We start from the raw sequence: 72,089 nt of genomic DNA on the forward strand, positions 1-72,089 counted from the left end.
TCATTCTGACAAAGGACAAATAGGAGAGTGGTGTTTTTGCCTCAGCCACTAGAGAGGAAAAGTGTTGGGCCATATTGTTTTTGACATGACACCTCAATTAAGCCTTAAAGAATAGGTAGTACATGCTTGATGAAATCGGAGATGCTGCATGGATCCGAGGAGAATTCAGCAGCTTGGTTTGAGGTTTAAGTTTGATGTTCCCCCACCAGGGACTCACCAGTCACAATAATTACATTGCTGTCTTCTCGTAATATGATTTATTTAGATGTTGCTTTATGAATTAATTCCTTCTAATTGCTGCTCCTCTCACTGTAAATCAAGGTTTCTTGCTTTCTGTAGTACTGCGAACATGATCCTACAGTGCAGTAATTAGTCCAATTAGGAAGCAAGGCAGATGTGTAAAACCAATTAGTTTCAGGAATATGTCTGTGCCTATGCATTCCGAGTACTGTTCAATTGAAATTTAATAGCAACTTAATAAAACATTGTTTTATTCATAAACCATCTCCTCCTTCCAAGCTCCCATTTGTTTGTTTATCTGTTCATTTCTAAAGGAGCCAGCGCCAACTTGCTTCATGCTCAGTGAGTCTTTTTCCATGCAGAGAAGATTATTATTTTCTCCCAGTGGTTGAAGTAAAAGGATCCTTGTTTGCAGAAAAGGCAGAGGCCCATGGTTTGGAGAAGGGGTGAGGTTTTGGCATCTTCACCCTCTTTATTGCAAATGTAACCATCAGTTAATCCAGGAACTTAACTCAGGAGACAGCATGGCTACATTTCACACAGTCACACACACATAGTAAACTACATATCTGTACACACACACATGCACACATGCATGTATATGCACATATGTGTACACAACTTGTATGCACACAAGTACAGATACCTATAGTCACTATCTCTCAAAGAAACCCATGTCCATGCTTCATCGGCACCTAACAATTCTCAGTGGGACTTCAGCCTCTTGAATCTGGGATGACTCAAGGGACATCCTACTCGCTCAGGTTTATTCAATTGGGAAACTAGTAAAATGAAGTATTAACCTCTTGGGTCCAAAATGTAGTGATGTATTCCTCAGTATTAACCCACAGATCACCAACAAAACGAACTGATTTCACAATGCAAGCAGTTTGTACTCTTAACTCCAGGGAAGACTCCATGCATGATACTCGGTTAAGTGCAAAGACAAACCAATTTTCCAACTTGATGGAAAGGAAGATGGTTATATAAGCCCTTAACTTAGGTTAGGGCCTGGAGATGAAGGAGTTGTACCCAGAGTGAGGAGAGACTGACGTTTCTCCATTTGGGGAAGAGCAGGAGGGAGTCAGGAGACTCAGTGATGGGTAGGTGAGGGCTTGCTGACTTTCATTAGGGAAACAGCTCATGTTTGATTCTTTGCAAAATTGAAGGCATAAGGAGCCAATGCTGCATTTTGTTTTAGGAATATGGACAATATATATCATCTTAGCCATAAAAGGACCCTTATGGAGTATAAGGAGTCCTGGTGTGGCACTGTGGGTTAATGCGCTGGACTGAAATGTTGGTTTGAACCGCAAGATCGGTAGTTCTAGTTCACCAACTGCTTCTTGGAAACCCTGTAAAGGGTCGTTATGGGTCAGAACCACTTGATGACACTTCACAACAACAACAAATAGAGTATAAATGCCCTTCTATTTTACAGAAGTTTGTGAAGTCCAAGGAAGGGAACTGGCTTCCTTTCCAAGGTGGCAGAGGTAAAATTTACTCCCAAACCTCTTGACTCTCCATACCATGTTCTTGGCCCAGCATTTTGCTGCCTCCCTTTTAGGAACAAATCTCTCATTTCCAGAACATCTACATACAATGGCTATTAAAAAAAAAAAAGAAACTATCACCAAACAATCTCAGTAGCTACTTGCTTCTCAATCTGAATGGTAAATTAGCGCCCTTTTGATTTATGTAACTCATTATCATTGCATAGTCACTACAGGGATATGCTCCATTTGTCTCCTTGATCATTATGTGGTTGGTTCTCTCTATGTCCTGAAAGCAAGACCTTAATAATAACCAGCAAGGGTAATACAATTAGCAAAGTGTGCCACTTAGAGTGTGCAGCTGGCCATGTGTGTACGTGTACATGTGTGTGTGTTTGAATGGGGGTTGTTGAGGGTGTTAGTGCAAAATGGAACCAAGATTGTCTTTTGGGACCAGGCATTCCCTTGACCCAGGACAGAGAAAGAGTCTGAGAATCTTTAGATTCTCAAATAGTCCAATCAGGGCCCCTTGGGTACAAGCTGCAGTATGGGGCAGAGGAAGAGGCAATAGTATCAATGTGTGAAGGAAGAGAAAGCGATGTGATATATTTTTTGGTGGATATTCAGTAGGTGCTTGATTTGGAGACCTGGAAGATGAGGCCATCCTTCCCAGCTCACAAAGTCATATTGTTCTTCTGATTGTATCTCTCCCCTGTGGAACATTGTGATTGAGCTCAGGAGGGTTACAAATGCCACTCTGAAGTGAATGAGGCACCAGGCTGAGCCAGTTGAGGATGTTCAAACAGAATCCAGAGGAGCACAGGTGGTTTATTTGCTTTGTTTGCTCTTTCCAGTTTCTCACCAGTTGTTGTTAGGTGCTGTCTAGTCGGTTCCAACTCAGAGTTATCATTGTTAATAATCAGTTCCAACCCATAGCAACTCTGTTATAGGGCTTCCAAGGAGAGGCTGGTGGGTTTGAACTGCCAATCTTTTCATTAACAGCCCAGTGCTGATCCTACAGCACCATATAAGGACTTCTCCAATAGTTATTGTTGTTAAGGGCCATCGAGTTGATTCCAACTCATAGTGACCCTGTGTAGGGTTTCCAAGGAGCAGCTGGTGAGTTTGGACCACTGAACTTACAGTTTAAACTGACCTTGCAGGCCAGTGTTTATCCTACAGTGCCACACCAGGACTCCCTGTCTCATAGTTGTTGTTGTTGTTAAGTGTTGTTGAGTTGGTTCCAACTCATAGCAACCCAGTGTAGGGCTTCTGAGGAGAAATTGGTGGGTTTGAACTGCCAAACTTCTGGTTCGCAGTCCAGTGTTTATCCTACAGCACCACACCAGGAGTCCTCAACTCATAGTTGTTGTTAAGTGCCGTCAAGTCAATTACGACCATAGCGACTGTGTATAGGGTTTCCTAGGAGCAGCTGGTGAGCTTGAACTGCCAACCTTGCAGTTCAAACGGCTTTGCAGTCTGGTGCATTAGCCCACAGCGCCACACCAGGACTCCTAGTAGAGGCACCTTTTTACTTTGGGCTGAAAAAAAAAAAAAAAAAAAATGCAACTACCAATCAAAGTAACATGATTTCTAAAATGTAAGAAGTCAGACTCAATGTATGTAAATGCAGTACTATTTTAATTCAACAAATACTTACTGAGGAACATCAACATTTATAATTATTATTGATAATGTAAATAAGCATATACCGTGCCAAAAGAAAGGGATCCTCATGGTGCTGTAGGCTAAGAACTGGACTGATAGCCACTAGGTTGGCAGTTCAAACCCTTCAGCCACTTCTGGGCAGAACAGTGAGGTTTTCTGTACCCATAAAAATGTATAGACTTGGAAATCCTATACAGACAGGTTTGCTGTGAGTCGGAATCGGCTTAATGGCAGTGAGTTTGGTATTTTGGGTACTAAAAGGAGGGACCCTGGTGTGGTGCTGTAGGACAAGCACTGGTGAACTAACCACAGGGTCAGCAGTTCAAATTCAGCAGCTGCTCTGCAGGAGAAAGATTTACAGCCTCTGAAATCCTACACAGGGTCCCTATGAGTCGGATCAACCTGATGGCAGTGTGTGGATGGAGTGTGGAAGGAGGGCAGTATTGGTTGAGTGGGAGAATTCTTACCTTATATACGGGAGGCTTGGGCTTGATTCATACCCAAGGAATAGCCACCCACCCACCCCGTGTACTACTCCTAGCGACTCTGCACAGGGTCTCTGAGGCTGTAAATCTTTACGGGACCAGAAAGCCTCATCTTTCTCCTATAATGTGACTGGTAGATTTGAACTGCTGAGATTGCAGTTAGCAGCCCTGCTTGTAATCCATTATGTGCTGCTGAACAAGTTTCAACAGAGCTTCCAGACTAAGACAAACTGGGACAGAAGGCCTGGTGACTTGCTTCCAAAAATCAGCCAATGAAAATCTTAGGATTCACAATGGTCCGGGCTGATCTGTAGCTAGTCCTGGGGATGGTACGGTACTGGGCAGCATATCATTCTGTTGTGCATGGTGCCATCATAACTTGGGCCACTTCAACAGCAGCAAACAACAACACACTGTGCAGAAGTGTGTGGGTTGATTAAAGACCAACAATGCATGATTCTTGTAGTGATCTTCCTCATGAGGGGGCTTATAGTCTACTCATGTATAAGTAAAGGAGCCAAAGCAATACATAGTGAATAATATGAGAATTATCCAAGTATGGTGAGGAGTCAGGAAAGAGTGATGTAGGGAGTCCGAAGAATCTACATGAAGAACATAATATTTGAGCTGCATCTTTGAAGAATGTGTAGGTTTGGGTCAAGCAGAGGGGAACACTGCAGACACGAGGAGCAGCCTGGGCATTGGGGGATGGGAGGAGAGCAGAGACCACCACGTTCAGGGAGTAGCAGATATTCAGTTCTTCTAGAACCAGGATGTCAGTGGACTGAGAAGACTGTGGTGCAGACCATGGGTGATGTGGGGTCTTGGTTGAGCACAGAAGCCTCAACCAAGGTGTAAGTCCAAGTCTTGGAACTTTTTCTCACACAGAGACCAGTCCTGTCCGCTAAGCAAAATGATTGTTTTGGGAAGTAAAATGTGTCAACACATTGCAAATGACATATTTAATTCAGTGCCCATCTCAGTACTTAATAGATGAGTCTTGAAGTACACACACCTTGCAGTCTTGTCTATGGTGATATTATTGAATTATCTGTGAATGCAAAGTCTTATAAACTATTGTTGTAAGGTGAGATTTGTAACAACAGAGCAGCATAATTTTTCTCTGTTACTAGTTAGGGGTGGTAATAAAAACAGCAATTATTTCAGGTTTTTCAGGGACCCTTGAAGGGATTAAAGACGCTGTACTTTCACACCTGTCTGTCACTTGGAGGAAACTGAAAGCCTGGACAAAGGCTCAAAGACACCTTTGCAGCCTTCCCTAGGGCCTGCATTGATTGTGCAAAGAACTGCCTTCTGGGCATCTGCTTTCCCAAGCAATCAATTCAACAACATGTATGAGAAATGAATAACAGCAACTGCTTAGCATCCATGCTTCCTTGTAATTAATACCACGTGGTGGCATGGACAGCCCGGAGCTGTCTGGTGGAGAAGTGCTCATTCAGGGAAACCAAGCAACAAACAAACAAACACGAAAAGGCGTGCTTGCACATAATTCTCGCAAAATGCAAAAGGGAGAGGGCTTGCCTCCAAGCTGTCTATAGCTGAATTACGACTGGGGGTTTATGTTTGGTCTTTTTTTCTTTTCCTCTGAAAAATCAGCTCATATATTTTCTTGCAACCAAGACAAGCACTCTCTTAATTGTTCCATTAAAGGAAGTGTTGAAATGTTACTAATTGTCAAATGCAATTAAGTGTAGCAACATGTCACAGGTAAATTAACGAGAAGCCAGGTGCTGAAGGGAGTTTGTGTGTGTGTGTGTGTGTGTGTGTGTGTGTGTGTGCGTGCATGTGCACGCACAGCATTCCTGGCCATGGAAGTAATCTGTATCCTTCCTGGAGGTGACTCCTGCTTCCCTAACTGCAGGGCTGCCTCCTGATTACAGCTTTGAAAGGCTTCTGACTCAACAGTGGCCATTTGCAGTGAGTGATTTTTAACTACTGTGGCTCTCAAAGTTTGATAGTGATGTGAGCAGAGAGTATTGATAACTTAAAAAGGGAAAGTCAGCTGCTACCTATCCAGGAAAAGGTAACAATATTTGCATTATGAATCAGAAGGCCCACACATGCAACTTTATCCATCATGACAGAGATGACAACCACTGAGCCTCTTTGTCACATGGGGGCATGTGATAAAGTCAGAGGACTCCCGAGGTAAGAGTGGAGCAGGTCATCCGGAAGACATGATTACTACAGAGAGCTGTACCCACAGGTATGGTAGTGGTTCTGTGTTGTGGAGTCAGTTCCGACTCATAGTGACCCTGTAGGGCTTCTGAAGCTGTAAATCTATACAGGAGCAGAAAGCTTTATCTTTTTCCTGCGGAACAGCTGGTTGTTTTGAACTGCTGACCCTGAGGTTAGCAGCGCGATTTGTACCCACTATGCTGCTGGAGCTCTTAGAGGTGCCTTAGGAACAGGTTGCTGTTATTTTATCAAGTCAGTTCAATTTTGCATTCATTCATTCGATTTCACATGTAGTGATTTTGTCTATCCACAGTGTCCTCACTGAATGTCACTTAAGTATCTAGGAAAGTACTAAATCCACCACCTGTCTTATAAGTTTGTCATACTGTGACAGCTTGCATGTTGATGTGATGCTGAGTTATGATGGAAGTTATGCCACCAATATTGCAGAGCACAGCAGGGTCACCCACTATGGACAGGTTTCTGCAGAGTTTCCAGATTAAGACAGACTATGAAATCTAGTTCACAAATAATACATTAAAAGCCCTATTGATCACAACAGAATATTGTCCAACTGGATTCAAACATGTGTTTTGGAACTTAACCTCGAGTGCTTGAGAGGCACAAAACATATAAATGCAAGCAATGGAGTCCTGGTGAGGTGCTATGGGATAATGCACGGGATTGCAAGGTTGGTTTGAACTGCAGAGTTGGTGGTTCAAGCTCACCAGCCACTCCTTGGAAACCCTACATAGGGTCTCTATGGGTCGGAACCGATTCTATAGAACTTAACAATAACAACAAATGATAAGCACTGAATTGCTAACCACAAGGTTGGCAGTTCAAACCCACCAGCCACTCTTCAGAAACCCTATACAGGGTTGCTATGACTTGGAACCAATTAGATGGCACTTAACAAGAACAGCGACAAAATGTGCCCTGAAATTCCTTGATCTGGAGATATGACCCTATTTGGAAACTGGAGTTTTCTTTTACAATTTTAAAGATGCCATATCAGAGTAGTAGTAGTTGTTAATTAAGGCCTTTGAGTCCTCATAGAAGGGTTTCTAAGGAGTATAGGGTTTCTAAGGAGTATCTGGTGGATTTGAACTGCCGACCTTGTGGTTCACAGTCCAGAAGTCCATATCAGAGTAGAGTGGATCCTAAACCTAAACCTTTCTTGGTTATATTAAGAGCAGAAGCGACAAAACCTCACAAGAGGAGGACAGATGACAAGGAACTCCAACAAACTGCTGGAGCTGGTTGACAAGGAGGGACCAAGCCTTAAAGCTAATGCCCTGATTTTGGACTTCTAGCTTCTAAAATGGAAAAATAAAATTTCACTTCTTTAAAGGCACTCATTTATGGTGTATTTTTTTATGGGAGCACTAGATCACTAAGATAAAAATAGATATAAAACTGAGCCACCATCTTGTTAAATAGTTAAAAAATGGTGACTTGAGGAGCTCGTGACTAATAATGATTCCAAAGCTCCACCTTAAGACTGGTAGTGTGGTGGCTCCATAGGATAACCACTGGAATGTGAACCACAAGGGAAGTGGTCCAAGTCCACCAGAGACTCTGTGGGATAAATATAAGGCTTTGTGCTTCCACAAAGATTTAAAGCTTCAGAAATCCTATATAGCAACGATATGGAAATCTTTTGGCCTGGTTCTGACAATGCAACCACAGTTCCAGCCATCACATTGCTGTTACTGTTATGTGCCATGGAGTCGGTTCTGACTCATAGTGTCCCTGTATCTGAGGCTGTAAATCTTTATGGGAACAGAAAGCCTCATCTTTCTCCCGTAGAACAGCTGGTAGTTTCGAACTGCTGACCCTGAGGATAGCAGCCTGATTCATAACCACTACGCTAACAGAGCTCCTTAGCCATCACATTGTTGTTATCAACTGCTGTTGAGTTGATTCTGACCCATAGCGACCCTGTACAAGGTTTCTGAGGCTGTAAATCTTTACAGGAGTAGAAAGCTTCATCTTTCTCCCACGGAACAGTTGGTAGTTTCAAACTGCTGACCTTAAGACTCGCAGCCCCATTTGTAACCACTATGCTACCAGAGCTCCTTAGCCATCACATTGTTGTTGTTATGTGCCGTGGAGTCGGTTCCGACTCATAGCGACCCTGTACAGGGTTTCTGAGGCTGTAAACTGTAAATCTTTACTGGAGCAGAAAGCTTCATCTTTCTCCCACGGATCGGCTGGTAGTTTCGAACTGCTGACCTTGTGGTTCACAACCCAATTCGTAACCACTACGCTACCAGAGCTCCTTAGCCATCACATTAGGGGTGAGTTAATTAAATGTTTGACCAATTATAACAGGCTAATTTTTATGTTGATAGTTTTATATGGCCTGCTAATGATGTTATAAATTTTGGTAGAAAAAAGGTTTCTCTACCTTTTCTATATAAAGGTTTCTACCCTGCTATATATAGTGTTGCTATGGGTCGGAAATGACTAGATGACACTTAACAACAGCAATAGTCTAAAGATTTACAAAAAATAATTTCTGACGGATAGCAGAGGCAGGACAAGAATTAACATTTTTATAAATTCCTCAGGTGCTTCTTGTATCTGGCCTCATTCATCTTGTTCATCCATCCATCCATCAGCGAGTCCTGGAGTCTAGGAAGACATGTACCATCCTTCCTTCTCCTGGCTCCGCTCTTCTCCAGGGAAATAATTTAGTGTTATGTGAAGTAATTTGTTTTAAATGTTTATTTAGAGATGCTGTGTATGAAATGGGGAAGAATTCTTCTTACTTCTTTCTCTTCTAACTTATTTACTCTATACAATTAAACACAAGCTCTGAATGTAACAGGCCCCACCCACTCGTATAACATGGTTTTATAACCCTATTACCCTTGTTATTCATCCGGCCTACTGGTAGTTCCTCCAACTTTAAGAATTTTATCAAAATGACACATCCAAAACAAACAGGATAATCCCTGAGAGAAGTTCTGACAGATTGAGTTTCCTTCACCTCCTTACAGTCTCATTGATATTTATATCTTCTTAGAGATTGACTTTCCAGGCAACTACCTAGCTGGTCTGTCTCTTCATCCACTTCTGGATATCCTGGATATGAGGACAGGAAAGAATCTGCAGTAGTTCTCATTGTCTTTCACCAAACTGAATCACTTAAGTCCAGCTGTGAAGGCTCCCCGTGAACTGTATTCTTATCTTTCCTCCTTTTCCCCGTGACCCTTCCCTCATATCTCCTTATTCTGTATACATACATAAACATATACATACATACATACATACATATATATATATATATATATTTGTTGGTGTTGTTAAGTGCTGTCGAGTCAGTTTTAACTTAGCACCCCTGCATAGGATTTCCAAGGAGCTGGCTGTGAGCTTGAACCTCTGACCTAGCTGTTCAAACTGACCTTACAGTCTAGTGCATTAACCCACAGTGCCACACCAGGACTCTGTCTGTCTGTCTGTCTCTGTATCTCTCTCTATTTATTTCTATATATATGGAGCTCTGGTAGCATAGTTATTATGACTTGGGTTACTAACCTCAAGGTCAGCAGTTTGAAACTGCCAGCTGTTTCAAGGGAGAAAGATGAGACTTTCTGCTCCAGTAAAAATTTACAGCCTTGGGAATTCTATACAGGGTCACTATGAGTTGGAACCAACTCATCCACAACATATAATCAACTATCTATCTATCTATCTATCTATCTATCTATAGATAGATAGATAGATAGATAGATAGATAGATAGATAGATATTGTTGTTGTTAAGTGCCGTCGAGTCGGTTCCGACCCATAGTGACCCTGAACAGGGTTTCCATGGCTGTAAATCTTTACAGAGAGAGACAGAGACAGGGACAGACAGAGAGAGAGACTGAGACTCCGGTGTGCCACTGTAGGATCAGGATCAGTACCGGGCTATGAACCACAAAGTTGGCAGTTCAAACCCACCAGCTGTTCCTCAGAAACTCTATGCAGGGTGGCTATGAGCACTGACTTATTCCTCCAGCTACTTTAGAATGCTTGTAAAAGATAGCCCTCACTTGTCAGTTTGGAGTATTGCCTCAACCCCAAAATCATCACCCCCAAGGTAACATCTCCTAGTAGGATAGCCCTATTCATTGATGGGCCAAAATTGGGATATAAAGGCTCAATTCTCTTATCCCAACTTGAGTCAACTTTGAAGAGCCATCCCAGCTCCAGAGCTTTACCAGGTTCAGCTGAGGCTGCGATGGGATGCATCATAGCTCAATTTCTCTCTCTGCCTAATTGTGCATCCTTACTTTCCTTTCCACTTATGTTGAGCCCACAATATTCTCCTTAATATACATTATAAACTATAATCTTATCTGACTGTTTTCTGAGAAACCTAACTTCTGAAATTAGTATCAGGAGAGATCTGAGAAAGCAGAATCTAAAGTGGAATTCTGGGACTGGATCACCTGCCACTTTGTAGACTCTATCCCTGGGGGAAGATGGAGCACAGATAGTCCCTGGCACAAGGTAGCAGAGCAATTGTTAAAACTTTCACTGGTGGTGGCCTGTGATAGTGTACTGGGGAAAGGAATACATTAGCTAGTGAAATGTCTCAGACACTTGAAAAATACGGAGTTTGGTATCAGTTACTAAGCTTCACTGGCTCTGGAGGAAGGTAATGAAAGGTTGAGAGTAGTTAGCTGTTAAATTAATTGACAATTAAGAGCTAAGTGTGATAGCCAACCAACCTCCTTGGTAGCATACACAGATACTAATCTGCTGCTGGGAAGGATACAGAAAGTTTAAGACCAGCTCCAGGACGTAAACCTTCCAAACAAAGGCAGGTTTACTGTGCTCAGGTTAAGTTCCTGATAGGGAAAGAATGGGACTTTAGCACATGAGGTGAGGACATCTGAGTTGATATAACTGAAATCTTAAATTTATATATTCTCCTGGATTCTATGGGTCTGAGGAAGAGGACTGACCATTCTGCCCTACCAAGGATTAGAACTTATTCCTTTCTTGAAAATAATGCAGAGGTCTCCTCTGTAAGAAAGCATGTGTCCCTTTCAGAATTCATCTCTATCTCCCTTCTTGGCCACTAGGCTAACAACTAAGATTAAGTCCTATTATAACCAGACAAGGACATACTGGGTCCTCTAAGGGAGTGATGAGCTGGATACACCCAAGGGTATGCAGTTTCTGGCCAGGAAAAAAAAAAAAAAGCATGGTAAGAGATTCTTGCTCAATGGAAAACTTGATATGAAAGCATTGTCCCAAGAGATAGGATTTAGTGTACTGGCAAAAATCTTGGGAGAGTAAACACAGCTGGGATGACCCCTAGGAGCATGGAGAAATGATGGATAGCACTAAATGGGGTTGTTGTTGTTGCTAAGTGCCGTCAAGTAGGTTCCAACTCATAGTGACCCTGTATAGGATTTCCATGGAGCGACTGGTGAGTTTGAACCACCAACTTTGTGGTTTATCCCACAGTGCCACACCAGGACTCCCTAAATTGGGTAGAAGTGTCATAATTTCCATAGCAAATAATTGAAGATGAGATTAAGAAGCTCAGAAAAGTACTTAACGTTAGAATGGATTTAATATCTAAAGCTGGAAAACCCAGACGATTATGTTTCATGGAAGGGTAAGAGGTAGTGGGAGCGGCACTGGTATCTCTAAGAAGTTCAGTGATGGTCCTCCTTTGTACAGTAGGACTGGAGGTGGAAGATGTTGCTACAGGAATGGACTCACTAATAGCAATGGATGTGGCCAGACCCAATAACAACTATGGCAAAATGGTAACTTCAATGTCAGAAGCTAGATGAGTGAAACTACCATACTGAGAAAAAAAGTTAGAGTGGAATCCAAGGGTGCCTGACCTAGAAAGAGTTATGCAGATGTTAATGAACATCTATCTATGAACATGGTATCTCTAGGGGCAACTGTGTGAACAAGCAACAGAGTTTTGGCTAATCTCTACAATACAAATTAAAATCAAGAATGGATAATTAGGAGACTGAGAGCAGTTGTTTTGACCACTTGACCAGTTTTCCTATTTGAGCCAGTTTTCATGCCTTGTCTTTGAGTCTCTTGCAACTCATAGTGACCCTGTAGAAGGTTTCCAAGGAGCAGCTGGTGTGGTTCACAGTCCTGTTCTAATCCGAAGGAGAAGCCAGATTCCCAGGAAGAAGGACCCTGTAACACTATAGTACATCTACACAATATTGAGTCCACCAGTGATTACCCAAAGGGATTACAGCCATCGTCCCAACTGGAGAAAGGAGAAAACCCCAACATATTGAAGACTATTAATCACAAGATGTGGGTAGACATTGATACCTGAAAACCTGAAGTGTCTTCATGGTCTTGACATAGTGGGGCTTTTGGAGCCCAGGCAATTAATGGAAGTTTGACCTAGGTCTGGCTCATAGAGGGTCCAGTATATCTGTAGACCCATCCAGAAGTCATCTCACTTGTTCCTAAATATAATTAGAATATATATATATATGAGTATACTGTTGACTTCTGGTGTGGTGTTATAGGCCAAGTGCAGGACTGCAAGGCCAGTTTGAACCACAAGGTTGGTGGTTCAAACTCATCAGTCACTCCTTGGAAACCCTATACTGGTCGCTATGAGTCAGAACCGACTAGATGGCACGTAACAACAACAGTGAGTATACTTGACAGTTGACAAACCTTCTTGGCCTGAGGGTTAAGATTTATTCAGCCAAGAATTTTATTTTTTATTAAGTATTAACTTTGTATTAAGAAAAAGCCTCTGAACTTGCCACACCCCTGCACTCAAGGCCAAAATAATAAATTGCAAGCATCACAGAATGAATGGTAAAAATTAGTTCTGGCTTAAAGAACTACAGGATGTGTATGTGTATAGGGGGGAGGGTGTTTGGTCTTTTAAAAAATCAGATGGTCCTTGAGGGTGACAAGTAGTAGACACAATTGCATTTACCTTGTGCAACAGTAAATTACCATGACCTTAGGTACATTATGGAGTCCTGGTGTGATGCTGCAGGATAAATAAGCACTGGAACTACTTACCCCAAAGTAGGTTGTTGAAACCCACCAGCTGATTCATAGAAACTGTATACAGAGTTGGTATTAGTCAGAACCGACAGACTAACACTTAACAACAACAATAACTGGGACATTATATGTAGCTATCGAGCTGTCCTTTATTTGTTTTCCATCTGTATCTAAAATGATAACTATAAACAATTTGCATTCTCTTGGAACAGATATTTGGTGTATTCACAATTTTGCCCCATCCTCTTCCAACTTTTTAGTAATATTGTCCCAAAAGACCTGGATTCTCTGGACATTCCACAAACTATCATCACATTGTTTCACTATATAACTTACATCATGCTAAGCAGACTGGATGAGCATGTTGGATACTTTGATAAGAGGGTAGGAAGCACACTCCATGAAGATTTTGGAGTACGTGTGATCCCCAACATTTCTAGAGAGCTTGTGGATGAGAGCATGTTGCATAACCTTTTCAAAGTAAAGAACAAATTCTTGGGTCTGGATTCTCCCACTACAAAGAAGAAAGCACAATATGTCTTTTAAATCTGGAGGTAGATAACCCCTACTTGTGTGTACTGTACAAATGAAATACTGGATGGGGTTTGCTATAAGCCTCAACTGATATGAAAGACTGTAAACTTTGAGTAAGGCTGAGAGCAGAAAAGAGCTTTGCAGCAGGCCCAGCTACAGTGTAAGCAGCGCTGCTGCTTGGTCCATAAAATCTAGCAAACCCTCTGTGACTAGAGGTGTCCATGGTGGGAAAACTGCTCTGTGAAGTTCTTAGGAAAGTCCCAGTAAGAGGATGACAACAAGGCCCCTGGTATCCTGGAACAAGGCCATAGGATCAGTAGTGAGAATTGCACACCTTATGAAGAATAAATCATATGATGGGCCTGGTTCTTGGTAGAGATGGAAAATTTAACTATAGGACAGTATGTGACTATTGTTATTAAGTGTCATCGAGTCTGTTCCAACTCATAGGGACCCCCTTGTATAGGGTTTCTGAGGTATGGAACTGACCTTGCAGTCCAGCACATTAACCGTCAGCGCCAGGACTTCGTAATAATGACTATGCATTGGGTCAGAGAAAAAGAGGAAGAACCCCAGGGAGATGGATTAGCAAAGTGGCAGCATCAATGGGCTCAAGCTTGGCAACAGTTGTGAAGTTGCCCCAGGGTCAGGCAGTGTTTCGTTTGCTATGAGTTGGTTCTGACTTCATGGCACCTAACAACAATAATCTGCAATTAGCCATCATGAGCTGAGTTTGATCAGATCTGCCATGTCATAAGGTCAGGAAGGTCTACTTTCCCTATGTTAGAAATGATAACTTCTGAGACTGAGCACAAGTGGGGCCAGAAGCACAAGCAAGAGCACAGACTCCATGATCTCTCCATCCACTCCTATGTACGTTTGCATGATGAGCTGACGAAGGAGGGGAAATCCCAGTCTCAGATCATAAATGAGATGACTTGGTAAATGAGTGTGTATGATAGCTGGCCTAGAGCTCCATTAAGGGATGGACTTGAAGGTAAAGGGAAATCTTCCCACTGGAAAGGAGTTAGGAAGCCCATCTGTGCATCCACTTTGTGCGAAGAGAAGTGACCCAAAGTTAGAATATACACGGACACAGGCTAGGGGAAATGGCTTGGCTGACTAATTACGAGTCTGGGAAGAGAAAGACTGGTAGATTGGGGACAAGTGTAAGTAGGAATTAGAGCCATGAGGATAGACATATGGTAATGAACCTAAGTGTGATGATCTTCATACCACATGCTTATGTCTATCAGAGAGCATTACAGTATTGCATAAGCACTACAGAATCAGAGAGGTACACAAAAACACTTGGGGAAGTATTCATTGGCCCTTCCATTGCTTGCACAATGTGCTGGTGTGAAAGTCATGGTGGCAGGGATGGAGGCTCTACATGAGTGCAACAGCATGATCTCCCATTTATCAAGGCTGATTTATCTACTGCCACTGCTAATAATAAGGAAGATCATAGAAGAATTGATACATTTGAGTTATGGTGTTGGAGGAGAATACTGAAAGTGCCATTGGCTGCCAGAAGAACCAATAGATCTGTTTTGCAAGACATGCAGCCAGAGTGCTCCTTAGAGGTCAAGATGGCCAAACTTCGTCTTTCATACTTTGGACATATTTTCAAGGAGGGACCAGTCTCTGGAGAAGGATATCATGTTTGGTAAGGTGGAGGGTCAGAGAAAAAGAGAAAGACCCCCAACGAGATGGATTAGCCAAGTGGCAGCATCTATGAACTCAAGTATGGCAACAGTAGTAAGGTTGGCCCAGGATCGAGCAGTGTTAGGTTCTGCTGTGCATAAGATCACTATGAGTTGGTACCGACTCGATGGCACCTAACAACAACAACTGCTAATAAAGAAAACAGACATCCTCACAATTGGACAAATACATAGTATGATAAACAGAGAAAAGATTGAAGTTGTCAAACACTTCATTTTACTTGGATCCATAACCAACTCTCATGGAAGCAGTAGTCAAGAAACCAAAAGATGTATTACATTAGGCAAATCTGCTACATAAGACCTTTTTAAAGTGTTAAAGAACAAAGAAGTCACTCAGAACTAAGGGGTGCCTGGCCCAAGTCATGGTATTTTCAGTTGCTTCATATGCATGTGAAAGTTGGACAGTGAATAAGGAAGACTGTAGAAGAATTGATGCTTTTATTATAGTATTGATAAAGTATATTGTAAGTGCCATGGACTGCTAGGAAAACAAATCTGTCTTGAAAGAAGTCCAGCTAGAATGTCCCTTAGAAATGAGACTGGCAAGACTTCATCTCTTATTCTTTGGACATGTCAGGAAGGACCAGTTCCTGGAGAAAGACATCATTCTTGGTAAAGTGGAGGTGGGCTAAAAGGAGGAAGATCCCCAGCAAGATGGATTGGCATGATAGCAGCAACAATGGGCTCAAACATAACAATCATGAGGATGGCACAGGACTGGGCAGTATTTTGTTCTATTGTGTATAGGGTTACAATGAGTTGGAACAGACTCAGCCACTGAAGATTGATCACGCTACTGGCAAAAGAGAATAATGTTGAACTCATGACACAACACCATTTCTCAAGGAGCCCAACTGGTCACTTAGTGGCAAGTTCACCATGTTGGATCTTTTCCACTATATTGAAAGAGATAAACGTCTATTTTGATAGGAATAGATACATATTCCAGGTATACGGTTTTATTTTCTGCTTGCAAGGTCTCAATCAGTAGTAGCATTGCAGAACTTATAGAGCCTTTAATCCACTAGCACAAGATTCCAGATAATGTGACATCAGGCCAATACACCCACTTTATAGCAAAGAAGTGAGATAGAGAACCCATGACTAAGGGATCAATTGGTCACCATATTGTATATTGTACTACCTGGAAGCTGATAGCCTGACAGATGAAATAGTTCATTAAAGGCACAATGGACAAAACATCTGAGAGGTGATATTTTACTAGGACAGAATACCATCCTTTAAGTAATAGTATATACTATGATGACCCTGGATGGTATAAATGGTTAATGTGTTTGGCTGTTAAACCAAAAGGTTGGTGGTTCAAGTCAACCTAGAAACAATTGAGAAGAAATGCCTAGACATCTACTTCTGAAAAATCAGCTGTTGGAAATCATGAGCACAGTTCCACTCTGACACGCATAGGGTTGCCATGAATTGAAATCAACTTGGCAACAACTGGTTTTCTTTTGCTTTTATGCACCTAATATGTAGAATTCATAGTTATGGGAACTCAATGTCACCTAATACGTAGAATTCATAGTTATGGGAATTAGATGGTGGAGGCTAAAGTCCCATTCCCAGTGACACACTTGGTGAAGTGTACTTCTCATTCCCCAAACTCTGGACTATGCTTATGTTAGGGCATACTGCTGGCAAGGGATACAGCAAGAGTCCCATTGAACTATAAACTATTATTACCTTGGCCCTTTAGGTTCCTGTACTAAGTGAGCAGAATCCTGGTGTGGCACTGTATGATCATCATTGGGCTGCTAAGCACAGGGTTGGTGGTTCAAATCCATCAGCTGTTCCTTGGAAACCCTATAGAGGGTCACTATGAGTCAGAACCAACTCGACAGATCTTAACAACAACAACAGGCACAAAGAGAAACCACCATGTTGACTGGGGTAATTTACCTTGGTTAGTTGTAGGAGGTAAGGCTTCTGTTAGTCACCGAAGCAGGGACACTTGAGTAAGTGACTTGGGTGTCTCTTGGTACTCTCTTGACCAGTTTTGGTAGAGAATAGACAAATGAGGAAATCCTGGTCTGAAACTCAGAGCTAAGCCACCAAGCAGGCCATCAAGGCCAGCAGAAATGTTCAGTTGAGAGGATCTAATGTGCTGGACCATAAGGTTGGTAGTTCAAACCCACCAGCCACTCCTTGGAAACCCTATACAGGGTCTCTATGAGTCGGAACCAGCTGCAAGTGGTGGGGGCTGTATTTCATCCCAATAATTTTCTTCTAAGTTTCTCCCCAAAGAAATGTTTACCACAATCGTGGATTGTTGTTAGGTGCCACTGAGTCTATTCCAACTCACAGTGGCCCAGTACAGGGTTTCCAAGGAGCAGCTGGTGGGCTTGAAGCTCCAACTTTATGGATGGCAGTCCCCTACAGTGTCATTTTAGTTCATTCACAAGAGACTGCCAGTAGAGTGTACTATGATCTACTTCCCAGAACCCCTTTCTACAATAAAGGACTTAGTCTTACAGCTACTTTGGTGGGTACTGCTGACAGCAATTTAGGAGGATTGTCTCAGTTAAATAATAATAAAATTGCCTCACTCCATGTTATGCCTTTTTCCTACATGCAATCATTGATCATCATGGGCTTATAAAGACCCAGCCCCCTCACTCCAACTTTGGGTAACTTGGAGGAGCCATCTCAGCTCCAGAACTTCCTCAAGAGTTGGTTAAGGCTTTCTTTGGTCTTGCGTCACATGTCATCCTCTCCCTCTGTTCAATCCTGTATCTTCCTTGCTCTTCTATGAATGCTGATCCCACATGGATTCTTAAACAACATTCTTTTGTGCTAATTTGTCTTTCTGGGGAGCCCTACTGTAGCACATATCTTGTACATTATACAGCTCTGATCAGAGTTGGAATGTCCCTCTCTCCTCTCTACCAATCCACATAGCTATGAGTTGGAACCGACTCGACGGCGCTCAACAACAGCATATGGTCAGTGGAGTCCTGGCATAGTCTTGTACATAGGATAAGCACTGAACTGTTAGCTGCAGGGATGGTGGTTCAGACCTACCAGCTGCTCCTTAAAAACCCTATGATGAGTTGGAGCCTACTCCATGACACTTAACAACAACAACATACAATCGATAGACAAATAGTCTTCTTTAGATATACAGTTGAAGAAAGTTAAATGTGGTTGACGCTGTTGGTTAATGTGCTGGACTGCAAAGTTGGTTTGAACTGCAAGGTCAGTGGTTCAAGTTCACCAGCTGCTCCTCGGAAACCCTTTACAGGGTTGCTATGGGTCAGAACCAACTCTACGGCACTTAACAAAAACCCTGCATTCTCAGACCATGCTCAAGAAGGCATCATCCGGTAGCTTCCTTGATTAACCCTTCTCTCCTCTGAGCCCTTCTTTGTACCCAGGGCACTAAATTCTCTTTCTACTATTCTGTGCACAATTATTGCATTTGTTACTTTGTAAGACTCTATTTATGAGTCTGAGTGTCTGTCTTGATGGTGTCACCAAGAAGAAGATGATGGGACCATCTCATTTCCTTTCCAGCCCATGCCTAGCGCCATGTCATAATACTTTGCAATCTGTGCTTGTTACAGAATGAAATGCTTTTGGATTTTACTGTTGTGAAAGCAAGGACAGGCAGTCTTAGCAGAGTTGTTGTCGATGTGTAATTATTCTTGGGTGTGTATCTATTTATACAATTTAACAGAAATCTTCCTGAAGTTGCAGAGGGGATTTTTTTCATGTAAAGTTTACTTTTCTGTCTTTCTATATAGATGCTAGAGCTCTCTGTTCTCTTGCTTTCACAGTAGGAGCTTGGTAAACGCTGATGGACACATTGAAAAGCAAGTGTGGGCGAAATGACTGGGCATGGCTCTGGGCAAAATTGCAAAGCAGCAAACATTTGTTTTTCGATTCTTTAGCTCTCTTTTCTAGGTTCTTTCTCCATTCACAGCACTCCATTACCTCTGCTATTTCATTCTCCTCATAAAACTTAGCTCTAGGAAAGAGACTGATTTAGTCATTTATGGCTTATGTGACCGTAAGTCAGGATGCTGTGTCTCTTTCTGGAGTTTCTGTGTTTTTATTTTTTTTGCCTCATTTTTGATTCAGAAACAAAGGCTGTGTAGATTTTTTAGGGAGCCCTGTTCCTTCCCTTCAAGAGATTTGTCCTTGTTTTAAATTATACATCCAGTAGTGTAATTATTTGATTAACATGTTTCCCCCTTAGGAGGAAGAAAATAAACAAACAAACAAAAAAACCCGGTTGTCCTTGAGTCAGCTTTGACTCATTATGCCCTCATTAGAGAAGAACTGTGTTCCGTAGGTTTGACAGTGACTTATTTTTCAGAAGTAAATCACTAGGTCTTTCTTCTGAGATGCTTCTGGGTGGACTTGAACTGCCAACCTTTCATTTATTAGCTGAGCATGTTGACTGTTTATTTTTGTTAAGTGCCAATGAATCCGTTCCAATCCATAGAGACCCTGTATAGGGTTTCTGAGGAGCAGGTAGTGAGCTTGAATTGCCGACCTTGCGGCTCACACTGACTTTGCAATCCAGCTTATTAATCAACAGCACCACACCAGGACTCCATTTATTCATATAACCAACAGTTATTTATAAAGCACTCATGTTATGTATTATGCTGGATGCTGAGATATAATGTTTAAAATAAGCACACAGACAGGATCTCTACTCTCTGTAGGTATACAGTCCCTGGAGTTCCTGGGTGGTACAAACAGTTCCTGGGTCGAGTCCTGGTGTGGGGCTGTGGGTTAATAAGTGGGCTAATATGCCACTATGGTTCAGAACCAACTCAGCATCACCTAATAACAACAACAAACAACATATAAATAAAATCCTGATGTGGTGTGCAGTTCAAACCCACCAGTTGCTCTTCAGAAATCCTATACAGGGTTGCTATGAATCAGAACTAACTCCCGGGCACTCACCACCAACAAAATATGAGTGAATAATAAAATATGCCTCAGCCTATAGCTGCTGTCACTGTGCCAGTCTATCTTGTTGGAGGTCTTCCACTTTTTTGCTGACCCTACGCTTTACCAAGCATGATGTCCTTTTCCAAGAACTGGCCCCTTCTAATAACATATCCAAAATTTGAGACACGAAGTCTCACCATCCTGGCTTCTAAGGAGTATTCTGGCTGTAATTTTCCAACACAGATATGTTTGTTTTCTGGCAGTCCATGATACTGTTAATAGTCTCCAACATCAAAATTCAAATGCATCAATTCTTCTGCATTTTTCTTTATTTATTGTCCAACTTTCACATGCATACGAAGTGGTTGAAAATTCCATGACTTGGGTCAGGCACACCTTAGTCCACAGCTGTTACCTTTGCTCTTTAAAACTTTAAAGAGGTCTTATGCAACAGATTTGCCTATTGCAATACATCCTTTGATTTCTTGATGGCTGTTTTCATGAGTGCTGATTATAGATCTTTGACAACTTCAATCTTTTCACGATACTGTTTTTTGGTCCAGTTGTAGGACCTTTATTTTCTTTACATACTGAAGGCTGTAGTGTTTGATATTCATCAGTAAGTACTTTAAGTTCTATTGGCTTCGCAGCAATCAAGTTTGTATTATGTGTATATTGCAGATTAGTAATGAGTCTTCCTCCAAGCCTTATGCCACATTTCACCTCATATAATCCAGCTTCTCAGATAATTTGGTCAGCATACAGATTGTAAGAGTGTGGTAAAAGGATACAACCATGGTGCACACCTTTCCTGATTTTAAATGAGTGAGCATTACCTTGTTCTGTTGTAAAAACTGCCTGTTGGACTATGTACAGGTTCCTTATGAGCACAACTAAGTGTTCTGGAATACCCATTCTTTGCAATGTTGTGACCCACACTGTTGAAAGCCTTTGCACAGTCAAAAAGCACAAATAAATACCTTTCAGGTATTCTCTGCTTGCAGCCAAGATCCATCTGATGTCAGCAGTGATATCCCTCATTCCACATCCTCTCTGCATCTGGCTTGAATCTTTTGCGGTTCTCTGTCAATGTACTGTTGCAACCATTTTTAAATTATCTTAAGTAAAATTTTACTTGTATATGATATTAATGATATTGTTCAATGATTTCCACATTCATCTGTGTCACCTCTTTTTGGCCTGGGCACACATATGAATCTCTTCCAGGCATTTGGCCAGGTAGCTGTCTTCTAAATTTTTATGCATAGATGAGTGAGTGTTTCCAGTGCTTCATCAGTTTGTTGAAAGATTTCTATTTGTATTCTGTCCATTCCTGGAGCTGTGTTTTTCACCAATGCCTTCAGTGCTGCTTGGACTTCTTCCCTCAGTACCATCAGTTCTTGATCATATGCTACATATTTTGGTGCAGTGATTATGTCTTTTCCTTCCATTTTATTTTAATTCTTCCTGCATCGTTCAATATTTTGCCAGTAAAATCCTTCAATATTACAACCCAAGGATTGAATTTTTTCTTTAGTTCTTTCAGCTTGAGAAATGCTGAGGGTGTTCTTCCTTTTTCATTTTCTAACTCCAGGTCTTTGCACGTTTTGTTTTAATACTTCACTTTGTCTTCTTAAGCTGCTCTTTGGAGTTTTCTGTTCATTTCTCTTATTTACTCATCTCTTCCATTAGTTTTAGCTTCCTTGTGTTCAAAAGCAAGTTTCAAAGTCTTTTCTGATATCCATTTTTGTCTTTTCTTTCTTTCCTGTATTTTTAATGAACTTCTGCTTTCTTCCTGTATGTTGTTTCTGATGTCATCTCACAGCTCTTCTGGTCTTCAGTCATTAGTGACTTATACATCATATGTGTTCTTGAGATGGTTGCTAAATTCAACAGGGATATAATCAAGGTCATGCTTGATTCATTTTCTTCAGCTTCAGCCTGAACTTGTATATGAACAATCCATAGTGGAACTAGGGATATTGTGCCTTGTTATAGATGTAGTCAATTTGATTCCTGTGTATCCCACTTGGTGAGGCCCAGGTATATAGTCACCTTTATGTTGTTGGAAAGGGGTTTTTGCAATTAAAAAGTCTTATGAAATTCTCTCATGTAATCTCCAGCATGATTTCTATCACCAAGGCTATATTTTGCAACTGTTGTTCCTTCCTTTGTTTCCAACTTGCATATTCCAACCACCAGTATTTATGAATGCATCTTGACTGCAAGTTTGATCAATTCCAGACTGAAGAAGTTGATAGAATTCTTCAATTCCATCATCACTGGCTTTAGTGGGTGGTGGGTAAATTTGAATAATCATGGTATTAACTGGTCTTTCTTGTAGGCATATGGAATTTATCTTATCACAGATAGCATTGTACTTCAAGAAAGATCTAAAATGTTCTTTTTGGCAATGAACGTAATGCCATTCCTCTTGAATTTGTCATAGCTGGCACAGGAAACCATAGATTTTCTGATTCAAAATGGCCAATACCAGTCCAGCGTACTAATGCCTAAGATATCTATCTTTATGTTTTCCATTTTATCTTTGATAACTTCTAATTTTCCTATATTCATATTTCATGCATTCAGTGTTCCAATTATTATTAGATATATGATGCTGTTTCTCCTCATTTGAGTTGTGCCTCTCAGAAAATGAAGATCAGACGTCTTTACTCCATTCACATTGTTATGGTCAACTCTACTTTGAGTCAGCAGCTCTTCCTCAGTTGTATTTTGAGTGTCTTTCAATCTGAGAGGCTCATCTTCCAGCACTAGATCCGACAATATTCTGGTGCTATTCATAATGTTTCATCTTCTGATACTATATCTGACAGTGTTCCGCTGCTATTCATAAAGTTTTCAGTTGGCTAAACATTCAGAAGTAGACCTTCTCTCATTCTTTCTACTCTGTCTTAGTCTGTAAGCTCTGCCGAAACCTGTCCACTGTGGGTTACCCTGCTAGTATTTAAAATGTTCATAGCATAACTTCCAGCATCACAGCAACAAGCAAGCCACCACAGTGTGACAAATTGACAGACAAGTAGTGATCTCTTGCCCATAAAATCTTTCAATATTTCAACTTAAGACTTGAATTTTTTTCTTCAGTTCTCTCAGCTTGAAAAATGGTGAGTGCATTTTCTCCTTTTTTTTTTTTTTTAACTCTCGGTCCTTTCGCATTTCATTGTAATACTTCAGTTTGTCTTCTCAAGCTTTTCTTTGAAATTTTCTGTTCAGCTCTTTTATTTCCCCGTTTGTTCTATTAGCTTTAGCCTCTCTTTGCTCAATAGCAAGCTTCAGAGTCTCTTGTGACATCAATTTAGGTATTTTCTTTCTTTCCTGTCTTTATAATAACCTTTTGCTTTTTTTCTGTATGATGTTTTTGATGTCATCCCATAGTTCTTCTCATCTATGATCATTAGTGTATAATGCATCGAATCTCTTCTTGAGATGGTCTTTAAATTCAGGTGGGATATGTTCACGGTCATATTTTGGCTTTCTTGGACTTGCTTTAAGTTTCTTCAGCTTCAGCCTGAACTTGCATAGAACAGCTGATGATGTATTCCACGGTTGGGCCTTGGCCTTGTTTTGGTTGATGGTATGGAGCTTTTGCACCGTTTTTTCCAATAGACTTATCAGTTTGATTCCTGGGTATTCCAAATTGAGGCCCAGGTGTATAGTCATCTTTGTGTAGCTTTAAAAAAGGTATTTTCAATGAATAAGTGATAGGTCATGCAAAATTCTATCATGCAATCTGTAGCATCAGTTCTATCAAGGTCATATTTTCCAACTACTGATTCTTCCTCTTTGTTTCCAACTTTAATTATCAATGTAATCACTAGTAATTATCAGTGCATCTTGATTACATGTTTGATGCATTTCAGAGTGAATAAGTTGGTAGAATTTTTTCAATTTCATCATCACTGACTTTAGTGTTTGGTTCATACATTTGAATAATAGTGATCTTAGCTGGTCTTCCATTGTTGGCGTATGGATGTTATCCTATCATAAGACAGAAATGTATTTCAAGATAGATCTTGAAGTGGTCTTTTTGATGATGAATACCATCACACCATTCCTCTTCAGTATGTCATTCCTAGCATAGTAAACCATGTGATTGTCAGGCTCAAAATGGCCAATATCAGTCCATTTCATTAGCTCACTAATGCCTAGGATATTGATGTTTATGCATTCCATTTTTTTTGACAACTTGCAATTTTCCTGGACTCATACTTCATACATTCCATGTTCCAATTATTAATGGATGTTTACAGCTGTTTCTCCTCATCTTGAATTGTGCCCCATCATGAAATGAAGGTCCCAAAAGTTTTACTCGATTCGTGTCACCTAAGGGGCTCATCTTCCAGCACTATATCTGACCCTGTTCTTTTGCTATTCGTAAGATTTTCCTTCTTCCTAGCCTGTCTTAGTCTGGAAGCTCAGCTGACATTTGTCTACTAGGGATGACACTGCTGGTATTTAAAATAACATGGCATAGTTTTTAACATCACAGCAACAAGTATGATAAACTGATAGACGAGTCAGACTGATAGTAGTTTGTTTTTTGTTTTTAAGTCACTGTTATTATTATTTTCCTCTTCTGTAAAATGGGTTAATTGAAATGCCCACTTACCTCTGTGAAGATTGTATAAGAGATGGTGTATAGTGAAGCATTTACACATTGCCTGGCACAGAAAAAATCTGAAAAATATGTTAGTTAAGGTCATCATCTTCTGAGGACAAGAACCTAGTTTTCCTGGGCACATATCATACTTGAAGTCCCTTGGTGATGCACATGATCAATGTTCTTGGCTGTTAACTAAAAGGCTGGAGGTTTGCATTTATCCAGAGTCACTTTGGAAGAAAGGCCTGGTGATCTGCTTTTGAAAACTCAGCCACTGCAAACTATATGAAGCACAGTTTCCTCTGACACACATGGATAACCATGAGTTGGAATTGGCTTAATAGCAACTGCTATTGATTTCACATCCTTTCACTCCATTGAACGGCCTCTGATGTAGCAAAAATGTGTCCATATTTAATAAGGCACACATCTTTTTTAGTGGGACAGTTTTAACTAGAAAAGCCACCTATTTTATGAGGCACTTCAGTTATTAAAACATGAAATAGAGCAACACAGGTGAATGCACAATTTATAAAACTATTCAGCTAAAGAGGGGTGGGATCTGTGTTCTGAATTCTATAAAAAGAAATGGTCAGGTTCAATGAGGGTGATTAACCATTTGATCCCTTGTCAGGCTTTGACAAGCTCTCCTTCTATTTTTTTTACACCTCTCGATATGTCTCATGTAATTAAGAAATGGTGCCGAGTTCTTGTCATCCACCATTGAGGACTAGTCACAGATAGTTTCATAACATCTGCTTCTTGCAACCTTCTAATTATCCATAAAAATCTGGCAGAGGGACCTGACAGTTTATTTGGAATGCAGAATATGAATACAAAATAGGCATTTTGCTTCTCGATATGGAGTGATGGTTTAAAACAGGTACTCTCTAACTTCTGATTTTGCATGCAGCTATGTTGCCTGTTCATATCAGAGTTAGGTGCGTGGCTTCTTAATGAAGACTCAATTTTGAGAAGTATCTTTTGACAAAATGAATATGGGTCAGGAGTACACTAATGGTGCTTTGTCAGAAACTGCTGTCAGTGGCTTTTTCATTATTCGGCTTTACAACCCAGCCAGATGTAGTAATTCCTCTGCCCTTATCTACAGGCTTTGAGCTGCCCATTCTCTGATAGAAAGTTTGAGAATCTCTTGACTGGACCAGACACTTGCCTAGCAACTCCACTCTCAGCCTCTGGTAGCTTGGTCCTTCGGGTGGGTGCCACTCTTGTCCCTTGCCTGAGGGGGTTTCCAACTCATTGCCTCAACGTGATTCTGGGAAAGGCATCTTCCTGAACCCCTACATTGTGTGTATATGATCTGCTGAACCACTACTTCATTCTGACCTGTTTACGATGTGTCATCATCTGCCTTTCTGCACTTCCAACAACCATTTGGACCCATGGATGATTTGCTTATTCTCTTGTTTGGTTCTGAATCTCCAGTTGCCTGTCTGACCTCTTGGTTTTAAATTCCTTTGTCAAAGGCCTCTGGTTCTTGTTGTTAGCTGCTCCCGAGTTGGCCCCTGACTTACAACTCCATGCATCAGATTGTTGTGATACACATTTCACAGGCTGATTCTTGGAAATAGATTGCCAGGTCTTTCTTCCTAGTCAGGAAGTCTTCCTTCTTAGTCTGGAAGTTCTGCTGACATGTGTTCAGCATTATATCTTGTGATATAATGTATCTTGTGATCTCTTCACAGCCTTTCCTCAGCTTACCTGGGCCTTTCATTTTCTTTGTGTCCTACTACCTCTGAGATTCATGAGTATAACTTGTTTGGGCTGGATTTTCTAGAGAAGCAAAATCAATGAAACTTATATATAAAGAGAAGTTTATATGAAGGAAATTGCTCACAATGATAAAGTCCCAAGTCTGGGTCAGCCGAGCCAAGATCATCAGGTAGACATGGAAGGCAGACAGGCAGACACGTGTCTCAAGTTCCCAGGGGGAATAAAAGAGCAAGTTTTCTTGCATGTCCATTATATTGGGAGTAGGCCACAGCTCCAAGGAAACATTCTTTCAATTGATTGGCTGCTCACAGCCAATCATCATAGAGCTAACTATGTTTGCTGATAACCAATCATCATAGAGTTAACTATGTATTAGGTTTTACCATGGGGATAACCACATTGCAACTGCCAAACTACTGGGAATCCTGGCCCAATCAAGTTGACACAAAATCATAACTGTCACGTAACATTTTTTCAATTTATTGTTTACTGAGCACTTTTCTTAAATATAAGGACTTTGAGAGGTAGACGTTATGTTTTTCTTTGTAAAGTTTTGCAAATTAAGTACAGAAAGGACAATTTTTTTTTTTTTTTTTTTTTTGCCTAAGGAGCCATGGTGGCATTGGGCTGATAACACAGGCCAGCAGTTTGACTCTACCAGCCCACTCCGCAGGAGAAAGAGGAGGCTTTCTTCTCCTGTAAAAATTCACAGCCTCAGAAGCCCTACACGAGTTGGCATCAAGTTGATGGCTCCACCCAATTACTGGCTTTGTGATCCAGTATTCTATTGCTTAGAATATTAATTTATTTTTGTTCTCATTTCACCACTAAACAATGAAAATGTAGTTAAACAATAAGGATAAAACCAGTTGAGTCAATTCCAGCTCATGGCAATCCCATGTATGTCAAAGCAGAACTGTATTCCATAATATTTTCAATGGCTGTTTTTTTTGTAAGTAAATTGCTATAACTTTCTTCCAAGGTGTCTCTGGGTGGACTTGAACCTCTAACCTGTCAGTTAACAAGTTTGTTAACTGTTTACACCACTTAGGGACTCTACTTTAATAATTGTCCATACACATCTTTTGAATATGTAATTTAAAACATTTTGTACTCTATAGAGTTTCTGTTTTACACAAGAAATGAATAGAGACTCTGAGTTTTAGGGTGATGTTGGTAAGTCCACAAGAGAGGAAAAATTTCTTAGCACAACAGTAATTTGGCTTGTTGCAAATAACACTAGACTAGAGGGGAAAGAACGGTCATTTCAAGGTCTGACCCTGCTATTTCCCAGAATCTTGTGCTTTGGAAAATTACTTAACTTATCTCTTCCATAGTCTTTAAAATTGCTCCCATCATTTAGCTGGACATTTTCTGCCATCCAAAAATATCCTCATGGATTTTTATTTCGAGTTGGCTAAGTTAATTGAAGTTGCTTCATAGTAGTACAGGGCCATTTCATTTCTAAATAATTTACCTCACAGCTTAGGTTTGGGGGCACTCCAATCATTAAACTGTGGTGACAGAGTCCTGGTGTGGTGCCATAGGATAAGCACTGGACTTCTAATTGCAAGTAGTTTAAACCCACCAACCCCTCCTTGGAAACCCTAGAAAGAATCACTATGAGTTGAAATTGACTCAACGACTCTGAACAACATCAATATCAAACTCTGATGGGAGCTCTGAGTGTGGATTGTTGTTATTGTTAAGTGCTATTGAGTCACTTCTGACTCATAGTGACCCTGTATACGGTTTCCAAGGAGTGGCGGGTGAGTTTGAACCAACGACTTTGCAGTCCAAACAGCCTTGCAGTCCAGAGCTTATCCTACAGCACCACACACTAGGGATTACATAGTCCATTTTCATGTTCAGAAAAGACCCCATGACGTTCATCAGGAGCCTCTCCTGTTTGCCCAGAACATTGATGGCTAAAGGAAAAGTCAGAGGAAAAGGAGCCAAGCCAAGCTGAGATGTGGGGCCCAGGCCTCTGTTGAACCTGCTACAGAAAATTGGGCTTTACATCCTTAATACTTGAATTATTTGTTACTCAAAGTGTGGAACACACCAGCACCTCCTGGGAGTTTGCTAAAAATGCAATCTTTCTGACCCAACCTTACATCTGCTAAAGTAGAATCTATATTCTTATAAGATTCCCAGGTCATTTGTATACATGTTACAGTTAAAGAAACTTTGCTTTTTGGTAAATCCAGAGAAATGCCCACATTCGCCTGCAAATGGTGATAAGTGGTTAACAGAGCCCTCTTGGAAGAGCATGAGGTGGTTGCTGCCATTATTGGCATGGGCTGGACTTAGAAAGGGAGGACCCTAGATCTAACTGGAGAGGTAAAGCAACTTAGCTAAAAGCCAGGTCTTTAGAAGGGCAAAGGGGAGTGATGTGGGCATTTGAGGTGAGACCGTTAACAGTTGGACTGTAATAGAATGTGCCATAATGGGGTAATAATGAAACGTAATTGATACGGTTATGTTATTAAAAGGTACACTCTCCCTGGTTAAGACTCACTTTCTTCATGGAAGGCAGACGGTCACAGGGTAAGGTAATGAGACAAAGGGAACTTACTCTGCAAATATGTGTAGTTGCTCCTGTGGCCTGGTCTTTATGGAGCCAGTTTTGGGTCAGAACCTTGCTGGTGTTAGCTACTACCAGGTAAGTCGGCTTCATTCAAAACCTCATACCTTTATCTTAGACTGGGTACCGTGGGAAGCGGTGGTAATCTGAAAGTCAGGCATCCATGGGGTCCCGGTGGCATCGCTGCCCTCACCCTATTTCTAAAAGACTTTTAGGGAACAAGCTCCAATCTGGGGGCGACAGTCCTTATGAGTCAGAGTGGCTCCGATTTTGAACATCTCTTTATGGTTCCTACATGATATAGAAGGAGCCCTGGTGGCACAGTGGGTTAAGCACCTGGCTGCTAACCTAAAGGTCAGGGGTTTGAACCCACCAGCCACTTTGGTGGGAGAAAGACGAGGCAGGGTGTTTCCTGAAAGATTTACAGCCTTGGAAACCCGCTTGGCAGTTCTGCTCTGTCATATAGGATTGATGTGAGTGGGTTTCATTTTGATTTTTATTTTTGGTTTGACAGCCCCCAGCATCTCCACAGGAGAAAGATGTGGCGATCTGCTTCTGTGAAGACTGCACTCTCAGTCTGAATTGACTCCATGGCAGCTAACAGAGCAAGCCCTAGCTTCTGCCTGCAGCTGCTCCACAAAGACGGGGTTTAGGATCTGAGGTCATGGCTACGGCAGCCTGAGTCCTGACCCAGCTAGTCCTGGTAGGTAGCCTTCTTGCCCTTCATCTCTCATCTGTCACTGCATTTATCTAATTTGATCCTTCTATTTTCTTGTGAGCACAAAACTGAGGAGATTTTTTTGGGGGTGGGAGGCTCTTAACAAGTTTCCTTTCCAACTGTCTCTGTGGGGAAAATAGTGAAAAACATTTGAAATGGCACTTATCTAGGAAAATTTGCTATTTATTTCTGATTTATGCCATGTCTGTTTGAAAAAAAAAAAAGCCCTCAAGGCTCCAGAGTATGGCACCTATACTGAATGTAGATCTAAACAGTGGAACTTCACCTGACTTGAACAGTGGAACCTCACCTGAAATGAAGTCATGGGAGGGAAGATCATTGTGAATGCTAACCACAGGTGTGACTAAATTGCACAGTAAATTTAAACGAGGATTTTTAGAAAACAAAGGTTGCATGGAGAGCCGCTTTCTTGGTGTGTGGACACTAGAAACACTTCTCAAAGATACATCTTCCTGAGAATGAGACAATAATTAAAAATAACTTGTTCAGTGCTTAGGATCCACTATGCACTTGCTTTTAAAATCCTCACACTAGCCACAGAGGTCTAGAGTGGAGAGCGGGGCGGCCAGCCGATAAAAAGAGGCTGGACAGACGTAAGAACACCCACACTTGCAGATGATGCCCATTTGACTGGACTTCAATGACTGGATAAACAGAGCTTAACCTGAAGAAGAAAGAAGAGGGAAAAAAAGCGTCATCTGATACAATTCGATAAATATGACCTACACCTATAAATGCAGTAGCTCAAAAGAGGAAACAAGTCCCTACTGCAAGAACTATACCCACCCCTCCACACAAAGGGTAGACAGGGATGGGCAACTTGGACATTGGCTACCCAAAATGGGGAGCGGGGGGCTACAAAGGCAAGAAGTGACTGGCTTACAAGTTTTCAGGAGGGAACCTAGATCCAGAGGGCGTGGAGGAAGGTAGTCTCCAGTGAGTGGTGTCCAGCCTGTCTAGGAAGGGCTGATGAAATGAAATATAGATGGGTCTCTTGTGATGCAATGGAGAATAATTGTTTTCAGGACTGATTGTGAAGGTTGGAAATCTAAAGATGGACATTTTGTAACAAAGAGGGAAGTGATTAATTTATCAGTCTAGGAGCGGAGGACCCTGGGACCATCAATGGAGAAGAGCAAAGAGCAGAATCCTACCCAGAGAGGCAGTGAGGCCCAGGATGGAGGCAGAGAAGACAACGTCAAGAGATGGTGGGGCTGGGGGCTCGGGATCAGGAGATAGAAAGGGGCTGAGGACTGTGGTGGGTGGGGGTGAAGGTTTACAGGGTACACCCCCTTGGTTGGGTGAGGATGCATGGACAGGATGATAACTATGCCAATGAAATGATGGATGATGGAATGAATGTAAAGCTGATGTTCTCCCATGTAGACTATCACACAATTCATAATAAAACACTAAAAAAAAAGAAAAGAAAAGAAAAGAAAAATCCTCACACCAATAGTAAGAGGCAGGATGGAGTGAGGATTCCAATGTGAGCTACAGATCCACAGAGCCAGGAATGGGATTTCAGCTCTGCAGGTGTGGCACTGTGGGTTAATGTGCCAGACTTCAAAGTCATTTGAACTGCAAGGTCGGCGGTTCAAGCTCACCAGCTGCTTCTCAGAAATCCTATACAGGGTTGTTATGGGTGGGAACTGACTCCATGACACTTAACAACAACAACTTATGAGCTATGTGACCGTGGACAAGTTTGTAAACCCTCTCTGCTTCAACTTTATCATCCATAACACTGGAATACTGTATAATGCGGTTACATCAGTTGGCATTGAGTTGATTCCAACTCATAGATGCCCCACATGTGTCAGAGTAGGGCACTGCTTCTTAGGGTTTTAAATGACTGTTTTTCAGAAGATCAATGGGCGTTTCTTTTGAGGCACATCTAGGTGGACTCGAACAACTGAGCACGTTAACTGTCTGCACTGTCTAGAAATCCTTGTAAGGTGGTGATGGTTATTTGCTGTCAAGTCAGCACCAACTTGTGGCTCAACGCAACAAAATGTTCCCTGGTCATATACCATCGCCATGATTGGTTGTGGGCCAGACTGTTGTGATAAATAGGAGTTTCATTGGCTGATGTTTGGAAGTAGATCTCCAGGCCTTTCTTCCTCATCCCTCTTAGTCTGGAAGCTGGCTAAAACCTCTTCAGCAGCATAGCAGCACATAACCCGCTGCTGACAAATGGTGATGTCTGCACATAAATCACATTGGCCAGTATATATCCCAGGTCTCTGGCATGGAAGGTGCAAATTCTATCACTGAACCTTCAATGTCCTCTTAGAAAGTGGTGGCTGGTGTTGTTATTAATTGCTATACTGCCAGCTCTGTAAGGAGGGTGTTAAAAGATTTAATATACACAAAGAACCTGATGTTTTGCCCTTAGCAAGCACTTGCCATTATTATATTACTATTTCTAGTTGATAGGAAAATTGGGTCTGGAGAGGTTAAGTGGCTGTCCCAAAGTCCCATGGCCAAATCAAATTGGCACTGGATCTAATTTGACCCCTTTTAGCCACTTCACATGCTGACTTAGAAACATCAGGTCTCAGCTGGCAATGCACTTGGACAAACAAGGAACTCTGCAGTATTAGCCTGCAATGGTCCATGCCCATGTTCACTTACCTAGGATGAGAGTTTCTAACACATGGAGTCTCTTCTGAGGGATTTCTCTCAGTTATTCAGCTTGTTCAGTACTCTCAGACCATACCACTTCAATCTGAGTATAATCAGAGTATAAATGAGGGAGGTGTGTGGCAAATCATTTGTTTATGAATTAGATTGATATCTATTTCTAACTATGGAGTCCTGGTGTGGCGCTGTGGGATAAAGCAAGGTTGGTTTGAACCACAAAGTCAGCAGTTCAAACTCACCAGCTGCTCCTTAGCCACCCTATATACAGAGTTGCTATGAGTCGGAACCTACTCGAATGCCCTTAACAACAGCAACAATATTTCTAATTACCACTGTCTTCCCAAATAGTTGAACATAGCAGAAATTCAGGCCAGTGTCCACCCAATGGCTTCTAAGTTTAAAATCCACATAAATGTAACATCCCCTAGGAAGCTGTTTGGAGTCCCTGGGTGGTGCAAATGGTTAAAGGGCTCAGCTGCTAACAGAGTGGTTGGAGGTTCAAGTTCACCCAGAGATACCATGGAAGAAAGGCCTGGGAATCTACTTCTGAAAAACCAGCCATTGAAAACCCCATAGAGCACAGTTCTACTCAGACCCAAAGGGGCTCTCCATGAGTGGGAGTCAACTCCACAGAGACTACTTAGTGGCTTGTCTTGTCATTTCCTGTGATCTCAGAGTGTACACAGGTCCCCCTTAGACTTAGGGATGCTTGAAGTTGAATGTAGCTGTAATTTCCTTATCCCCCACCAGGTGTCTCACCCATCCCTGTTATCCAACTAACAGTGAGGGGTGGGGGTGGGAAACAAAAACAAAAAAATAAGTCCTTCTCAACCTGGTAAAGGGGAGAAGGCAGGAACAGGTAGGGGGGGAGTTGGAGGGAGGCTGTGACAAGTCTTCCAGATGCTGCGTCTTGTCTCCAGACAAAGGGAATTTTTTTGCATTGTTTTTCTTTGAATTTTAGGTGTCCGTCCCCAGAAAGCCTGGCCAATTCCCTACAATTTAGGAAGCTTTTATTTCCACTGATGAACTGGTGTCTGGCAGGGCCTTTTCATCTTCAGGTTTGAGATGAGGGTTGCCTTCTGCATCTCCTTCCTTTTGTCTGAAAGCTCTGTCAGCCTCCCTTTTGTCTTCAGTCTCCCCTTTCTCTTCATAGTCTGATTAAAACAGAGACAAGGGTGGTACTGACCCTCCTGTCCTGAGCTGCCCTTACCAGGAGAGCAGGAATAGGAGCCAGTGTCTGACTATGGCACTAACTAGTCTTCATGCAAACATTCATATCTAGCTCATCCATGAGTCCCTGGGGGTGCTAACATTAATATGTTTGGCTGCTCACTTAAAGGTTAGAGGTTCATGTTCACCCAGAAGCACCATGGAAGAGAAGACTGGCCTTAAGCTTTTTAATAATCACAGCCCTGTAGAGCACACTTTTACTTTGCACACTCGGCAGCAGTTGTTATTTAAAAAAAAAAACAAATTAATATTACTATGGCAGAACTAATTCCTTCTCACTCTCAAAAGAGCTTGACAATTACTTTTCTTAGGGGACAAGTAAAGGAATTTGATGTCATAATTTTTCAGAACTGGGGATATTTTAAATGCCCAAATCCAAGATCTCTTCTTCTTTGTGGGTACCTTGCTCCCTACCTGTTGCATGTCCTCCCTTCCTTCCTCCCTTTTGTGGAGGATCACATACATGTTGGGGAAAGTGGGGACAGGATTAAACTAGAAAGGACTGGGGAACCACATGTTCTTTATCTCAGCTATTTCCATCTGCACTGTGGCTCTCTGGAGTCACTCATCCATTATCTTAGGTCACCACTTCAGATGCTGGACATTTACCCCAGACCTGGGGGCCCAGTGGAGGCAGTATTTTCAGCACTCTAGCAAAGTGGTGCTTTGGTTATTGATTATTGTGTGATTTTAGTTTCACCTGGAGATTAGTGAGAGTCTGAACAGAATGTGCTCATTTAGCACCAGCTTTAGGAGCTTCGGACATTGGCGATTTCTATCATGAAGGGCCTTGATAACAAACAGCAGCACAGGACCCTGTGAGAGTTTCTAGTTTCCGTACCAACTGCCTCATTATATGCATAGCTTTTAATATTTGGAGAGCCTTTTGCCAATACACATTTTCTTGTGTACTGAGAAACCGGAGCCCAGATGTGATGTATTATTGATAGGATTGTAATTTACTCCTCTCGGATTGTATCTACAGTGTATACCATTAACACAAAATATTAAATTACCAGTGGTTCTATGTATTTCTCTCCAGGTTTGGCTCGATGATATTTGCCTTCCACCTCAATAGAAGATCATGAATAAAGAAAGCAGGGTTATATTATTTTTGTTGTTGTTGTTGTTGCAAGGGAATTTTGATTAAACCACTTTCTTTGTGTTGTGTTTTGGCAAGCTGTACTTTGCTATGACGACATGAGACACAAAATAGAAGGGAATGGATGGGGAGATGGCTAAGGCAGTTCAAGCAGCTCCCACTGCAGACTGACTTCTCCCTGGCCTGGCTGGGGCTCCCTTCTTTAATGAGAGGGTTCCACAGTCTGCAGCCCTGGAAATGGGCAGCTCAGACCTCGATGACAGAGATCCAGAGCACTGTGTCAGTGTGGGACAGACAGCATGTGAATGGAATGTAGGTATGGGGGCCACAAAGAGCTATAGCTGATATGCTACTGGGCATTTGATAGTCTGTCCTCTGGGCACCATTGTGTGTTTGATTTCTGACCCCCCCCTGAGCCAGGTGACACTCACACCAACAAACAGAAACACATTCCTACACACTTACACACCTCAGTGTACACTCACTCACTCTGTCCCCCGCACACATTTACTTTATCCTCATAGGTGATACCCACACAAATACACACACACATATACACTCTCACAGGCACACAAACACTTACACACTTAAAAAAAAAAAAAAAATCCCAGGTCACAAGTCTCAAATGCAGCTGTAAATGGAAATGCCACATCATTTCTGCTGTGTGCTCTTTTTGTTCTGATCTTGGGGCTTCCTTGGGAACCTTGAAAGGAAGGTATTTGCTGTTAATTAGTCTGAACACTCCCCCTGTCCCTGCCCTCAACCCAATTCACTACATAATTCATCTGTGTAACATTTTTCCAAAAATGCCTGTTGCTTGGCCTCCTCATCCTTTTGTTGTCTGCTGCCCTCAAAATGAAGGGGTAGGGGTGATGGGGCAAGGTTTTAAATCAGTATTAACTTGAAGCAGGAAGATGTTTTTCAGAAGTACTTATTCCTCAGAACTCCTGCCTAGGGATGGGGGATGTGGAGAGTGTGGGAGCCCTTTATTTTCCCCCTGGTGGTGGTGGTGGTGGTGGGGGATGATAAGTGTCAGGAAGCTCACCCCACCCCACCCCCCATAGAGGCCACTTGTGAGAGAGGGCCATGGGGCTCAGGTACATGAGTGACAGGTTTCCATCTGTGACTGTGGAATCTCCTAAGAAAAACACTGCTCAGCTAGAGGGATTTGCTTAGTTTTACTGCCTGGGGCACATTCTGGAGGTGAAAACCTGTTTTGCTGAAGACCTCTCTGAGCTAGGCTTTGTTCAGAATGTACCTCTTCATTCAGATTGGCTCCTTAAAGAAGACCCCCTTTACCCCAGGAAGGAGCAATTAGCAGAGAATTCAGTATCTCCTAAGTGTGACTTCCTTAGGACTTAGAGACCCTCTCTTGTTTGTATCACCTCCTACTTCCCTAAAAGAGAGATGCAGAATTAAAAAAAAGAAAAGAATCATGCAGGATTTGTAAAGTCAATGAAATCAGTGCTAAATCTATCAAAGCAAATCATAGAGTCTGACAGTTGAGAAGTATTATTTGTTTTTCCCTCCCAGATTTCTACAGAGTCTGATGCTTTAAGCATATGTCTCTGGGAGAAAAGACCCATATAAAGGCAGTTACAATTGGTGAATGATTAATGTTGGATCTGACATTTTTATGTGTCAAATGTGTTTAACTGCATTAACCTTTGCAGAATTTACACTCGTATTATACAAGATAGATCTTGGATAGCATCTGAAATATCTGCAATCTGCCTTCACTTAAATCTTATTTACATTTATTTTATTATAATATAGATGGCTTTTTAAAATCTTAATAGAGTTTTTTACCCCATTCTGTGGGTCCAACTAGCACTGTGGGGAGGCTGAGGGAGCAGGGCTTCCTTTCTGATTGCAGATAGAGTTGTTGCCTCCTGCCTGGGAGACTCAAGAAGGGAGAGTACCTATATCAATTCTCCTAGCTCAGGTCTCAGTTTTAGCCCAAAGGGGAGGTGGCTTAGAACGCAAGGTGGGCACAGAAGCCAGCATCGAAAAGCATGAACCACAGAGGCAGAAAGGCTTCCCAGTAGTCAGACAACCTTTAATTTTTGCACGTTACAGAAGACACGTGTGCACAGCATCACTTTTAGAAAGAAAGAATAAGTGCCTCCCATCTGTGCTGCTTCTCCAATCTGCCCATCGTCAGAGTTCCCTGTGCAGAGGATGCACACTCCAGATGCCTCCTCCATCCGTCCCATTTCCACTGGCGCTTCCTTTCTAACTTAGAGCTACTCTCATGGCTTCTGCTACCAACTGCACTGGCAGGTCGGCGTCAGCTCCATGCCTCCTGAACTTCACTCCACTGAAATCTGGTTGGGTATGAGACAGACTCCGGTGGAATGAAGGACAAGAGAAACACATGGATTGTCTGGGTACCTTTTCCTTAGACTCTCAACTTTGGCATCTGCATACAGGGTTATTGCCTGGCCAAAGACTGTCAGGATCTTGAAGTCTCCAACTCCGGAGATGTGGAGGCCCTGAGTGCCCTGGAGGCTGCAGACAGCTAGCTCATCAAGACATCTTGTGCCTGCTGTGGGGCTCAGTGTCCCCAGCTCTTTCTCATCCTCAAAACAGCCCACCCAGACATATCCAGATGGGACCTTCTCTGGGTTTACCTTGTTGGAATGCAGATCACCTTATCCCTTGGTCTGTCTCCCACTGTGTGGACCATAACTGGGTAGAAGAAAAGACAGAGGTTCTGAAATCGCTTTAGAAGCTAGCTACTGTGATTTTGCTTGACAAGTTGGTAGAATACAAGGGTTGGTAGCTTTCCACTCCAAACATGATTGTTCAAGGAGCATGAACAGCATTTCATGGGCCCATTTGTTATTCTGAAATCATGAAAAGTCAATGGAGAAGCTAAGGAAGGATGATGACATGGGACTGAGAGCAGGTCTGTTCACAGGGGAGGACATGGGTTGAGAAGAGTGAGACTTCTTGGTCTCACCCTATAGACTGATCTAGGGTGGCCGGCCTATCTATCTGGAAGCATTGCAGCTGCAACTTCATTTGGCACAGGGATGGGAGATGTGGGAAGAAGGAGAGATCACCTAGCTTTCAGAAATTGCACTCCTAAAGGGAGGATGCTGACTTCCTTTAAGTTCTCTGTTCTCGCAACAGAAATGCTTCATCAACCAGTTGCTGTGCAGCTGCTGCTCTGGCCTTCCCTCATCCTTGCCGAGTTCAGACATGTCCTTGGCCCCATAAAAGGCTGTTCTCAGCACCAACATGCAGACAGAGTGAGTCAGGGCAGATCCACCTTGTTGTTTAGAATACTTTCTTCCTGGGGCTTGTTCTGACCCGAAGCAAGGGAGCAGTGTCTTATAATGTGGCTCCTCCCCCAGCACCCAACCCCCTGGGCATGGAGCTTCTGAAAAAGGCTCTTAAGCAAGGAGATTCTAGCTTTTACTTAGGAAGAGTCCTACTTTCCCGGGTCTGGGTATAATGGACAAAGGTGCAAATTAACCTCTTTAACTTGTCCATCAGGGTGGACACAGGGCTACCTGGGAAGCAGGGATGTGGGCACTGTGGGGAAAAAGTACCCTCTCAGCCTTCTTTTTAAACACTCAAAATTCTCAATTATGAGAGAAGAATGTGCCCTGCTTGTGAATTACCTAGACTGCATAACCCTCCCTTAGTGCTGTCTACCCATTTCACAATCAAGAGGCAGGAAAGCACCCAGTCGGCATCCTCATAAAAGGTCTCAGGAGATAGTGGATAGAACTAGTTCTGGGATGGGAGAATTCTTTGGATTTGAATCTAACTCTGAGAACAAGGGAGCCAATTCCTTTCCCTGCAGCCCCTCTGCACCCCATTCTTACCCTCCCAACACACACGGCCCATGAGATTCTTGAAGTCCTCAAGCAGAAAGTCTCACTCTCATAGGGGGTCCTTACTCTCCAGGATGGGTACTCCAGAGATGACAGTGTCTGTGAAAACACTCTGTTAATGGTAAAAGGCCATGCAGAACGGAGTTAGCATTGATATTAGAGAGCCCAGGAAAGGCAGGCACTTCCTTATATTCCTTTCCCCTGTAGACCTGCAGCTGAGCAGCTACAAGGCAAAGATAAGGAAAGATTAGCTTGAAACTGTATTGGGAGACTTGACCAATCTGGACCACAAAAGACTTCATGCCTTTGCCAATTTGATGCCCCATTGTAGAAGTTTAGAGAAAGGCACAAACCATGCATGTGTTCAACTATGGAGTCATTTCATTCAGTGACTGCTCCCTTGTCCTGCCACGTGCCTCCTTCAGGACCATGTATCAGATGTTTTCCAAATAAAACCAACCTGAGCATAAGGGCCAAAGAATGGACTCAGGTCCTGGATTTCCTGTTATAGCTGTACTCTCCACTCCAGGACTGAAAAACCAACCCCCTGTTCCTCTCATTGAGCAAATCACCATGAAACAGCATAGCACCACAGTCTTGGGGCTTAACTGATCAGCTCCCACTTTCTCACATCAATTTCCATTATCAGTGAGAAGGTTGGCTGCCTGTGATCACTAGAAATCCCCAGAAAAAAACACAACACTGGCCAGAGATTTGGTTAAAATGCTCCAGGTTCAGCTGTTTTAGCCCTGGTGGAAGGTGATGACTGAATTTCAGTAAATGGATTTTTTCTCCCAGTTCATCTTCTTCTCTTCCAGCCTGATGAGCCTCCTGATCTAATCACTGGGCTTTGACTCCCCCAACCCCCAAAGCTCAGAGATTTCAGACTCACCTGTAAGTATGAATGCCTGTACCTTCAAATAGCGGGGCCCAACTTCAAGCTTGATTAAAAATAACAAATAGATTTTTGCCCCTCGAAGATAGTACAGAATAAAAAGCTAGGTAGAGAGTCATACGTAAGAGAGAAGAAAAAGGAATTCTAAGTCATAGAAGGTTTTTTCGCCCTTGAGACTTAAGGACAAGGAACAAAAAACAAGAAATGCTGAATAAAGTGCCCTATTCAGCAGGCCTGTGCAGGACAGAAGTGGTTCTCAAGGGAAGGTGGGGGTCAGGTACCCAATAGTCCATCTCTCCTTTAGCCTATGCATCCTCTTTGTTCTTCTGAAAGCAAAGGAAGGTGGAATTGGAGTAAAAGAGAGGAAAGAGACATGGAATGCAGGTGGGCATACAGTTGGATTGTTAGAATAGAAGTTGACAAGAGAAAATAAAAGAGAATAGAAAGTAAACCTGTTTTTTTTTTGGCGAGAGACAAGGTTGAAGAAGAGAGACTCGGCCCATTTCAAGGAGATGACACTAATTTCACTCTTTATTTATGCACCTCTGAACAAAGCTTCAGGTTACCTGCTGAGTCCTACCAATGGAGAGAGGGCCTGAGCTGCTGGCTCCGCCTCTCGGAACCCACACCCTGGGGGCCAAGGATGGTGAGGCCTTCTGTGCTTTAACTTTACTGTCACATTGTTCTTTAATACCAGAAAAGAGAGATAAGGTCTCTGTCTTGCCAGAGAAGCTGCAGGTGATTTGAGCCCTATTCCAGAAGAATTCAATTGCCCAAAAACCCAAGAGACCCAGGGAGGAGGGGAAAAGGGAGCACTCAGGTCCTATCTGTGTTCAGGAAGCTGTGTGTGCACCGGCATGTGTGAGAGTATGTGCAAGTGTGTCTGTAGGCAGTAGGAACCAATGGCCTTTTGAGCTTTTAGTGATAGATAGCTTGTGTTCCTCTCTCCTCAGTGCACTTGAGGAATTCAGCAGAGATTGGCCAACCCATCAAGGGATTTCTGTAGAAAGAGGCCTGAGGGTCAGAGCACAGGCCAACCACTGGATTATTCTGGCATCTGCTGCAAAATGAGTTTGTTGTGCTCTTTGTGAGAATCCAGTGGCTTTACTAATCCAAAAGGCTTTGCAAACTGCTTCCGTTCCATTCCTGGGGGTTTGGAAAAGACTACACTGTGTGGGTGGAAGTTGGTAAAAGGCACAAGGAATTGGGGGAAGAGCCAGCAAACACATTAAGAAATGCTCAAGAGATTGGCCTATAAACTATTGATTATTTTAAACCCCACCTTTCTCTGCTCAACTTTGGCGGCCTCTCCCTTGGCTCTCAACCGTCCTCACTTTCTTCCCCCTTTCTAACTCCTTTCCCCTGGTTCTCCCACCTAGAAGCACATACTGTGTGGAGGATTAGTTTTGGCCCAGCTCATTGTTTTTGGAAAAACCTGGAGAACAAGGGAAGTTGAGGGCTTTTCAGAGTGGTGCATTTTTGAAAAAAAGAAAAGAAAATCCTAGCCTACGTTTCATTTGGATTCCTGGTGTGGTACTGTAGGATGAGCCCTGAACTGCAAGGTTGGTGGTTCAAACTCACCAGGTGCTCCTTGGAAACTTTTTACTAGGTCGCTGAGTTGGAACCGACTCAATTGCACTTAACAACAGCAACAACCTTTTCATTTGTTCTCAAGGCCAATTCCCTGGTGTGTAGCACAAGTAATACATGCTTCCATTCTCCAAATGAAGGATCCAATCTATAGGGCACTCTGGGACGGTTGCATAGTCACTCATAGAACCAAATCTTATTAGTGCAAAATCTTCTCAGTAATCAACTAATCCAAACCTCTCACCAGACAGACAGGGAAACGGAAGATCCCAAAGAATTTCTGTCTTGAGTTCACACAGCCAGTGGAGTCAAGTTTAGAACTTGGATCTGACTCCTATTTGAAAGCTCTTTATAATAAACACTCCATGCTGCCTTCCCTGATTCCGGAAGGCCTGACACTTATCTGGAGCACTCCACACTCCTTCTAGAAGACAAAAAGGCTCCACTGGGGAAGGAGAGAAGACCAGCAAGTTTATTCCCTGAGATGAGAGCCAGGAGATCTTCCATGCAAAAGATTTCTTAAGAGCTCCTGGTTTCCCTGCGAGCTTAGACTTGGTCATTCCATTCCCCGATTATTATTATAGAGAGAGAAGTGAAGAGTCCCAGGCCAAGATACTTTTAGGGTTACAGACCACATGTCCCTTTTCTCTTTATTCCATTCATGCTTTCACTCACTCCTACTTAGCCCTAAATTTGTTGAGCATCAACTCTATACCAGATGGGGAGAGACTGAATTTGCCCTTGAAGAACTCCCAACTTAGAGATGTATATTTACATGGATAGATGTAGACTTACATGTTGCTGTTAAGTGTCGTTGAGTCTATTCCAATCCATAGACACTCTGTATAGGGTTTCCAAGGTGCACCTGGTGAGCTTGAACCACCAACCTTGCAGGTCAAACAACTTTGCAGTCTGACACATTAGCCCTAAGCATCACACCAGGACTCCTGACATAGGTGTACATAAAAACAGACCAAGGAGAAAAATACTATGACTATCCCCTCAAACAGAGCTGTCAACTTTTCTCTATATGAGATAGGACGGTTCCACAGAGAAGGCAATATGTGAGTTGATTCTGAAACGGTGAGAAAGGGTAGAGGTTTGTTTAGGAGTGGGCTTGAGGAAAACCCCAAAGAGGAGTCCACACCTGATGGTTTAAAGCTGGCTTGGGATGCGAATGCTGAGAGAGGTTGGAGAGAAGAGTGGCAGCTATTTTGTAACAAATCTGTGAACACCAGGCCGAAACAGAACCAACAGATACACACACACACACACACACGTACACACACAGGTCTGGAACTGAACTCACCACTATGGCTCAATTTGCAATCAAATCATGTTGTTGTTAAGTACTGACAAGTCAGTTCCAACTCGTAGCGACCCTGTATAGGGTTTCCAAGGAGAGGCTGGTGGGTTGGAACCACCGACCTGGTAGTTAGCAATCCAGTGCTTATTCCACATCACCACACCAGGACAATGTTGTTGTTAAGTGCCATCATGTCAGATCCCACCAGTAGCAACCCTGCATAGGGTTTCCAAGGAGCAGTTGGTAAGCTTGAACTGCAGCTCTTGCTATTCAAACTGACTTTGCAGTCTAGCGCATTCACCCGCAGTGTTACACACCAGGACAAGGCTGTTGTTATGTGCCATGGAGTCGGTTCCGACTCATAGCGATCCTGTACAGGATTTCCAAGGCTGGATGGAGCAGAAAGCCTCATCTTTCTCCCACGGAACAGCTGGTAGTTTCGAACTGCTGACCCTGAGGTTAGCAGCCCAATTCGTAACCATTACTCTACCAGAGCTAATTGTTGAATCAATTCCGACCCATAGCGACTCTGTATAGGATTTCCAAGGAGCAGCTGGTGAGCTTGAACCTCCAACCTTGTGTTCAAATGACTTTGCAGTCTGGTGCATTAATCCACAGCACCACACCAGGCTAATAGAAAAGTCTAAAGGTGAACAATAGCACTAGGGAGCTACTCATACTTTAGAATAATCAACTATTTAGATCAAAAGGTCAGTCTTAACCCAAAGACAAAGTTCACAAGGCAGAAATGGGGAGGAGAAAGGTGAAGGAATGGAAACTGGAGACCTAGGGAAGAAGTGGGATAAGTGATATTACATCATGGGAATTGCAGTCAATGAGATGATGCAAAATGTGTGTGAACTGTTGAGTGGAAAACTGATGTTCTCTGTAGACTTTCACCCAATTCACAATAAAAGATTAAGAAAAACCCCAACTCTTATGTATTTAGAGTCAGCATGTGGCGCTGTGGGATAAAGCCCTAGATCACAAGGTTGGTTTGATCCACAAGGTCAGCGGTTGAAACCCACCAGGTATTCTTTGGAAACCCTATACAGGGCTGTTATGAGTTGGAATCGACTCAATGACACTTAACAACAACAACAACACAGTTCCTTGAAAGAGGAAAGTGGAACAAGCAGCAGTTCAACTCATACCCTCAGACCATACATCCTTCATTCAGGTGTTACAAAATACCTGTCTAAACAGGTGTCTCACACTTGGTCAATAAATCAAATCCAGGTCCCTATGTCCATTTTGCACACACCTTCCCTTCCTTGTCATTCTGTCTTTTTTGTTGACTTGCCCAGTGCCAGTTTGTGCTACTTTGTAGATTTGACTTCTGTAGTCAGACCTCAGTAAATGGACTGCTTTCTGATTTGCAGTGTGAGCTCTCCCAACTTTCACTGTCCCACCCTACCCCCACCTAGCATCCTCTATCATGCATCCTATTGTAATTATTGACTTCTTGCCTTCCTCTCTCATTAGACTGTTGCTGTTGTTGTTATGTGCCATGGAATCAATTTCGACTCATAGTGACCCTGTACAGGGTTTCTGAGGTTGTAAATCTTTACAGGAGCAGAAAGCCTCATCTTTCTCACGCGGAACAGCTGATAGTTTCGAACTGCTGACCTTCTGGTTCACAGCCTGATTCGTAACCACTACGCTACCAGAGCTCATAAGCTTCTTTAAAACAAAAATCCCTTTAGTCCCACTTCCTAGAAGTGTCATGCAGTTGGTTGTTGTTGTTGTTAAGTTGGTCCCAATTCATAGGGATCCGGTATAGAGTTTTCAAGGAGCTTTTGGTGAGTTTGAACCACCGACTCTGAGGTTTGCAGTCCAGTGCTTTACTTGGTCAGTGTTCATTAAACATTTGTTGAATGAGTGAAGGTGAAGAGAGGCCTGAATGCGGAGATCTACGCTTCTCTTACTGAGGTAATTTTTCTGAGTCTAATACGCCCTTCTCTTTCTTCTCCTCACCGTTATCCTCTTCAGTATTGATCAGAGACATCCCAGCTTTTCAGATATTTTCCTGTTTTGTGGAATCTGGCAGCATGTTGTGGTCTCCTCTGTTTCTTATACTGAGGGCCTCCCTGTTTTCTGTAGAGCCCCTTCCTCCCAAGGTCCAACCTCATCCTTAAGGCGAGGAAAACATACTAGAGTTTCCTCTTCTCCCCGGCTGAATACAGAAGAAGGGGCCCGCGGGACAGTGTAGCACTTGAAACCTAGTCATTTTGACTTTAGTGCTGACACTGTGAACATTTACATTTATTGGCTCCAATAAAGTACCACAATCCATCTCTCCAAGTTTCTTCAAGGCCTCATGGAGGATTGTTTGGGATTTTATTTTTCTAAATTAATACCCAAATACTACTTGAGGAAAGTAGAGGGGGTGGCAGTCTCTCTTTGATAAGGCTAAGAAATCCTTGCTATTAATAACCACAAGGGAGATCCCCAAAGGCAGTGCTCAAATGAGTTTCCATCTGCCCCTCTTGGCTCAGTGTCTCCCACGATTTGAAGAATGAGATGAAGTGGAGAAAGAGAGGAGAGGGAGAGGCTATTTGTTAATTCATGTTGTCACTCAACAAACATTGATGAGTCAGATACTCTAACAGGTACTGGAGGTAGATAGATGACTAAGACTCTTTGTATCCAGCCCCTGGATACAAAGACTTTACAGTGGGTCAAGGAGCTAGGCATTTGATGGGCACTGCAGCCGAGAGGGTAAAGGAAGATGGTAGCCCCTCTAGCAGCACTCTAGGGCCTAGACACTATATCTAATTGTACATCAGGAATATTTCACAGAGAGGGCACCAGCCAGCTGCACTCTGATGAGTGAGTGGAAATGTGCCCAAGAGAGCATTCGGTGTGGCCACTCCTCAGTAGTTCTGAGCAAGGATGAGCAAAGTTGTCTTCTTTCTAATTAGAAACAATAACCCAGTGCAAGCTCCTTATGGGTCCCTGGGAATGCTGTTTTACCACCGGGGGGGGGGGGGGCGGTCTTCAGTGAAGGATAGGAGGGGGATTGAAAGGGTCCACCCTGCCTAGGAGGAAAATCGCTAAGCCAAACCGTCCTTCATCAGCGTCTCTACAAGATGGATCTACGCAGGCAATCAAGTTTGGCAATCTCTGTTGGCCGTCTCCTTGTGTTTTCTGTTTTTCATGAGCTGCCAGTTAGAATTTGCTAAATAAAGAGGGAAGGTTGGCAGGAAAGGGCCGTGTTATGAGGGAGAAACTGACCAGTGAGTTGGTCAAGGATGACACGCAGGCTGTCAGGCCACCAGGCTGCTTACCTCAGCACCCGGGAGGATTAGTGTGTGCATGCTCATGGCATGGATGTGTCTGTGCACATTTGTGTATATACAGCTAGTTTAGAATTAATGGTAATGCCAGAGTATTTTAGCTTGGCATGTCTGCTAGTTAGAGAAGGGAGTTTAGGTGGGCAAACGAATAAGGAAGAAAAAGAGGGAGAATTGGATAGTTGCAAAAGTATTCTGTGAAAAGTTAATCACTAATACTTGGACAGGTGTAAAGGGGCCAAACAAGCCCAATTGAGGCTTCTTTTCTCATACTTATACCCCTCAGACAAATGTACTAGAAACAAAACTAAAAACAAAACGTTCAGCCAAGGAATGGTGTTGGCACTCGGACTACAGGTCTCTTGCTCTCAGCACAACTAGTGGGTGCAGCTCATCCATCTCAAGAAACTCTGGAGAAGCCGGAGCTAGTGCTGAGTTCAGCAGTTCTGAGCAATCGAGCAATAAAACAGTCAAGGAGCCCTGTTGCTGCAGCGGAATGGGATAATCCTACAATTTAATAAGCAGGAACATGCTGCAGGACTGAAGCAAATTGTTTGTAGGTGATGAGATTGCCTGCCGTAACCCCTTGGACTGGGAAAGCAGCAGTGTGGGAAGGCATTGGGGTTTGGGAAATGGGTTTGGGGGATGGGTTGATGTGGAGCTGAGAAAGGAGAGCCTGGGCTGTGGTCTTCACCCTGAGATTTGCCTTTCAAGGCCAAAGAGAACTGAGGGCTTAATTCTATTTCCCATCATTTGAAATGCAGAATGGGGAGGAGCTAGGGAAGAGACTTTCAATCATTCTTGTTGAACTGGATGAACAAGGTATTGGGCAGCAGAGGCCCCTTTGGGGAGGCAGGGTGGAGGTGGAGTGTGGGGGGCACTGGATTTTAAAGACAACAGACCTGGGTTTAAGCTCAGTCTTCATTAATTGCTAATTGTGCAATTTGGTCAAGTCACATTGACTCTGACCCCGATGTTTCCTCATCTATAAAATGTGTGTTATACTGATGCCTGCCAACCTCAAAGGAATGATATGAAGATCAAACTAAGTTAAATGGGACAGTGCCTAAGAATATTCTCTGAAAACTATGAAGAACTTCCCCTGGCTATAAATGCTTTGTTGTTAAGTGCCGTTGAGTCGGTTCCGACCCATAGCGACCCTGTACAGGGTTTCCGAGGGTGTAAATCTTTATGGGAATAGAAGAAAGCCTCATCTTTCTCCCGCAGAGTGGCTGGTAGTTTCGAACCACTGAACCTTAAGGTTCGCAGCCCAATTCATAACCACTATACTACCAGAGCTTGCTTATTAGAGCCTAAATTCCAACATATTAAAATGCAGAGTTTTATGGATACAGGAACTGCTAGGTGTACCTGGTTTCTGAGCTCAGAGTTGAATTGGCATGCTCAGATTTTCCTCAATCCATCCAGTGGGCTGGCTGATACCTGCTTAAGAGTGAGCCAGCTGACTGCTGAAATTTCAGGGAAGAGTTTGCCATCTGGTTGGTAGTTTGAAATCAGTTGCTTAAGAGTACTTATAAAAAAAACTGCTCTTGAGTGAATTTTAATTCATAGCGACCCAGGTGTGTCAGAGTAGGACTGTGTTCCATGTGGGTTTCAGTGGCTGGTTTTTTGGAGATAGTTCACTAAGCCTTTCATCCTAGACACTTCAGAGTGGACTTGAACCTCCAACCTTTTGGTTAGCGGATGTACTTTCTAACTCTTTTCATCACCAAGTTGCTCTTTGGGAGTACTGATTCCATGCTACAAACTAGGATCTTCCTGCGAGCCTGTTGTTAAGCATTTACCAGAACACCTCGATGTCCACTTTCACTCTTCACTGGTTCTCAGTGTTGTCATGTCCCCTAGGGCCATCTCCCCTGCTCCTCACTCCCCAGTAACAGCGCATAGTGTGGCAAGGACTACTGAAGGTCATGAATGAGGAAGCTCTCTAGCTTCTGCCCCACAACACAAACTTCTTCCTCACAGATCTAGAGATACTGTTAGCTGGCTATTTACTCTATGCTATTATTGCTTACATTCTTCCCTCCACCCAAAAAATTCTCCTGAGACTCTACTCAGTCTTGAAGCACCATCTCCTTCCTGCCAGCCCTCAGTGAAAATTCACTTCCCTCTACCCCCTTCTCTGCCCCAGTCTGGCTGCACATACATCTCTCCACAGCATTCCCTGGGTGAGGGAATGCGGATATTCACCCTCTCCCTGCAGCTACGACTTTCTCAGAGGCAGGTTCGGATTCCACTAACATGCCCTGAATCCCTCACACACAATTATCATTCCAGGATCATCCTCATATTTCACTCCTGCAGTCCTTTTGCAAAGTCCTGGTGTGGTGCTGCGGGTTAATGTACTAGACTGTAAGGTCAGTTTGAACCGCAAAATTGGCGATTCAAGCTCACCAGCCATTCCTCTGAAACTTTACACAGGGTTGTTATGAGTTGGAATTGATACAATTGTGCTTAACAACAGCAGCAATCCTCCTGGCATTTTACAGATGAGAAAACTGAGGTGAAGTCTCTCGTATGAGGTCCCATGACTAGTACATGTTAGACTCTAGATTGAGAGAAGTTTTATCAGACTCCTTAGGCCAGTGTTTGACTGTTCCCTTTATGTCGACATTTTCAGGTGCTCAGTGGCTTCTTTTGTCTTCCCCACAGAATCCAGCACAAGGCCCTGTCTGCTTGATAAATTTACTAAAACATCCCTTCCTTTTAGTCACATATTTTGTAACGATAATGAGGTGGGGATTAGGGGGGAATTATAACATGATATTATTTCTACAAAACCCAGTCTGCTATCAGCTAAACTCTGAGACTATCGCCGTCCAATACACACTATGTTAGGCATTCCCTTCAGAGTGAAACTTTTGAGTTTTGGCAACGGCACATTAAAAGGGTTTCAAGAGAGGTTAAGAACACTGTTAAATAAAATTTGCTGTTATCCTCTATACAAAATATCTTCAAAGGTTTAATAAAGCTCTTCTGCCTCTTGTTCCTGTTGTAGCCACTACCACCAGGAACATTTCCCTCAAACATGAGGTCCATTTGAGAGTGGAAACTGGGCAGGTAAATGAATGAGAGCCATCCAAAAGTGTTCCTTATAATCTGATTGAATGTTTTTAATCCAAATGTCCCCTTTACCCCTTCACTTCAAGAAAAATAACTAATAAAAGTACGGAGGTTGGTAATATTTTTTAAAGAATGGAGAATTTCTTATTTCTCGATAGGCGGTGGAGGTGGTTATGTGCTGTGGATTCAGTTCTGAATCATACAGACCCTGTATAGGGTTTCTGAGGCTGTAAATCTTTATGGGAATAGCTGGTAGTTTCGAACTTCTGACCTTGAGGTTAGCAGCCCAACTCAAAATCACTACACTACCAGAGCTCCTTATTTCTTAATAGACCAAGCACTTAATTTTATTTGGGCTTGAAAATATGAGCCCACATTTATGTTCTAGCCAGTTTGAATGGAAATGAGAGATGCATTCCAGGCCTTCTGTTTTAAATCCAGCCAAGAGCCAATGCCACACTGTGGCAAAGAGGCATTTTCTGGGTTGTCCTCTGCTGGAAGAATCAAGAGCTTTCTATGCTGTCTTCCTCATAAAGGTTCGGCCAGGAAGGCAGTAGGTGAAATTATAGGTTTACCTCTGGCCAACATTTTAAAGGACTGTGGTGTTCCTATTCTTTTTCAGCTAAGCTCTGATGTATGTAGACTCCCTGTAATTAAGGTATAATTGGATTTAACTATAGGGGCAAGAACTCGTTTTCAAGTAAGTCCCCTCAAATAATTTGTTGCTTATTAGAAAAAAAGGAGAGGTACTTTGCTGGCTTTAGTGGCACAAATGCATGTGCCCCAAAGAGAAAATAAGATCTGGCCATTCTGTAGGGCTTGAGAACAATCAGTGTCCTTGCTCTGAACATTTCAGCAAGTTCACTTTCTCTGAAAAGGAAATCCAGAGATGTGAAGACTCCACAGTATCTCAAAGTGAACTGTTCTTGTCTGTGTCACAACTATGGCTAGGAGAGTATTTTTAATGTTCAGAGTTTGCACACTGGGGGCTGTGCATTGATTCCAGGCATGGGCTTATTTTGTTTTAACTTGCAAGATGCTAGAGTCTTTTTGATTTAGGTTTCACACATAAAAAAAAAAAAGGCGATTTCACATAAAAATTTGGACTTTAGCCTCTGAATTACCTGGCAAACCAGGATCTGAATATGGTTATTACCTAGAGCTGAGTACCTATGGTTCTTTAGAATAGGTGTGAGGGTACTGGTAATTCAATGACAGAATTCTCCACTGTGTGTGTTGGACATCCGTATTTGACACACAGCCTTGTGCACCTTGTGTGTGGCCACCACTGGTCTATCAGTGAAGGTTTCCTTGTTGTTACGATGTTGAACAGATTTCAGAGGACCTTCCAAAATAATAAGGTGAACTAGAAAGAAAGGATTTATTTCTTAAAAAAAAAATCCCAAAACATTATGAATCATAACAGTCTGAGCCTCAACCAGTGAGGCTGGTGTGGGACCTGGCAACGTTTAGTTGTGCATGAAATTGTCAAGAGTCAGGGGCTGACCCCACCAATAGACAGCTAATAGGAACAATCAGAGGAGGCAACAACTTTGCCATTTACCTTCTTGCCTCCATTATTCATTACAATTGATATCCTATTGGCTCTCTGTTTTCTCCCCTCTCAATTCCTCAGTAAAAGGAACTCACCTTCTATTGCAAGGCAGTATGATATGCTGTTTTTTGCTATTAAATATCATGGAGTTGGTTCCGACTCACATCCACCTTCTATAGGGTTTCCGATACTTTAAATCTTCCCATGAAAAAGCAGGTCTTTCGAATCAGAGAATCATATTGCAAATGTATTGTTAACTAGCTGTGTAAATTTGGATAAGTTACTCAACATTACTAATCACTGTTTCCACTCTCAGGCTGGTGTGAGCCCTAGCAGAACAGTGAATGTTTGGTAACCGTTACTTCCCCTTGCCTCACTCTGCCTTAGATGGAAGCGGAGAAATGATAGTGGCATCAGTCAGTGTCCCAGACTCCTCACATTGAAAGGGACCTAGGGAGTTGGCTTTGTTTATTTCTCTGCTTCCAACTTCACTCTCCCACACAGGTGAGACAGAGAGGTGAACCCACTTGCTCAAGGTCATGCAGTGAATAACAAACAAACCCAGGTGTCCTGGGCTGACGGCCCAGTGCTCATTTCACTCAAAACAGCCTGCCAGACCCACACAAACTCTTTAAAGTTGTCTTGAAGATGGAGCAAGCGTGGGATTTCTGTTGCTTGGGGCTTGACAAAAAGGTTGCAGACAATGAGTGTCTTGAACGTCTGAAAAGAAGCATCAGGGAGTGACCTGAATTAATCACACAATTGTTGCAAAATTTAACCAGGGTGTTAATAAGCTCTACTTTTCCATTTCACTCTTTAATGAGGTCGTTTGCACAGTCTTCGTCTTCAGTACGCCTTCCCTTCCTTTCTGAGGTGACTGGGCAATGAAGGTGTACCATCTAAGTTAGTGTCTTAATCATCTCTGACTGATGCTTTAAAGTGAAGCAAAATTAAGTGAAATTGCTGACCAAAGCTCATTTTTCCCCCACCTCCATGATTCCTTATGTGCCATGTAGAGGAGAGACACATGTCTTCACTTGCAAATGGCTGAAGTACAGCCAGTAGAGTCTGTCAGTGAAGAGCATCTTGGATAATACTTCCATCTTTGAGGTGATTCAAACTGTGATCTGGGAGTTCAGAGACTTGGATTCTAGCCCACCTCCACTACCAAGGAACTGTGTAACCCTGAACATTTCACAACTCTGGACCTTACGTTGGAATTGTTGTTGTTGTGTGCCTGGGAGTCAGTTCTCACTCATAGCGACCCTGCATAGGGTTTCCGAGGCTGTAAATCTTTACGGGAGCAGAAAGCCTCATCTTTCTCCCGCAGAACAGCTGGTAGTTTCGAACTGCTGACCCTGAGGTTTGCAGCTCGATTCGTAACCACTACGCTACCAGAGCTCCTTGGAGTAGATGGACTCTAAGACTCCTTCCAGTTCTAACAGTGTTAGATGATCTCCATGTTGGAACTTATCTCCTCAGAAGGTTGTAGTTAGACTTCAGAAAGGACCCACATCAAGTTGCTGAGGAACAGAAGGAAAATTCATAGTGGTGGGATGGGTCATATGGAGATTGAGGTCAAGGAACTGGACTCCATGATTTATTGTTGACAACAGTGGACTTACTAGGGTCAGTGACACCAAGTCCTGTAACTCATGATGTCATTTCCACCCCTATGGACCTCCTCCCATCCCAGATCATAGAGAATCTTTAGTAATGTTTACTATCAATTTTAATCATTGATGGTCTGTGATATAGTTGTAAATTGCTTAAAATGCAACATTTCCTAGAGTATATGAATATGAATAGAAAACTTGTTTCCTCCCCCACACTTTTAATAATGTTGTTGCTGTTAACTGCTGTCAAGTTGGTTCCAACTCATAGAGAACCTGTATAGCATTTCTGAGGCTGTAAATTTTTGTGGGAGCAGAAAGCTTCATGTTTCTCCCACGGAGCAGCTGGTGAGCACAGACCACTGAGTTTGTGGTTTAAAGTTTAGTGCTTACTCTACAGACCTATGCTTGTATTTTGCTAGGCACACTTCTAGTTTCTCTCTCGCTTTCTTTTTATAATTTCTCTTTGGGAATTGTAAGGAACTCTAGTAGCATAGTGGTTATGAGTTGGCCTGCTAATCCCAAGGTCAGCAGTTTGAAACCACCAGCTGTTCTGTGGGATAAAGATGAGACTTTCTGCATGTATAAATATTTACAGTCTTGGAAACCCTATACAGGGTTGCTGTGAGTCGGAACTGACTCCACCACACATAACCACCACCACCGTTGTGAATTGAGTGAAGGTTTACAGAAGAGATCGTCAGTTTTACATTCGACAAGTAATACACTTCATGTCATTACAGTGATTACAGTCCCCTCTCCCTGTGATGATTGTTTCCATTCCATTCTCTTTCCCGGCCCTTCTGAACTTTTCCTTAGGTGAGTAAATGCTGCCCTTTTGATCTTGAATGGGTGACCACTCCATGGTGAGCATACCTTACTATTGCTGAACAACACAATTATTTTGTAAAACCTTTTTACTTTGAGTTACAGGGTTATTATTAACTGGGAGGAAGAGTTTAATTTTTTTTTTTCTTTTCTTTTAATTACTACTTCATTCTCAAAAAAAGTTATTGTTGGTGTTAAGTGCCATCAAGTAAGTTCTAATTCATAGCTACCCTATATAGGGTTTCCAAGGAGCAGCTGGTTGGTTTGAACCACTGACCTTGCTATTAATAATTCAGTGCTGAATCTTACAGCATCACACCAGGACTCCAATTATTTATATAGATTCACAAATACTAATTACCCCAATATTGTAGCTAAAACACTAGAAAGTTAGACAAAGTCAATGACTATAAAACTATGGGCAGCAATGAAAACAGTAGTGGGAGATTGCATGTAAATAGACAAAAGCATGTGATTTGAAGCGTTGTCGCAATTGGGTACAGCGTTTTAGTAGGTTCAAAAAGTAAATTAGCATAGAATTTTAGCTTTGTAGGTATATTGATGAATGTTTGCTTGGCTTATGAAAAATGTGTATGTTGTTTTAACAAACTACAGGGATATTTTTATTAAAAACAATACATTTATGCTGAAACACTACACAAAAACTGTATCATTATTTTGGCGTTACCCTCCTCTGACAGTGTTCTCATCCCCTACAGCTTCCCTAGTGATACCACTAGTTTATAGTACTTCATAATCCCAATCAACTTGAAGAATGCGGGGCTGCTGCATTGGCTTGAAGAAACACAGTGTAGAAAGGGTCAGAATCCATTACCACAAAAGCAGGTGATGGCGTGGTAAGGCAAGAGGAAGAAGACTCTAGAACCCCAGTCTTAGCTTTAGAGACTGAACAATAGTACATTATGGAGAGGTGGATTTCATTCAAATTTACCTACCTCAGAGATGTATATGGGGGAGAAAGGTGATGAGTCAGGAATGGGAGCTTAACAAAACTCACTCTTCCTCTTTAGTGTGGGTCAGACTATAGATAGGTGTGTACAGAAGTAGGGATGGTTGTTTTCCTTTATAATTGTGGACTCTGTGGCCTCCAAGCATTTATTCTCTGAATCTTTGGGTTGGTGTTCTTTTCTGGTTCTAGCCAAGTCAGAAAGCAATGGAAGGGTATTGCTTTTGTGACATGTGACATTGCCCTGGTTCAGGACTACCAGCCATTTGCCTGTTGTCTATAACTTAGCAGGGGTCTTGTGCTGCCTGATGTTGTTGTTGTTAAGTGCCGTCAAGTCAAGTCCAACTCATAGTGACACAGTGTAGGGTTTCTGAGGAGCACTAGTGGGTTTCAACCGCCAGTCTTGAGGTTAACAGTTCAGTGCTTATCTTACAGTGCCACACCACACCATAACTCCTGTGTTGTCGGACAGCTCAGAAAATTAGAAAAGTCCTGTAGAAATATAGAGGCAGATTGGAGTTGATCTGGGCTGAATTGGATCAGTTGTGGTTCTGCTTGGAGGAGTCTCTGACTCCAAGCCAACCCTGACATCACTAGCTTTCTTGGAAAATTGAATTCATGTTTAACCCAAACCCACTGCTGTCTAGTGGATTCCAAGTCAGAGCAACCCTTTAGTACAGAGTAGGACTGCTCCAGAAAGTTCTGAGAATGGGAGTCTTTATGCAAGCACATTGCCTCATCTTTCTCCTGCAGAGCATCTGGTGGGTTTGAACTGCTGACCTTAAAGTCAGCAGTCCAGCACTTAACTAATTGCACCATGAGGCTCTTCTAAATGCTCTTTATAGCATCCCCTGGTTCCTTAGTTGCCTTGGATTGCCACTCAGGACGTGTCTCTTCCTGTCTAGCTCTACCCATCCATCCTCTGTGTTGCTGTCTGGCTGTCATCAAGCTTTCTTAGATTTTCCAGCCCATGCTGATCTTTAGCTCTCTTCTTTAGTGGCTCTTACATTCTGAATCTCTCAGTCTAGTTTTTAATTGCATGTTGTTTCATTTGGGTCTCTAACTGTTCACATATGATAATTACCTCTTCATTCTATGGTCCTTAGAGCAGAGACCATGTCCTCTGCTTTTCTCAAATCCCCTCTGGTCTAAGTCTGTGGCCTTATGATCAGAGTGTCTGATCTCTCTTGGTCAAAGGCTTTGTGCTAGACATACTCTTCACTGGGGACTTTCCCAAGCCTCTTTCCCCCTTCCCACTAGCTCCCTTTTGCTCCCGCCAGTGACAATCCTTCCTGTACAGCTGGGGCCCTGCAGCTGCCCTAGCATGCCAGTTGCAAATCAGCTTCAAGTAAGCAGTCAGTAAGTGCCGGGTGAGTCAGTTGGGCCCCTCCCTAGAGACAAGGAATTCTGAGGTCTTGCAAGCCCATGCCTGCCAATCTGTGGAATGATTCCACAGCCCCAATCTTGTCTCTCCAATTCTCCTTTCTTTAACCTAACTCGAGTAAGCTTCTTCCGTCCTCCATGGACTACTTTGGCAGAGGAACCCTTGATTTCTTCTTTGCCCTTCAAGTTATCCCTTGAAATACCTCATCCATCCCCCTCAGGAAGACGGTTTGAAAACCAGTAAGAAGCCATATCCATGGCTTCTTATTCTGAGGTCTCCACACCCTTGCTACATAAAGTGTTCTCCTTGGGTCAGCAGCATGTACTTGGGAGCACACTGAAATTGCAGAATTCCAGGCCCCACTAGACACGACTGAATCCGAATCTGCCTTTTAGCAATATCCTCAGGTGATTCATGTAAGTCTGACAAGCACTAGGATGCAGTTCTGTGATTTTGAGACCAAGGATCCTGATGTCTTTCATTGTAGTATGAGGGCCTGGTCAACTGGTGCTGGAAATGCAGGTCGCCACATGTCTCAAGTCTGTTGGTTGTACCTTGGATGGGGAAGCAGCCATGGGATATAACACTACTTGTTGTTGGGCTTAACTGGGGAGAGGAAGGATAGACCTCCCTTGACCCCACAGAGCACATGCCATTAAATTCTGGAGTGTTTGAAAGGAAAATTCATTTTTCCAGTTTGGAAATGCTCATTGTGGATGCTGGATTTCCCTTTAGCGTGACTCTTATTAGGCATTTGTGCTTACTAATGTGTGTGTTCTCCCTGATCATGCGGGCACCCCTGCTCTCTCTTCAGCACAGTGGACTTAGATTTAGTATTTTAATCCTAGCTCTGACCTTTTCTAGTATTGCTAACTTATGTCTCTATCTCTGTGGTCTCTGTTTCTTCATTTATAATACACAATGATAAACCTCTCAGGGTCTCTGTGACAATGAACTGAAATATGTAGAAGCTCTTTGTATACTGTAAAGTATGAAAATACTAAGATACACTTTAACTTAATACTGATCTGTGGAATACTATAAATCAGTCCTGGTTTATAAAACCACCCAGAGTGTAGTTTCAATTGTGCTTACTAGCATTGCTCCCTCCCGCCCACCGTCTGAGGCCCCAAATACTCCTTCCAGGATAACAGATAGCTTCCAGCTTTAGACTAAATTTATTTCTGGAGGCCATGTTTCTTTAAGATGACTTGTTTTTTGCCCCTATTGCACCAGACAGTATGTAGCCCTAGTAAGCAGAAAAAATCACTTCCACCACCTTTCCCGGCCCTCACTGTTGGTGATTCTTAAAAACCTTTCATCAGGACATGATTAGCCAAATGCTTGAACTTTTAAAAATACAGTTTTGTGGCCAATTAAAAAGTAAGCCTAACTTAAAACACACACACACAAATCTTTACAACTGTACCAGTAACTCATAATTAATGAAGAAGATTGGTTGTCAAGAATTCATTTTATTTGGCTCCACAATCATGCTTGGAAGCATGCAGTCAAGAAATCAAACAACATATTACATTGGGCCAATCTCTGCAAAAAACACCTTTTTAAAGTGTCAAAGAACAAAGACATAGCTTTGAGAACTAAATTGCGCCTGGCCAAGCCAGGTGATTTTCAAGCACCTCATATGCATTGTGAAAGTTGGACAGTGGATTAAAACATCGAAGAATAATTGATGAATTACAGTGTTGGCAAAGACTATTGAATATACCATGGACTGCCAGAAGATTGAACAAATCTGTGTTGGAAGAAGTACAGCCAGAATATTCTGTAGAAGTAGGGATGACAAATCTTTGTCTCATATACTTGGGCATATTATCAGGAGGGGCCAGTGCATGGAGAAGGACATCATGCTTGGTAGAGTGGAGGCTCAGTGAAAAAGAGGAAGAGCCTCAAGGAAAGGCATTGACATAGTGACTGCCACCGTGGATTCAACATACTGGGAGGATGGTGCAGGACCAGGCAGAGCTTCATTCTCTTGTACATAGGCTTGCTGTGCGTCAGACTCTAAGGCACCTAACAACAGCAACAAATGTAAAACTGTTCTAAAAGTCTTTTTAAGGTTATAAACAAAACAAAAAATTAGAGAAGAGAAGAAAACTAATTTCCTTCATCCTGGTGTGGCACTGTAGGATAAGTATGGGACTGCTAACCACAAGGTTGAGTCCTGGTGTGGCTCTGTGAGTTATTGCGCCAGACTGCAAAGCTGTTTGAACTGCAAGCTCGGCGGTTCAAGCTTATCAGCTGCTGCTCGAAAACCCTATACAGGGTCGCTGTAGGTCGGAACTGACTCGACAGCATTTAACAACAACAACAACCACAAGGTCAGCAGTTCAGACCTACCAGCTGCTCCTTGGAAACCCTACACGGGTCGCTATGAGTTGGAACTGGCATGAAGGCATGACAACAAAATACTTAAAATATGTTGTGAGTCCCTTCCTGGTATGACTTCTTTTTTTCTTTCATTTAGGCAGAAATTGGGATGAGATGGGCTTTGAGTCCCTGGAGACGCCTTTTCTATTTCCCTCTTTCATTTGTTAATGTTCTAATGGCCACTTCTATGAAAAACTCTTTTGTGTAACATTAAAATAGCATGGTTGTTCTTAGGCTTTGGACATTTGGGGGAATTTGTATATGTCTTAGGAAATTGCTGGCTTAGTGGATTAAGCATTGTTCATCGCAAGGTTGGTGGTCCAAACCCACCAGCCACTATGAGGGTGACAGATGAGACTATATGCTCCTATAAGGATTTAATCTTGTAAATCCTATGGAGCAGTTGAACTGTGTCCTTTAGGGTTGCTAAGGAGCCCTGGTAATATAGTGGATTACAAGCTGGGCTACTAATTGCAAAGTAAGCAGTTCAAATCTATCAGTTGCTCTGTGGGAGAAAGATGAGGCTTTCTGCTCCCATAAAGATTTACAACTTCAGAAACCCTATATAGGATCCCTGTGAGTCAGGACCGACTGGAGGGCATACAGCCACCATAGGGTCACTGGAGTCCTGGTGTGGCGCTGTAGGATAAGCACTGGATTGCTAACCGCAAGGTTGGTGGTTCAAACCTATAAGCTGCTCCTCCAAAATCCTGTACAGGGTTGCAATGGGTCAGAAACAACTCAATGGCACAACAACATAGGGTCACTGTGAGTCAGAATTAACTCTATGACAGTGGGCTTGGTTTTGTATGTTTCTATGGCTTTTATAGAGAGAAAAAATTTTCTGATATTTAGTAAGAAGATTTTAGAATTTAATTCTGATTTCTCATTTCTTCTTTTCCTTTTTGAAAACCTGAAATCTTTCTCAGACAGGAATAAAAGATTTTAGCCCCAAAGTGAAGACTTGGCTTGCCATGTAAGCTCTGGGGAGTAGATTCTTAATTTAGCTGGCAGCCTTGACCCTACCAGCCCTCTGGTAGTATACTGTGGTACCCCACCCTTCTCTCTTCTCTTCCCTCAAGCCAATACTTACCTTTTATTTTCATCACAACTGCTAATAGCCTTCTTTCAGATGGCACTCATAAGAGTTCTGTGGCCTAACTAAACAGTGTTCCCTTGGGACATTTTTGGTGGACTGAGGACAGGGGTGTTGACTCTTTGTTTATCAAGTTTCTGACACATAGACTTTTCATTCCGATAGAAGAAAATCTAAAGGATTGGGAAGAAGTAAAAATTCTTGGAATGGAGTCATAATTTTTTAAAATAACTGAATCTGGACTTCTGGCAAGATGGTGGACTAGGCAGACACACTACACAGACCCTCTGCAGTAAATATACAAGAGACCAAATAAAACAGGCACACATGAAAACTTTGGCACCCTGAACTTCAGAAGAAAGGTTAGTGAGGTTGATGGAGTGCTTGCTTAGAGTACAGGCTGAGCAAGGATGGCGAGAGAGGGCGACGGATTGGTGAACAACTGGCTGGAAGCAGCCCCATCATCTTATGATGAACTTTGGCACTGAGGGAGGGCTGTCATCCCCGAGGGTGATGGAAACAGTTTGATTTCTTCTTTTTCTCCCACACTGCCCTGTTGACCAGAAATGTGGCAGCTCCTACACTCATCCACCCCCAGTGTAGACCCTACTCCCCAGGAGTTCAGAGTCATGGCAGCATGAGGTGGGGGCCAGATGGGCCACTTTAATGTGCCATTTTGGTGCCTAGATTGAGGTTGGCTCAGCTCCAGACCTAACAAAACCAGAAGAGTTACCAGACCAGCATTTAACCAGTCACCATGCACCCAGTTTCCCTGTGTTCCATACAGACACTGAAACCAGCTCCATCAAGGGCTCCCCCACAAACAACTTCTGGATTGTGTGCCCTTAACATAGATAATACCAGGGTCAATAGGAACTCCATCTAGGGCCAGGAACTTTGCTGTCACATCCCTTCCACATGGGCTCTTTGAATTGCAGGAGTTCCCCAGAGGTTTCTCCCCTCTTGGTCAAACTGTTATACTGTTTGTTTTTTTACAAATATGACAACCTCACAATACTAATAGAGTAAACTGAAAAAACAGATCAAAAGAATGATAGTTAGGTAACTTCAAAGGATCAATAGAAAATTTGAGGAAAGCAAGGAGAGCATGATAAAAACTTTAGAAGAAGTCAGGAAAATCCTACAAGAACAAACAGACAAAATAAATATAAATTTTGAAATAACACAAAATCTGCAATTAGAAATCCAGAAGATTAATACTAAGATCTTAGAAATGGACATTACAGTGAAAGGGTAAAGGAGTAGATGTGAAGCAATGGAAGCCAGAATTAGTCAGCTTGAAAATAAATCTCTCAATAGTAGTATGCTAGAAGAACAATCAGAAAAAATAATGAAAAAAATGTGAAGAAAGTCTATGGGACATCATGAAGAGGAACACCTTATGGGTGATCAGAATTCCAGAACAGAAGAGACAAACACAGAGAAAATTGTCGAAGAGTTGTTGGAAGAAAACTTCCCTAACATCATGAAAGAAGAGAAGCTGAATGAACTCCAAACAGTATACATCCCAAAAGAAAATTATCAAGACATATCATAATCAAATTTTCCAAAATCAAAGAAAAGAATCCTGAGAGCAGCTCAGGAAAAATTAAAAGTTATCTACAAAGGAGAGCCAATAAAACAACTCTGATTTCTTAGCAGAAACCATACAGGCAAGAAGGCAATGGAATGACATATACAAAACGCTGAAAGAAAAAGAATTCCAATCAAAACTCATATACCCAGCAAAGCTATTAATCAACTACAACTGCGTAATTAGGACATTTTCTGATAAACAGAAATTAAAGCAATTTGTAATGACCAGACTAACTTTACAAAAAATGCTAAAGGATGTTCTTTGTACTGAAAACCAAAAACAGCAGACAATAACCTGAGATTACCATTAATGACAACACCACTCCGAACTCAATCCGCATATAGAAATATTTAAAGTAAAATAAACCTACAAGACTGAAAATAGGTAACTGGAGATACCGATGTAGAATGAAGTCAACTACAAAACAAAAAGAGGAAACAGTGTAGAACTTTCAAAAGCCACGAAAGTTAAGTAGATTTCAAGATAAAACAGACTCTTTTAAGCAGGAAAAAAAATTAATAAATTATAGGGTTACCAAAGAAAAATAATACATCTGCATATCAAAATATGAAAGAAGAAAATCAGAAAGATTTAGTAAACATTAACACAACAGAAATGAAAATGACAAGACAACCCATAAACAAAATGAACTCAGCATAGAAAATTAGGTGGAACAAAGAATCCAGCAGCACAACACACACACACACACACAAATAAAAACAAAACACACAGAACAATGAAAACAATCAATTCATACCTATTGATAATTACACTGAATGTAAATGGATTAAATATACCAGTCAAGCGATATAAAGAGCAGAATGGATACAAAAACAGGACCCTTCAATATGTTGTCTACAAAAGACATATCAAAAAGATGGAGACAGCCTAAGTGTCAATTAACAGAAGAATGGTTAAACAAACTTTGATACATACACACAGTCCAATACTACAAAACACTGAAGAATTACAATGAATATGTGAAAGACCTCATAACATGGTTGAACCTGGAGGATATTATGCTGAGTCCATCACCAAAGACAAACATTGTATGAGGCCAGTGTTGTAAAAAATTAAAACAAGATTTTCTTAATAAAACAAAACATCTATGATGGTTATAGGGGAACTGGGGCGGGAAGTTATTCATGAGCTAGAGAGTAGACACATGTTAATGTGGGTGATAGGGCAGGTAATATACAACAAGAGGGAGGTTTATGGAAGAAAGATGGAAGTAGCAGGAGACACAGGGAGGAAATGCAAAAGTTAAAGTGAATAGAGGTAAATACTGTTAACTGTTGGTACATGGAGGGGATTGCAACCATGTAGTAAAGGAGCTCTGGTAGCATAGTGGTTTCGAATCGAATACCAGCTGTTCCGTGGGAGAAAGATGAGGTGTTCTGCTCCCATAAAGATTTACAGCCTTGGAAACCCTGTACAGGGTCGCTATGAGTAGGAACCGACCCCACGGTACACAGCCACCACCACCAGTGATGCAAAGTGTATGGTTTGTTGAGTATAAAACTGATGATCTGCTCTGTAACCCTTCACTCAATTCACAATAAAAGGTGTTTTTAATAAATAAATACAATTAAAAGAATAGAATCTGGTGCAATATTCCTGAAAACTGTGTGTGGAGGTGCCAGTCAGCTGGGCCAAAAGGACATTGCTTAGAAAACCTTCTTTACCAGGCGCCCATCTCATTTGTAAGTCATGCCATCATTGACCTGGAAAGGTGGAAAGGGGAACTTTGTGCAGCTGGATCTGCCTAGGGCTCAGTTTACTCATTTCTATTGGTCCTCAGGGATAACCAATGCAGCCACTTGGTAACTTATTGGGATTAATTTAATATCTTCATTTGTAATCCCTGCTAGTGATCAATGTGTAAATCATGGAGTTTTCATTTTACCCTTTCTATCTCTGTATATAGGAGCTCTGGTAGTGCAGTGGTTTCGAATCGGGCTGCGAACCACAAAGCCAGCAATTCGAAACTACCAGCTGCTCCACGGGAGAAAGATGAGGCTTTCTGCTCCCATAAAGGTTTACAGCCTCGGAAACCCTGTACAGGGTCGCTATGGGTCGGAACCGACTCCACGGCACTTAACAACAACAACATCTCTGTATACAAAGCCTGTTGAACATGTCCACGTAGATATCTCCCATGCTATTCAAAACTGACCTGTGTAAAATCATATTAAGTTTTTCTGCTGCAGACACTTATGCTTTCCTGTCTCTGGCTTTACCTTTCACCCAGTTGCTCAAGCTAGAACTTTGGGAGTCACCCTGATTTTTTTTTCTTACCATTACTCTCCATATCTTTCCATCAGTAAAAACTGTCAGGGTCACCACTTTAACATGCCTTCAATTCAACGATTTATGCCTATTCTTGTGGCTGCTACATTGGGACAGACCACAAGTATCTCTTTTCTGGATTAGAATCAAAAGGCTCTTACTGGTTCCCCTTTATCCCACTCCCAGTTCCAATCACAGAGTTGTTGAATACATGTTTGTGTGGCGTTATAGGATCAGCACTGGACTGTGAACCACAAGGTTGGCAGTTCAAACCCACTAACTGCTCCTCGGAAACCCAATACAAGGTCACTATGAGTTGGAAACGACTTAACAACAACAACAACAAATCAAGAAATGGAGAAAGGAAATAGAAGATGGCTCCATTACCAACTTGAAAAGACCACATTCAACAGAGGAGACAGAAGAGAAACGTTTGAGATAGTAAGACCTTGGGATGAAGACATTTCACAACATGCCTTTGTTGCAAGGCTCATTATCAGTAACTTTAATATCTAATCTAGATTCATCTCAGGCACTATAGTATGAATCCATTTTCTCTGACTCAGTCCTAACGAAGAGTTACACCCATTTCTTCGCTATATGTCAAAATTAAATGGGAATAATACAGCTCTGTTGAAAGACTGGTCTCAGTTGAAGCTGGACACCTGGACCAGTATACTGGGAGAACAGCTGCTATGGATTGGTTTTTTATGCTAGAAAATTAGCTAACAAACAGGGAATTTGAAATTTGGTCTCAACTTCCAATTTTTTTAATTTACACAGGTCATTAGGAGCTCTGGTAGCATAGTGGTTACGAATTGGGCTGTGAACCGTAAGGTCGGCAGTTCGAAACTACCAGCCGCTCCTTGGGAGAAAGATGAGGTTTTCTACTCCCGTAAAGATTTACACCCTTGAAAACCCTGTACAGGGTCGCTATGGGTCGGAACTGACTCAACGGCACTTAACAACAACAACAGCTTTTCACACACTTCCTCCCCCCACCCGCCCCGCCTCCCCTTGTGCCCCCAAGATCTTTTGCAGTCTTTTCTCAGTTCCCAAAGCCAGCAAGAAAGAAGATAGCAACCAGAGAGGCTGAAAGTCTTAAAGCCCCACCCATTGTGAAGTCAGTTTGAATTCTCTTCTTTCTTTGTTTCCACACCAGGACAGGATATAACATGTTTTGCTGAGACTAGATCCTAGAACTGTTGGGAAGAGGAAGAAAGCCTGGCAGAATCCATTGTTTTTAAAATACTCATTCCCCACTTCTTACTCCTCTACCAAGAAAAAAAAAAAAAAGAGTAAGAGAGAGCAAGAGAAAGAAAGAAGCTTTGTCAGTTTCACAATCATGCAAATTTTCTCTGTCTGGACTTGCTCAGAAGCCTGGGAAGGGGCTGATAGTTTTGTGGGAGGGTGGCCTACTGTATTGAATGGGAAATGTTTTCTGAACATGTTGGCTGCAGAGACCCTAACATCTCACTGGAGTAGTTCTGCCAATTCCTGCTGAGGGGAGGCAAGCTGATTGTGGCACTGACTCTCCTTGGGTGGTGGTGGCAGTGGTGCCAGCGGTGGTGATGATGGGGGTGAGAGAAGGAATTGGGCTGTGTGTGTGTATTTGGGGCTGGGGTGGGGACAGGAAGGTATTGTAAGGAGTAAAGATAAAAAATAAGCCTTATTGGAAGGCGCAGTGTTGATGGACTAAATTATTTGCTCTAAGAGAAGACAAACATACAGTTCTGAGCAGGAAAATAATTCTCTTGGATTTGAGGGAAATTCTTTTGATCTTCATAAGAATTTCAAAGTGCAGTAGAAAATAAAGAAACTTGTCAGACTTTCACTCCTTTAAAACAAAAGGAAAAGTCAGATAGATTTAGTAGCTTGCTTTTTATTTTTATTGTGATGTTGTGATAAGAATTTGTCATCATTTTTATTCATTTAGATTCTTTATCCGATTGCCATGAATGATTAATCGTTTACTCATTCTTCTTAATGTCTGGATTTGTAATTAGTTACTACTGCTAATGACAAAAAAATTGGATAAAAATGTCTGCCTGCTGAAATTGAACAGGCTACCTCTATTTCATCCAGAAAATGACTTTTCATAGTGTAATACTTTATTGACTGAAACTTAAATATAAAATTATTAGCGATTTAAACCTTCAAAGAAGCTGTCTGTAAAGAATTACAGACTCAGAAATTCAGAGCTGAGAAAGACATTCAAAATGATCTGACAGTGGGTCTCAAGCAAGGGACATGTGAAGGGCACAATTGTATTGAGTGGCCTGAAGTCATAGATTCTAACCCTTCTACAGAGTGGGACAACAATTCCTTGTTTAAAATGTTCAAGTCCTTGCTTGGAAATCTGAGCCTGGCTCTTCATTTGAGGTGTGAAAATACTGAGATCTCAGAGAAGAGTTGTGATATCACCAGGTCAATAAAATGGCAGCGGGTGGGGTGATTTATATGTTTATCTTTGATATGATTCACCTTCTTTTGTTTCCTTCTAACAATAGTTGGATAGCTGGAATGTTGAGACCTTCTCCTTTAGATAGTTGGAGTATGAATCCTGGTACCTGGATATCTATCATTTCCTTCTTCTCCACTGGGGCCTGCAAATCTCCCATCTAAAAAGAGAAAATAAATAAATAAATAAACTAAAGGATCAGAGAACAACGAAAATTATTATGAATAGATGAGCCAACTGCTTGAGGAAATTGTAATGTTAATAGATAATGAGAGAATATGGAAGTCCAGGAGAAGTTTAAGTTCAGTTTTCATCAAGAACAGGGAAGTTGTCTTGCTATCTAGTGTCTTTATAACAGAAATACCACAAGCAGGTGGTGTTAACAAACCAAAATTTATTTTGTCAAAGTTTAGGAAGCTGTAAGCCCAAATACACCCTCGGAAACCCTATACAGGGTCGCTATGGGTCGGAACCGACTCGATGGCACATAACAACAACAACAACAACAAGCCCAAATTCAGAGTGCTGAATCTAGAGGAAGGTTTTCTCTTGATATATGTTGGCTCTGAAGGAAGGTCTCTTCCTTGTTTCCTGGCTTCTTGGAGATCTCCATGTGTCTTGGCATCTGTCTTACATCATCACTTTCTCTGTTGGTTCCTTTAATCTCTTTTTACATTTCAAAAGAGATTGACTCAAGATACAGCCTACACTAATCCTCTTCATTAACATAGCAAAGACAACCCATTCCCAAAGGGGATTATAACCACAGGCATAGAGGTCAGGATTGAAACACATATTCTGGGGGACATAATTGAGTCCATAAAATTCTACCCTTTGGCCCCCTAAAATTCAAGTCCTTGCCACATGCAAAACACACTCACTCCATCACATCTTCCCAACAGTCTTAAATAAATTCCATGTCCAAATTCTCATTATCTGGACTATCTAAATCAAGTATGTGTGAGACTTTAGGCATAGTCCATCCTGGGGCAAAATCTCTTTCCATCTGTGAATCTATAAAATCTTGAATATAAGTTATGTTTCTAAAGTATAATGGTGGAATAAACACAAGGTAGACATTTCCATTACAAAGTGGGAAGGGAAAGAAGGGATAAAGGACAGCAAGCAAACCCAGCAGGACAATTTACATTACCTCTCAGGGCTTGAAAACAGTCCTCTGTTCTCTGAGACTATCTGGGCAAGAGCCTTGCCCTCCAGACTCTGAATGTTGGCCTTGCTTTCTGGATTCTGAGCAGAGACTCCTTACTCCTGGGCTTCAGCTCTGCTTTCCAGATTCACTGATACAGCAATTCTGCTTCCTTAGCTTCGGGCAGTCTTCTTCTCCTAGCCCATCTGAATGACAGCTCCACCCCTGAGGTTCCTGCAGGTCCATTCTTCTGCCCCTTGGGTAAGACAGCCTTGCACCCTCAGCTTTAGGTAACAGTACCATCCCTGTGAAACACCTTAATGGCAATCCCGCACTCTGGTATCCAGTTGGCAAAACCAACTCTTTGATATTGAGGTGGCTCTTGCCCCACTCTTTGAAACCTCAAAGCCGCTGCTTTCCATGCTTGTTCCAATAGTTCTGTTCTTCTCTGAGCTGCTTCCAAGATGGTATTTTTCTTTTCTTGGAGGCCAACAGATGTAGCTCCTTTGGCCTGCTTCTTGCCTATTAGAGTTCAAGGGATCTACAGTTATTTCCTGTGGATCCTGGTGTGGCACTGTGGGTTAATGTACCGGACTGCAATGTTGGTTTGAACCACAAGGTCGGTGGTTCAAGTTCACCAACTGCTCCTTGGAAACCCTATACAGGGCTGCTATGGGTCGGAACCGACTTGATGGCACTTAAAAACAACAACAGTTACTTCCTAGTCTTTATTTCTTGTTTCTTCCTTTAATTCTCTCTACACCCTTTAGTCTAAACTGATGAGTTTCTGCTGCAATAGTTGGTTACATCCATCAGTCACAGGCCTAATCTCTTCAACAAAGGATTGTGTAGCCATGCCCTTGGTGAACATTCTGGAACATGTGTACTTTGTACAACAGAGATTTCCAAATATTTAAGTTTTTTTTTTTTTTTAAGAGGGGTCTGTTGTTTTTTTTAATTATTATTGTGAATTGAGTAAAGGTTACAGACCAAATCATTCACTTAGTCTCATCTCAATAATTGTAACACTTCAACGTAACATAGTCCATCTCTTTCTGCTCACATTTTACTGTAAGTGGAAAGGACAAACCAGTGACTGCTTTAAGATCTTGCTTAGGAATATCATTAGCCAGATATCCAAATTAGTCACTTACAAATTCTACTTTCCACTAAACATTTGAATATAATTCAGACACATTCTTTGTACTACATAAAAATTATTGCCTTTCCTCCACTGTGCAATCACATGCCCATGGTTTTCTTTTAGAGTAGAAGCACATTTGAAGTCCACATTTTTAGCAACATTCTGGTTCTGATGCCATCTCTAAGACAATGGAGACTTTCTCTGTAACTCTACTGGCTTCCTTCTGAGATCTCACTGGAATTTACTTCGACTGTCTTCAAGGCAATTTAGGCTTTTGCTATTAGGCATTTTAAAACTCTACCAGCCTTTACCCATTACCCAACTCCAAAACTACTTCCATGTTTTAGGTGTGTGTTTGAGTAGTATCTACTCTTCTGGTATCAAATTCTGTCTTAGTTGTCTAGTGCTGTTAGAACAGAAATACTACAAATGTGTGACTTTAACAAATAGAAATTTATTTTCCCACAGTTCAGGAGCTAGAAATCCACATTCAGAGTGCTGACTTGAGGGAAAAACTTTTCTCTTTCTGTTGGTTCTAGAGGAAGACCCTTGTCGCTTTAGCTTCTGTTCCCTGGTTTCTTGGAGGCTCCATGTATCTTGGAATTTATCTTATCCCATCACTCCATCCTTTTCTCTATTTGATTGTTTAATCTCTTTTCGTATTTAAAAAGAGACTGACTATAAAGCTCTACCCTAACCTACATCCTGCATCAGGAGTGCGGTAGCTTTATATGATGATAAGCACTGGAATGTGAACTACAAAGTCATCTGTTTGAGCCTGCCAGCTGCTCCTCTGGAGAAAGATGAGGATATCTGCTCCTGCAAAGATTTAAATCTTTGGAAAACCCTTTACAGGGTCACTATGAGTCAGAACCAACTTATATGGCACTTAACAACAACTACAACTTCCTACCTCACTACAATAACAAAGACCCATTACCAAATGAAATTATAACCACGGGTATGTTGTTGCTGTAAAGTGCCCTCAATTCAGTTCCGATTCAGAGTGACCTTGTATAGGGTTTCCAAGGAGCGGGTGGTGGGTTTGACCCAACAACCTTGCAGTTAACAGTCCAGTGTTTATCCTACAGTGCCACACCAGGACCCAACAACAGGTATGTTGTTGTTGTTGTTAAGTGCTGTCAAGTTGGTTCTGACTCATAGCGACTCTGTATAGGGTTTCTGAGGAATGACTGGTGAATTTGAACCACCAAACTTGGGGTTCAAACTGACCTTGCTGTCCAGTGCATTATCCCACAGTATCACACCAGAACTCCAAACCACAGGTATGTGGTTGTTGTTGTTTGTTGTTAGGTGCCATCAAGTTGATACCAACTCATAGCAACCTATGCATACAAAAAAGGAAAAACTACCAGGTTCTGAGCCAACCTCACAATTGTTGCTACACCTAAGCCCATTGCTACTGCCATTGTGCCAATCCATCTCATTGGTGGTCTTCTTCTTTTTCTCTGACCCTCCACTTTACCAAACATGATATCCTTCTCTAGTGACTGGTCACCTATCATAGTATGTCTGAAGTACGAGAGACGAAGTCTGGGTATTCTGGCTTCCAAGGAGCTTTCTGGATGAACTTCTTCCAACACAGATTTATTTGTTCTTTTGGCAGTTCATGGTACTTTCAGTATTCTCCTGTAACACCAAAACTCAAACACATCAATTCTTCTGCTGTCTTCCTTATTCACTGTCGAACATTCACCATACATATGAGGTTATTGAAAATACCATGGCTTGAGTCAGGCACACCTTAGTCCTCAAACTGACATCTTTGCTCTTCAACACTTTAAAGAGGTCTTCTGGAGAAGATTTGCCTAATGCAATACATTGTTTGATTTCTTGACAGCTGTTTGATAGTGAGTGTTGATGGTTGATCTGAGTAAAATGAAGTCTTTGACAACTTCAATCTTTTCTCCATTTACATGGATGTTGTTTATTGGTCCAGTAGTGAGGATTTTTGTTTTCTTTACTTGAGATGCAACCCATACCGAAGGCTGTGGTCTTTGATATTCATCAATAGGTATTTTAAGTCCTCTTCACTTTCAGCAAGCAAGGTTGTATCATCCACATATCACAGGTTGTTAGTGAGTCTTCCTCCAATCCTGATGCCACATTTTCCTTCATATAATATAGCTTTTTGGATTATTTGCTCAGCATACAGGTTGAATAAGTATGGTGAAAGAATATAACTGTGGCACACAACTTTCCTAGGTATGTTGTTGTTAAGTGTTCGAGTCTGTTCCAATGCATAGCGACCCTATATAGTGTTTCTGAGGAGTGGCTGGTGAGATTGAACCACTGACCTTGCAATTCAAACCAGCTTTGCAGTCTAGTGACTTAACCCACAGCGCCACATCAGGACTTCCTAGGTATAGAGGTTAGGAATTATAACACATATTTTGGAGGTACATAATTCCAACCATAACAGAAGTCAAAGCACAAAAGTTTAAATCTAGGAATAAAATTTGATGAATTAAGACACTGATATATGGTCATTTAAAGTCAAATCACAGTCTTTAGTCCAGGTGATTGCATCCTCATGTATTAAAGACATTTATAGATGAAATCTCAAATTTCTTGTTTTTAGCAGTCAAGAATGGAAAAATTCCCAGAAGATAGAAATAGAAAAATTTTCTTCTGCTTTTCAAAAGGAGACAAAGGTAGCTTTTGGATGCTGCCTTCTAGGGGATTTGCTGTTGGATATGATCAAATTCTTCAACAGTACATTAAACTCATGCTTTATGTGTGTTAAGAAAGAAACCAGTATGTGTTCTGCTGCCATAAACTAATCCATTATGGACAGCTTGCTTTGGTAAATCTGTGAAGGCCCATAAACCAATCATCTCTTGATTTCAGCAACATGCACGATAAGGTCTTCCATGTTATCCTAGTGAATCTGACAATATTTCCAGTTGGTTGAATTTATATTTTTAAAGCGTCTTGATGAGTGATAATCAAGAAGGAGCAATAGGTGAAATTTCTTTACCCTGTCCTGCTCAACATATACTTTAATAACTTGAACAAGTTGACAAATACGATATTAATTTCCAGGGCATGACACAGAGTTGGGTGGGATAACATTAAAAGAGACTTCTATAGTCTGGAAGTCTATACCAATTCTCAGAAGTTGAGATTTAAGAGACCTAAATGTTAATCTACAGCATTCAAACTAAAAAAACAATCAATTGTACAACCATAGAATGGGGGAATCTGGCTTTGCAGTGTTTCATTCTGTTGTACATAGGGTCACTATGAGTCACCAACTTGATGGCACCTAACAACAACAACAACAAACCCCAGTGCCATCAAGTAAATTTTGACTTATAGCGACCCTGTATAAGGCTTCTGAGGCTATAAATCTTTATTGAAATAGAGAGGGCTCTTTAGGCTCAGGAGTCCTGATGTGGTGCTGTGGGTTAATGCACTGGACTATAAGGTTGGTTTGAATTGCCAGGTCAGCGGTTCAAGTTCACCAGCTGCTCCTTGGAAACCCAATACAGGGTCGCTATGAGTTGGAACCAACTCAATGGCACTTACCAACAACAACAACAATTTAAACTAAGGGTTTTTATAAGACCGTAAGCAGGTGAAACAACTGTGGAATGTGGTTTTCATAAAAGTTAATGTAATCTTAGCTCTATCCAGAGGAGCATGGTGTGTTGATGAAAAGTCTGATTACATATATAATAGAAACCACTAAAAGAACAAAAGACCTTGAATATCTGGGTTAAAGAAGGAACATGGTTACACAGTGTGATGAACACAATTAATGCCACTGAACTGTATGTGTTAAAATTGTTGAAGTGGCCAATGTTGTATTACATATACAAATATATTTACTGCAATAAAAAAAAAGATCGTCTTTCAGTATTTAAGGGGTCCTCATAGCTCACAAGATACTCCTTGGAAACCCTGTACAGGAAACTGTCTGGGTCGGAATCCATTCGACGGCACTTAACAACAACATACGGGGAAGAGCTCTAGTGCTATAGGATAACCATGGGACTGCTAAGCACAAGGACAGCAGTTCAAACTCACCAGCCTCTTATAAACTCTATGTAAGATCACTATGAGTCAGAACCAACTTGATGGCACACAACACCAACATGAAAGGAAGGGAGAAAGTATGCCTTTCAAGGACCTAAGGTAGTAGAATGAAGACTAGCTGGCAGAGATTAGGAGACAAACTTTACTTGAGTGTAACAGTCAAGAAGAAATTGGTTGCTGTGAAAAATACTGAATTTCCTGTAACTGTACGCAAGGAGCTCTGGTAGCGTAGTGGTTACAAATCGGGCTGTGAACCTTAAGGTCAGCAGTTCGAAACTACCAGCTGTTCCGCGGGAGAAGGTGAGGCTTTCTGCTCCTGTAAAGATTTGCAGCCTTGGAAACCCTGTACAGGGTCTCTATGAGTTGGAACCGACTCCATGGCACATAACAGTAACAACAGTACGCATCTAAGCAAGGACTGAATAGAATCATGGTGGCTTGCTCTAGAAGAGATTTCAGGGTTAGTTTTAGAGGAGTCAATCTGACTGAGTTCAAAACTCATCTAACTGCATCATCATGAAGATGGTGTAGGACCAGGCAATGTTTCATTCTGTTGTACTTGGACTGCATATTA

This window comes from Chrysochloris asiatica, unplaced genomic scaffold (assembly GCF_000296735.1).
Source record: "Chrysochloris asiatica unplaced genomic scaffold, ChrAsi1.0 scaffold00009, whole genome shotgun sequence".
Taxonomy (NCBI): domain Eukaryota; kingdom Metazoa; phylum Chordata; class Mammalia; order Afrosoricida; family Chrysochloridae; genus Chrysochloris; species Chrysochloris asiatica.